At 46.2% G+C, this 70,964-nt stretch overlaps 3 protein-coding genes across 20 annotated transcripts in view; 1 reads left to right on the forward strand and 2 right to left on the reverse strand.

The window, feature by feature from the left end:
* Positions 1–5,985: 5,985 nt before the first annotated feature.
* Positions 5,986–13,150, reverse strand: NKX2-8 (NK2 homeobox 8). The gene is made up of 2 exons (XM_080592907.1): positions 7,738–13,150; positions 5,986–6,766 (listed from the first exon to the last, which is right to left on the reverse strand). The coding sequence occupies exons 1-2, from the start codon at positions 7,901–7,903 to the stop codon at positions 6,222–6,224; spliced, it is 711 nt and encodes a 236-aa protein (XP_080449033.1). The 5' UTR covers positions 7,904–13,150; the 3' UTR covers positions 5,986–6,221.
* Positions 13,151–38,243: 25,093 nt separating this feature from the next.
* On the reverse strand, positions 38,244–57,363 carry LOC308195475 (uncharacterized protein; the record flags this gene model as incomplete). 15 transcript variants are annotated; one of them, XM_080592945.1, is made up of 4 exons in its annotated part: positions 38,244–38,536; positions 39,661–39,784; positions 41,561–41,786; positions 44,387–46,833. In XM_080592945.1, the coding sequence occupies one exon, from the start codon at positions 46,831–46,833 to the stop codon at positions 45,571–45,573; it is 1,263 nt and encodes a 420-aa protein (XP_080449071.1). In that variant the 3' UTR covers positions 38,244–38,536; positions 39,661–39,784; positions 41,561–41,786; positions 44,387–45,570. The 15 variants fall into 15 exon arrangements, with proteins under 15 accessions (XP_080449071.1, XP_080449082.1, XP_080449073.1 ...); XM_080592956.1 differs by adding an exon at positions 39,530–39,574 and having other exon boundaries at positions 39,661–41,786; XM_080592947.1 differs by having other exon boundaries at positions 38,244–39,784; positions 41,668–41,786.
* PAX9 (paired box 9) overlaps positions 55,118–70,964 on the forward strand; it is a 20,420-nt gene continuing 4,573 nt past the window's right edge. The window contains exons 1-4 of one of the 4 annotated variants that reach the window (XM_080592962.1): positions 55,118–55,361; positions 56,244–56,870; positions 59,067–59,206; positions 64,325–64,477. In XM_080592962.1, the coding sequence (XP_080449088.1) occupies positions 55,358–55,361; positions 56,244–56,870; positions 59,067–59,206; positions 64,325–64,477 (924 nt within the window). In that variant the 5' untranslated portion in view covers positions 55,118–55,357. The other 3 variants (XM_080592964.1, XM_080592965.1, XM_080592963.1) reach the window with 3 other exon arrangements.

A 70,964-nucleotide genomic window follows, 5' to 3' on the forward strand; every position in this document is an offset into this window, starting at 1 on the left:
GAAGAGAGAACTTTAGCACTTTGGACACAAACAATAACATTGTCACAACCTCCTGAGGCCAGTGTAAGGAAAGTGAAGTAAAAAGCTGAGTAAAAACAGATGTGTCCACCTCATAACTTGTTCAAATAGCACAAAAAGACATTTGATAATGTGGTGCTCTCTGAAAGCAATAGAGAAATGGAAGACATGAGGAGGATCCCCAACTGGTGCCCAGCTAGCAGCAGCAGATGCATTTTCTGAAGTGTGATAGCAAAGCAATCATCACGAATGATACTTTATTTTGCAGAAAACAGATGTGTCCAATTAGGAGCTCAATGTGAATGCACACAAACAACAGAAAGAAGCAAATTAACAGCTTCCAGACAAGCATGGCATTAGCTATTGGGCACCTTTCCATACTGGGCTGCAGACCTTCAGGGAAGTTTACTTTGTCTGGCTATATTGGAAAATCTTGAGCATGTAGGTTAGGTATGGAAGATATCCAAGACAGGATACAAACCTGAAAAACAGCTGTGGAAAGGCAGTAGCAGTAGGAAAAAATAATAAAATAAAATAAAATAAAATAAAATAAAATAAAATAAAATAAAATAAAATAAAATAAAATAAAATAAAATAAAATAAAATAAAATAAAATAAAATAAAATAAAATAAAATAAAATAAAATAAAATAAAGTAAAGTAAAGTAAAGTAAAATAAAATTAAAATAAAATAAAATAAAATAAAATAAAATAAAATAAAATAAAATAAAATAAAATAAAATAAAATAAAATAAAATAAAATAAAATAAAATATATAAAATAAGTCTATACAGGTTTCATGAAAAACTGCAGATATGGAGAAATATCAGTAGTATATTTTCTTCTTTAATTTCCTTTTTACTGCAGCTTAAAAAATACATTATTTACTTAAATACCTATAATGTGTATGGCGGGAGACATACAAACACCCTAACACCAATGTACTGAAGTTCCAATATCTTTTCTCTCCAGATTGATCTTTTTCTACATATTTTTAGTGGTTATGTTTATGATTTAGTAAAATTGCTACTATGTTGAGTATCATAAAATCATTCACTTAGTACCAAATCTCTCATCCACCCGCAATAAGGAAATCAGGAACTAGGAGGAAAACTTCATTCCCAGCAAACAAAGTCTGATGCCTCTGTTGCCTCCTGCCAACAAATACTGCAGAGCAATATGTTGTGCCTTTTGGTGATGGCAGGAAATCATTTTTGGTAGATCATTTTGGGAAATCATTTCAGTGCTGTTCTGCATGTTGGATGCCCCTGAGAAATTTGTCTGCTTCTCAAAAGCAGCTTGAAGAACTCTGGGACAGTCGCACTGAAATGCACCCTTGGGACTTCAGAATTGGTGAGAAGGTGTTTTTGCTCTTTTGCTGCTGACTTTTCTATTTCCTTTTCCTTATTGTGTCTGTTCCTTTTCTCTTTTGAAGTATTTCTCATCCAGATCCAAATTCAGTCAGATTATGGAGAAGTTATCAAACTCCCAGGTTTAAACATTAGATGGAGCAAAGGCTTATCGAGAAGTAACTAACGTGTAATTGTCTCTAAATAGTTTGGTCTCCTTTTGCTCAGGGAGACAGTCTGAGACCTGTGAATGAGTGTCTGAAACAGACTCATTCTTCACATTGGTCCTGAATGTAAAGAAAGCAATACCTCTGCTCTACAGAGAGGTAACCCAATTTTTACTTGGGAAACCTGACTTCAGAGCACACATTTCCAACATACTTCGCAATCTCTTTTAAATAGAAGAGGACTGGAGAATATAGGATGAAGACTGGTACTACTGCCACCATCCTCACTCTGGAGAGCTGATTGCCTTCTCTGTTTAGAATGCAATTGTAAGCCTGAATATAATGGACAGTAATCTTGATCTGCTAGCTAAGTAAGCTGTGCTTAGTGACAGGCAGAAATCTCTTATCCCTGTTAAATCTTGTAGATGTGTAAGTGACTTTTGATCATGCTAATAATGGATACTGTTGCTGCTCTGAGCTACTGTACTCTTACATGATACCTGAGAATAGCTTTATGCTTGAAGAGCATAAAGCATCTTCTCTGATGTCTGCATCTGCTGCCCCATTCTCACAGGAAGTTCCCTTTTAAGTAATGTGAGTTGGAAGCCCCCTGTGTGAGGTGATTGGCACCCTTCAGTCACTGCTGATGTTGGTGGCACTTGACTCTTCCTCTGTTTTCTTTAATGTCAGGTAGGTGGAGCAGAGTTTTTGTTTTGCTATTCATTGGTCAAGGCAGGAGTTCTGGGAGGAGTGCATTATCAATGCATATTGATAGGTCAATAGGTATAGAACTGGACCAGTACTCATGGGTTGGAAGCACCAACTGGGAAAAAGGAAAATACACTACCTAGGCTTTTGATGAAAGGGCTGCGTGCCATTAGTAATGCTCAGAGACTGGGATTCCTTGTATCCTAGCCACTCACATCTTCTCCAGAAGCAGCAGTTATCAGTCATTTGAGTCCAGTAAAAGATATGTAACTTCATTAAAGACCTGTGGTTTGTGAAGGGCACTGAAAATAGGAAAAGCCAGGCCTGTGATCCTCCACAGAAAGTGCTGGGCACCACTGGTTTCTGAAAGCAAAATGGGAACACTGTTCCCTCCAGCACTGGCTGGACCCTGACCAGGGGGTGGAAGGCTACTCCTGCCAGTGCAGTGCTTTGAGGCAGGAGGGGCTGAAAAGCCCAAAGACTTTTCACAGATCTGACTTACACTTAGTTAACAGTACAGTCTGATGGCTTATTAACCTAGACGTACATAATGCAAGGCTGCCAGAAGCCTTTCTTAAGTCAGTGGTAAAGAAAATAAATTTATTTTTGTGCTCGACAGTGTTCTGCTTGGGAGGTGATGGTTTATTTTTGTTGTAATTTTTTAAATGTGTTATGTATATATCCAGGGACTAATGATGGACATGCATTGACAGGGACACAAATGGTTCATAAATTATAGCATAGAAGCTGGATCATATGCTCTTCCTGACCTATTGTCCATTTCTTGGAAACAAAGTCTAGTGATAGATGCCTTGGTTCTGAGTTAACAAACATGTGCCCAGGGGCTCCCACTGAAAGAGGGCTGGGCCTTTGCAAAGTCAATTTATTTACTGAATAAGAATAAAGCACCCAGGAAGATGTTTGAAGATGTTAGCAATGCTTTTCATTAGCTGAGGATGGCATTCAGGTCTTGATCATAACATGTTTATTCATTAGGTTCAGTGAAATCACAGTCCTGTTTGCAGGGTGAAAGAAACAGTGAAAAATGATGGGGCAAAAGAAAGGGGAAAAAAGCAAAGATTGTGTGTGCATTCACCCCTTACAGAAATAAAAATTAAAAATAAATTAAAATAAAATCACACACACACAAAACAAACAACAAAAACACAAAAACAAACACAACCATGATTTTCTGTCTTATTAAAAACTAAACCAAAACAAAGTAACAGAAAATACACTGAAAGGCAGTAAGTTTTTTGCCTCAAATTCGTTATCAGTAACATTTGTCAAAGTCTATCTCCTAGATACAGCTTAAACACTGGTTAGGTTAGCAAATCAATTTTCCTAGCTAATACACTTGAAATGTAGATGGATCCATTTGTTTCTATTAGGGAAAAAAAAAAAACAACAACAAAACACAATATTTTCAGTTCCACTCAGTCTTTACAATATTTTTTACTGTAAATTTCCATCATCTATTGAGTTGACTTCTTATTTAATACATTCTTCTTTCTACCCGGAGATACCAATTCAGGGGGCTGCTTGTCTCAGTACTTCAGCCTGAATTTATTGTCCTCCTACACCTATGCTGTGCTTACTGTCCCTCAGCCTGCAAGGGCTTTGGCCTTTGCTAGTGGTCAGGAATAGCACCTTTCCCACCCGCCGGGCTTGGTGAAAGGCAATGCTCAGAACCTGATTGTTTTGCTTCAAGAACCCCACATCAGGGACATTGCAGCAGGTCCTTAGTGGGAGTCCATGCAGCCTGGGGCTGGGAGGGCAAGAGGAGAGAAAGGGTCACTGTAATACCCCCTGTCATCGCCTATACAGCCAGTAACTGGTGAAAGCAGTAATGTAATAAAGACCTCCTATTTTACAGAAGCTTCCTAGGGCCACGTGTGGTCTCCGGGGCAGGAGAGCAGCCCAGATAGCCAAGGAGAGGGGAAGGACCCCAGAGCCTCCTGGCTGAGATGCGGCCAAGCCCTCGGCAGAGTTGATGGAGGGTAGATTCGGGCTGGGGAGGAGAGGGCTTCTCCTGCTGTCTTTGTTTCCGTTTCTAATGACGGTGCCACGCTATTTCCATGGCTGCTCCTGCTGCATAGTTGGGTCGCAAAGAGTTAAAACGAAGAGCAGCATGTGCACTTTTAAAACTACATGCGACGAAGTCCAGAGCTTGAAGTCCGGGTGCCTTCATCCCTATCATCCCCGCCGCCCCCCTCCCCCCAGCTTCCAGCAATCATTTATTATAAAAGGGTTTTATGATACAAATTTGATAATCTCCCATACACATTGGCACTGTTCTAATTGGAGTTGTAAGCCCATAAAATTCAAACCCTTTGTCTTCATGAAGGCCACAAGGTTTTAAAAGATACTATTGTACCGCCTAAAACCCATAAAATTGTCACTAGGGACTGATTAAACAGTCCTGAATTGAAACAGTGCGGATTTTGTCTAGGTCCTTTTCAAGCACAACAATGCTCTTTTCAACTCCCAAGACAAAAGAAGGTTTAAGGAGCGATTCTCTGGGAGATTCTTCCAAGATAACCCCATCCATATGGGAGACAAGGTGGCCAGCAGCTGAGACCAAAAAAAAAAAAAAAAAGAAAAAAAGAAAAGAGGGAAAAAGAGAAAAAAGATTTCGGATGGCAGGAGGAAAAATAAAGGGAAGAGGGGAAAGACAACAACAATAAAAAAAACAGGTGACACAGAGACTGTATTCCCCTGTGTCCGAAGCCTGGCCCGGCCTGCATCCCCCTTGGCACCTGGTCCCCCGGCCGAGCGCGGCGGTGGGACGGTGTTGGGAGGGGATTTGGGTGGAAGGACCCCGCGGCTCCATCCTGCAGCTGGGGTCTCATCCTCCTGCACGGGGTCAGGGGCGACTCCGAGCCGTCGCAGGACCTCGCGGAAGGGATGCAGTCCTGGGGAAGCAGGGTTGGGAGCCGCGAAGCATCCCCGCGAAGCACCTCGCATCCCTGCCTGCGGGAGCTGCGCAGGATGCGGTCACTGCACGGCACATCCCAGGGGCACATCTGGGCCGAGTTGCTCTCTCCCGGGGAACAAAAAAAAAAAAAAACAGCTTCTGCGGGTCCCGCTTCTCGATATTTCCGCGACGAACATCAGTCCCCGCGGGGGTCTTCGCCCGCAGATATTCCCTCCGGGTTCTCGGTCTGCGGCTCCCGCCAGAGGGGTGGATGCTACCAGTCTAGTCCACAATTGAAGGAGGCCTATTTTTTCTATTTTTTTTTTTTGGAGGGGTTTTCCCCATTCACGGTTAGCAGGACTATTATATGACTTTTTTTTTTTTTCCCCAAATAATAAAATCAATAGTTCGTCCAAGCGTCTCAAAACACAACTCTCAGGCCGCTAAAAGTCTTCACTGTTTTCTCTTGGCCATCCTTCCCCAGCCGATCTTTGCAACAGATGCGGACCAACGGGAAAATTCGCTTACTCCTAGCCTTAGAGGCTCTGAAAAAGACAGCAAGAAGCTGCTGCTCTGCCGGAGCCAGCGGCCCCGGGCCCGGACCCACGCTTCGCATCGCAAACGGCACCTGCAGTACCGTGGGGTGCTCGCCCCAAACTTTTTTCGCCCTTTGTTGCCTTATGTGGGTAAAATAGAGGAAATCGTGGGTGAGATTCCGCTGGCAAGAGAAGCATGTCAGCTTTTACGGCACAAGAGGTAATCCAAAGCGAAAGCCCTAATCGTCAAAAATACACTTCTCCGCCGGGAAAAAAGTAAAAATAAAAATATTTCGCCCCAAATCATTTTATTAGTCACCGGAAGAATAAGCTATCTGCAAATAAACTAGGTCGCTAGGATCATTATTATTTTTTTTTTAACAGGGGACCCTCTCAGAAACAAACAGGGGGAGCGGAGGTTTTACAAACGCCGTGCCCGGGCCCCATGCCCCCGGGCGAGCCGGCGGCGGGGCGGGCAGCCCAGGCGCCCTCGGGATGAGTCCGGCCCGGAGGGCGAGGCGCCGCTGTCACCAGCTCCAGGAGACGACGGCGGGGTTCGCTAAGTGCTGGTACGCGGGGAAGACGCCCAGGGCGGGCGGGCAGGCTTGGTAGCCCTGGACGGCGAGGGCGGCCTGGGCGCTGCAGCCCGCCAGGGCGCAGCCCAGCTTGGGACGGGCGGCGGGCGGCGGGGGGCTGGCGGGGCAGCCCCGGCACGGCTCCCCGTCCCGCACCAGCACCGGCACCGGCACCAGGAGCCGGCGCAGCAGGGCGGGCGGGCGCGGCGGTGGAGGGCTGCCGGGCCCCTCGCTGCGCGCCCGCTTCATCTTGTAGCGGTGGTTTTGGAACCAGATCTTCACCTGGGTGGGCGTGAGGCTGAGCAGGCGGGCCAGCTGCTCCCGCTCCGGCGCCGAGAGGTAGCGCTGCTGCCGGAACCGCCGCTCCAGCTCCAGCGTCTGCGCCTTGGAGAAGAGCACCCGCCGCTTCTTCTTCTTCTCGGCCTCCGAGCCGCGGGCGGGGAGCGGCCTTTGGGTGGAGTCGGGCAGGCTCAGCTCCGGGCCGCTCTCGTCTGAGGCTGGGGACAGCGAGGGGTTAGAGACAGGGGTTCCCCGGGGCCGCCTCGCCCCCCGCGGGGACAGCCCCGGCCGGGCTAATCCCGGCGGCCGACAAGAGGTCGGGGCTAGCCCCCCGAGCGGGATGAACCCGCTGCCTCTGCGTGCAACCCCGCACGGCCCCGCACAGCACCGGGGCTGGCGGGGATTGGCCCGGGGCTAACGCGGGGGCTCGGGCCGCCAAGTCGGTGCATCGCCGCTTTTCTCCGGCTGCTCCATCACCTCCACGTGTAACTAAGCCCGGCGGGGATCCTCCGTCCGGCCAGCGGACGGGCTCCCCCCTTACCGCACGCCTGTATGAAGCGCTGTACTGCTGCGGCACGATTTGTAGTGGGGGATAAGGGGAACGTGCCGCCTAGCCGGGGGCTCGAGCCGGAGACTGCTCTCCTCCGCGGTGGGAAACGCGTGGAAGGACGCGGTCGCGCCCAGGGCGCGCTCCGTGGCGGCCCGGGGAGGTGAGGCACTGGGCGTGTGCTTTCCTCTAGGGTACGTGGGATGACCTGAAAGCCCTCCAGCGCAACAAGGCAGGGTTTCTTGCAACAGTGAAACGGGAAAAAAAAAAAAAAAAAAGGAAAAAAAAAGAAAAAAAACAAGAAAACAAAAGAAAAAAAAAGGAATCCGGGAAGAGAGCTTAAACGATAAACGCAGAGAGACGGGCGGACACAGCCTGAGGTTTAGCTTTCTGCCACAGCCGGGAACATGCACAGATCTAGGGGAGAATATCTTTTCTCTCTTAAGCTCGTGGCTGGGATGTTCCTGCTGTTTCATTGTTGCAATTCAGGAATATTCTATAAAATTCCCAGCCTGGATTCCCCCGATCCTGTAGGCTACGCACGCTGGCGATTCGCTTCTTCGCATCTTCCCCAAAGGAACGGGGGAACAAATAAAAGAGAGCTGCATGGAGATGGCGAACTCCTGTCCGTTTCATACTCACAGGGATAATGATTTCTGTCTGTTTCTATCCACCCTCGGTACGGCGAGCCGGTGTAGTTCTCCGCTGAGTGGTGGTGGTCGGAGGCTTGCTTTATGCTATGAGCATCCTGCTCTGGTAAATCCAAAATGCTCCTCACTGTAAAACTGATCCTGCCAGATGTGGCCATGGTAGGTTGTGCCTACACCCCCCAAAAATATCTTCCCAAAGCCCCAAACCCCCTCCTTTAAAAGCTGCGAGGAAAGGACTGCGCCCAGTTACTGGGGAATCTCCGGGCTCAAGAGGACCTTCCCTTCCATCGCCACCTAACCCCAAATATTAGTGTCGTTTACAGAGGTGTCCTGTTTATATAAACAGTCCTACCCACTGCAAACACTGCCTGCTTTCAAACCGTCCCTGTCTATAGGATGCTAAGTACCTGAATTAGTCAAGTGCTAAAGCCCTAATGGGAGTAGGTGTAACCCCCCCTCCCGCCACCCCCATGAGAGAATAACCCGTTACCTCCCAAAGACAGCAGGAAACAGGCTTCATCATTACATATTCTGTCTGATTAGCCAAAAGTGGGGACAGATAATGGTAATTGTTAGCAGTGAATAACATCTTGGGTGGCATGTGGATGACCAACAACCACCCCCCTCCATCCGCCACCAAAGCCACCAGCGTCCCTTCTATCCGCAGACAAAGTGAATCCTCCCAGGACATCCGCAGAGCCTGCCGAGAGCCTCCTCCCTGCTTCTCCCTCTTTATTCCTCTCCCCCCCTTTCCCTCTCTTTAAACCTGGAAGGAATTTAAGTTGTTATTTGTTTTATTTAGTCGGGCTGTTTGCCGTGCTACCTCCAATTCTCCCCTTGCCATTGACAGTTTTCCGACCTCAGCCCAGGATTTTTCACACCTCGGCGGTGCCCTCCGCGGGGAAGGCTGGTGTTTGTGTGTGTGTGTGTGCTTTCAGGGGATGGGATCTCCGTTTTTGTTGCCTCTGCGGAGCATGTTGTGGACGTAAGGTGCACCTTTTTCTCGGGGAGGGCAATGGGGTGAGCTTGGCTGCGGAAACAAGGGGAGCCCAACGCTCTCGGTCCATGAGCGAGAGCCGGGGTGGTGGAGATTTTGTTAGCATCGCTCTGCGTTGCACTAACCCAAAGAACATCCCCTCGGGCGCTGTGTGTGAGGGGCTGAAACGATTCCAGCTGGGAGTGAGGGAGAAAAGATCAAACGCGGCGCGTTTATTTATCCTCGCGTCTCGCGTCCCCGCCGAGCGCCGCTTCATCTGCCAAAAGCAGCAGCAACCAAACCCGGCGCCCAGGGCCCCCCCTTTTTATTTTCCGCTCCCGGCAGGAGGGGTGCGGCCAGCGGTGGGGGCATCTCCGGCGGCATCACCTCTGCGGTCCCCTCCGCGGGGCGCGGGGCAGGAGCCTCCCCGCAGCCTTTCTCCGGGCGGCCCCGGGCCCTCGCCCAGCCTCAGTGAGCGCCGGGGACCCAGCAAATGGCACCTCCCGCTCCACTGCTCGGCTCCAGAACCGCAGTGGCAGGGCTCGGGGCTCGGCCGCAGGGCACGGACACAAGAGACAACCGGGCGCAGGGCGGCTCAAGCCGGGGGGCCGGGGATCGGGGCGCCCCCCGCCAGGCCCCACCGCGTCCCCCGCCCGGGGATGCGCTGGGAGCCGAGCCCGGGTGGATGGAGGAAACCTGTCTGGAAAGGGAGCTTGAACGGCGGCCAAGGTGCACACAATGCAGCCCCGTCGGGGAAATTGCGGGAAACCCTGCGACACACTGCGCGCCTCGGAGCGGCGACCCAGATACGCATGCAGATACGCCTCTAGCCAGCCGCTTTGTTGATTCAGATTTCCCTGTCCAAACACACATCTCTAACCCATTGTGTATAGATTATAGTTATCCATACCCTGCTCTCGCCCCCCGGCCCCGCTCCCCGCCTGCCTGCGGCCGCCGCCGCCCCTCCCCGCCCGGCTCCGTGCGGCGCTTCTGGAAGCAGTTACACTTCCCCGTGAAAATGTAAATAGAGCGATGATGACAGCGGAGGGGCGAGATTTATATCGGAGAGATTTGTGGGCGAGATGAACAGGGCACAAGGCTCCATTTGGCCAACTTCCTGCATATTTCTCCGGGACTGGACAGGCTCCATATAAACGATTCCCAGGCCGTGATTACTGCAGCCACCTATCAAGCGTGCCTGGTGACAGTAGTTATCTTCCTCGCTTGGAGCACAGCCTCCCAGCCGTCCTGGGTGGTCGGAGCGAGGGGAGCACAAATACATGCCAACTGCTAGGCCGTGAACAAAAGGGAAATGTAGCCCTATGTCCCGGACCTGTTGGAAGCATTTGTTCCAGTCAAGATTTTGCATTTGTTCAGATCTGGAATAATAGGTGATTGACGCCTTCCCACAATGTGCTTTAACTCTCCGGGATAAATCGGAGCTTGTTCCTTGTTGTCATGGTTTTCAATAGGGTTCAATGGGATTGAACCACTATCGACTCTGCTTTACGTCTCCGGCAGCCCCGTCCATACAAATTTATTAGTTATGTCTTTTTAAATGAGATTAAATTGAAGCGACGTGGCCGTCCTCCGCGGAGCAGCTCCTCCCGCAGCCGCTGTCGCCCCCCGGTCCCCTGCTCCCAGTGTCACCGCCGGGGCAGGTGGCGGCCGGGGGGGTCACGGTCCCGGGCCAGGTAGGGCCGCATTCACCTGCCGGGCAGCGCCGCTGCTGCCCCTCGCTTCCTGACGCCCCCGGGAGCAAAGGAGGCCGAGGAGTGCTTATTAATATCTTGACCCCGCGGGCAAACATTTGCTGAATGCCTGCGCTTGGAGCTGGGCTTCGGGGGGGCGGCGAGGGGAGGGGCGGGGGCCGGCGTTCAGAGCCACAAACTTATACAGTATCCGAGGTGGCTCTTAAGGGGAGTTTGCTGAGGACACTCTAAAGAAAGTGCAAAAACTTTGCAAGGAAAAAAAGTCGGGAGGAGAGAAAGAGAGTCTACTTCAGTGACCTCTCTTAGCCTTTTAATCTATTTAACATCCTAAGCCCACACTGATGTGTAGAAATAAGTAAATGGTACTCTTCAAGCCTTAAGAGCTCTTCAGCATCAAATATTTGCACTTACTCTTAGAGTTTTTCTCAAATAGCACAAGACACATTCTCCTTGGACGAGCCGAGCTATCTAAATATACCTACGCATTGTTATCTGCGGGAAATAGTTCGCTTCAAAGGCAGAACGTAATAACCTGAAATGTTTCATGTCTTGTTTTGCTTGGGACCGACTTGGACACTTTTCAGCTCCGGCTGCCCGGCCCCATTTCGAGGTCCACCGGGTCACGTTTCACCCCCTCGACGGACGCGACGGCCCCGGGCCCGGGGGAGCTCTGTCCTCCGCGGGACACCAGCCGCGGCGTCCTTTAACCGAGAGGCCCCTTCGCCGCTGCCCCCTTCGCCCCCTAGCCTTTCGGTGCCCCTGGATGTCGAGCGCCCGGCACCCCCGGGGCGCCGCCGAGAGCCGCCGCTGCCCCGACGGCGCCCTCCGTGGGACCGAGCGGGGTGGCTGCGAGCGCCCTATCCTCTGCGGGGACCCCCTCCAGCGCTTCTGAATTAACTTTCTCTTTTCCTAGCGGGTAAAGAAACAAACAAGCAAAAATATTTTTAAAAAAGAAATAAAAGTTTATTTGTTTTCACTTTATTCACAGAGCGCTTTTTCATCCCGCCCGCCGACGAGCGTGTTTGGTTGAGGCTCAAGAGAAAAAGGGCAGGAAAAACAGGGTTTCCAGCCCAAGATGCGGCCCGGCCCTTCTGGGTTATCCCGGGGCTGGCTCGGACCTGCCCCGCTCCCGTCGGGGCTCCCGCCGTGCTCTTGCCCTGCTGCCCTCCGCACCGGCCCCGCCGGTCCCTCTCCAGCTGGGGAAGCCGGGCTGCTAAAAACACCTCCGACCACCTGAGAAAACAGGGGCTTTCTCTCTCTTGCCCTCTTTTTTTTTTTTTTTTTCTCCCCCCCCTTTTTTTTTTTGAATGGGCTCGTTTATTGTGCGCAGTGGAGGCTTGTAGAGCAGATTGCCCAGATCGATGGACGCGGGATCCGCGGGTGAAATTTTCGTAAAATAGGTGGTTGTGTCTGCGCCTCGGCAGAGGGGGAGGGAAATAAAGATTTACATCAAGAAAAGCGGCATTCTGGCTCTAGCCGATACAGTCCCAGCTCCAAGGAGGAGCTCTCCATAGCACTAACCCAGACGAGCGAGGGGCAGTGCTAACAGCCAGGGGAAGCCGCCTTGCTGAGAGTTTTCCAGGCTGCTTTAGGTTAAATCCCTGGAAGCAAAAGCTACCGAGACTACACACCTCTGCAGGCTGGTGACCGGGAAATGAGGGATGGAAAATGAGTGACTTGGCAAGTAGCACAAAAAAGCCTGGCAAATGAATCCCTCGCCGAGAGCTTCCTTTTTTAGAATACGGGATTTTAAAATTTCATTCTGTATACGACATATCTGTGAGGTGTTAAACTGAGAACTTTGACTTCACTAAAAGGAAAACCTGATTTCACAGAATTCAATGTGAATTTTAGAGTTGATTTTAAAAAAGACAAGATTCCACCTTTATATAAACAAAATAAAATAAAAAATCCTCTACTTTATTTTTCCAATAATGAAAATTCTCACAACTTTACAGTTTTCTTTTGTCATCACCTGAAAATAATACCTTTCCCTCTCAACAACTAAGCAGCTTTAACTTTGAATCTTACCGTAAGCTCTTGTCTTTTCTCTTTGCAGCTGACATTCATTATGGTACATTTTCTGATTAGGGCAGTATTGTGAAAGGAGTGTAGTGTTCTGTACAGGAAGGATTGGTTTCCGTGTATTTGTCTATATTGTATTTGTCTCTCTTCCTCAGTAGAATCATGTTTATTTTTGGCTGTAGCTTTTTGCACTTACTAAAACTTCCTAACAAACTACAAACTTTTTTTTTTTTCTTTTCTTGCAGCTCCTTTATTTCTTCTTTTCATTACTGTTCCCCAGCCTAAGTACATGCATACATCAACCTCGGCCTATCAAAAACCTCAACAAAATTTAATTATTATTCTTTCTTTCGTGGTTATTTTGAAACTTCTTATTCTCTGTTGCATTAATTTCCACTCCACCTAAATAGTGACTCTCTCTCCTATCAGTTTCCTTTTGGTTTTACAGAGCTCATTTATTAAAAATAACTAATTATTAAATCTGATGCATACAAAGTATGTTATCCAAGGCTTACACTTTCTCTGAAACCCTCAATTTTCTGTTCTGCATTGAAACAAGAGATATTACTCCTTGCAACAGGGATTACCCACACCACTAGAGGATTCAGGATCAAGATTTTTATTTGCTCTGTGTGATCATCCTGGAGGAATTATTTTGCAAATGGACTGCAAGCAAAGTAGCAAGGGACAAGCTATCCGTGCCCCCCTTTCCTTTGGGATGAGTTTGCGAGGAGGCGAAGTGGTGTGGCTCCGTGCAGCGAGGACATGAGCATGGCTGCACACTTGCCAGGGCTTTCCTCCCCTTGGGCTCCTTTGACCTCAGCTCACAGGAAAGGCTGAGGGGATGGGGATTTTCGTTTTCTGCCTGCACAACTTTCCAGCTGAAGGGCAAAGGACTTGATCCCAGGCCCAGAGTCCACTGCCACAGCTGAAGCCTGAAGGGACCTTTCCCCTCCCTGTTGTAGCACGTCTGTGCAAGATGCTCGGGCTCAGGGGTGTAGGTGATATGTCTGGAGCGCAGAGGACCAATGACCTTGAAAGGGACAGGACTAGATCAGAGGCTGTGACCTCGCCCCAGCCTCCCTGAGAGTTTAGGCACCTAACTACTCCTTCATTGCAGTGGGCATGAGGTGCCTAAAGCTCTTTGAGAGTCTGGCTTCAAAACCAAAGCAGATGGTGCTAGGAAAATGGGGTGAATAGTAAGACAAAAGCACAACCTTTAAGCAGTTGAGAAACTGCAATAGAGGACGGGATTGTCCCCTAGGGAAGCTGTACTATTCACCAACACCGTTGTCTTCAACAGACCTTCACAAAGGCATGAAGGCATTTTGTCCTTTGAATGGCTTGCAAAAGTTTATATTGGATTTTAGTGCATAACTCTTTGTCCTGCACTGTAACATGCCAACTGCATTTTAAGTAATTGTTAAATTCTGATAAGTGTTCTCCATTGGCCAAATGCTATTAAATTCTGATATATAACCTCTATTATAATAAAACTGGCAGCCAAAATTATAAACTTGAAAAAGTTCTTTTTATCACTTTTATAAGATGTTATTTCCTTCCTCTGTGATGTGCCAAGTCACCCAGAGGTAGCAGTGCTTTGGCTGGGTGCACGCTAGCTGGCTGCTCGTCACATGTGCTGACTGGCTAGTAGGCTGCTGCCAAGCCAAATATTTGTTTTCTGTTAGTCAGCCAATAATTTGGGCTTTCTCTCAAGCCATTAGGTTTCACGAAAATCCTGTGATCATAATTGGTGTTGAGACTTCTGACCATCTATTGAAATTGTTTGAGACTTTTTTTTTTTTTTTTTTTCCCAGATGACAGGCAGAAAATAAGATTGTGTGAGCCTTGCTCTTTAGGAAATCAGGCCAAAAAGGTACTTATTGCTCCCAGCTGCAAATGTGAAAGAAAAGGTGTCTGATGAAAATCAAAATGTTTCCAGAATGGCAAGATTTATCTCTGGTACTGCAGGTAAAAATATAAGAACAGAGAAAGTCCATGTTAAAATTACAGTCCACAGTTTCTTGCCACCCTTGAGCTGAATTCTGCTTTCGCTTGAAGACTATTGACTTTTAAATTGTTGAGTGAAGTTACTGCTGCCTCGAAGAGAATTGAGCTGGGTGAAGCAGTGCTTGCTCTGGCACAGCACACAATAAATGGCAGAGAGGCTCTGGCTGTGCAAGAAGTTACGGTTCCAGCTCTCACTGTGTGGGGGACTTTACAGAGGAATCACTTCCAGTCTCTGACAATAGAAACTATTTATTTATTTATTTATTTTTTTTTATTTTTGATTGTGCATGGCCCCAGACCCCGGATTCAAATGTCCCCACTTACAAATGTAATTTGAAATCTGCACTTGAATTGTTCAGCTTTGCCCTGACTTGATATTGTTTTTTTTTTGTTTGTTTGTTTGTTTGCTTTTGTTTTGCCCCTACAAATATAAGTAGTAAGGAAGATTATTTTGGGTTTGTGCAGCAAGAAGCTGTAGCTTATTTTCATATGAAACAATCTCTCAAACTGATAATCATCTAACTACACACATCCAACTTTGTGTACTTTATACTAGGAACTGCATGCACACATTTTTGGTGCTCGTTATTTAACATAATAATAGTCTTTAAACTTCACAGTAGATGATTTATTTTCCTTTCTTCCTCAGCGCCTGTCTCCACAGCTCTCTTCTGTTTTTCTTCCCTTCTCTCAACCCACATTTTAGCTCTTTTTGCCTCCATTTTTCTTTCTCGACAGCTTTCATTTGAAGTCTTATTTGTGATCATTTTCTCACAGTAACATCAAGTGTTGTATATACTCCATACTATCAGAGCTTACATTCAGAAGCCATTAGGTTATATGACAATTTTTCAATCCTGCTGCAGTTTTTTAAATGCTGTTTAGTCACCAAACTGAGCAGGAAAGCATCTGAAGATCCCCCAAACAACCCCAGACTGGAATATTTGATTACAAGACAATAGCTGGAAGCCTGTCTTCAGATATGGCTTATCTGAAATGACTTATCTTGTGATCAGGGAGTTTGGTAAAATCCTTGGGCCTGATTCTGCTGTCATGATGCTTTCTTAGCCTGAAGGGGCAATGAGGACTCCAATGAGGCAGATAGAGTTTGGGTCAAGTATAGATATTTAATTGTTTATTTGAAACAGCTGGCCATCAGTTTTTGCAGCTACTGTCAGGTATGGTGAGAAAACAAATGTCTCCCCAGGGGATTTTCTCAAACCTTCTTTTGTGCAGTAATTATCAAAGTCCAGCTCTAGCAAGATAGCTATATAGTCTGACAGAGTACAGGTTAGATGAGAATGGAGGACATTTAAAACCTATTTAGTTCTCCTGCTCTCACCACATAGTTTTGCTTCCTTTATCTATTTCTGTGTCTATAAAATGATGTCAGATTTTATTAAAGCATCTCATACAACTGCTGTGATTGTGCATTGTGTAACTAGTGAGTATCCATATAGTGTGTTAATCATATGAAATGCTGTCAAAACCTCTAAATAAGCACTCAGGACAGGTATTCATAATGGACTCACCACCTGACCCACACTACTGCAAGCTTCTGATCCAGACTTCTGTGTGCAGCATGCTTTTGTTCACCAAAGCTATTTAAACTGTTGCAGTTCTTAAAGCAGAGAAGTTACAAATCATGTGTGGAAACAGCTGCTGCAAGAATGTTTCAGAAGAAAATGTTTTGGGGTATTTTGAGGTTTTAGTCACCTGCAGGCTGAGTGACATAATATCATGTAACAGCTTCCAAAATGCCACTGTTGAAGCTCCCATAAAAAGTCCAGGACTGATTTCTCATAAAGTTTTCAACCAGGTAGTAACGTGGTTAAAAGAATGGAAATAGTAACTTTTACTGATGTACAGAAATTAACAATGTGGGAAAATACAGTGTGTTTTCCCACCACCTCCACTGCAGTTCTCTACACTCCCAGCTTCAAGCCCAGCTCCACAGCGATGTATGGCTGCTGAGCTTGTGCCCCAGTGCCTTGTGAAGGCTAATGTTCATGAATACTCACATACTTTCAGGGGTGTGTGTGTGTGCATTTTTGGCTTTGAGTGTACTTGTGTGATTTGGAGTCAGGTTGACTACCCTTGAGGTTGTAGTGGGCAGGAGCAGCCTGCACTGGTGAGCAGTACGAAACCCTGTGGATGCCAAACCAGGGCAGTCTGTCTGCTTCTGGTCCTACAGAACCAGACAGAAAATCCCCCAGCAGGCTTCACAAAGATGCTGGCTCAGGCATCAAATAAATCCTAAACACACAGGGTAAGTGAAAACGGGAGGAGAGAATGTCAGGAGGCAGGAAGAACACACAGTAACTAACAGTGAAGAAATGGCTGCTGACCCTCCCCATCTCTGCCCTCCCTTTCAAGCTGATCTCAGAGAAAGGTTGGATATCAGCTGTTTTCTTTAGGAGCTTAGTCAGCTCCATATACAGAGTTTTGAATTCTGCTGAAGTAATAACTTGTTTGCTGATCGGTTGTGTGCTGACATCCTTCCTAAATTAGAATACTTGTAAGTAATATCCCTGGTCATCTTGTCTGTGATTGATAATCTCTCAGCTTTTCGCAGGACAAATACTAACCACTTTAAAGATGTATTGGTCAGTTCTTCTGTTAGTCAGAATGATTCACTTCTGGGGTACTGCAGCTCAGTGAAAATTCTTACCGGAATTCTCAAAATATTTCCAAAATCAACTTACCAAATATCCCTTCTTGATTCAGGTCTTGGGCATTGCATATACACACACGTGCACACACACACACACACCCCAAAAAAACAAAACAAAACAAAACAAAACAAAACAAACAAACAACAACAACAACAAAACACATCTCCAACACTTTCTCCCTCATACTGCAGTTCTTAAATGTCCTGACAGGAAGGAAGAACAGTGGATGATTAATTTTAAAACAAAACATTCCTGCCAGCCCTCTGCAGCTAAATGGAAGCTGTGGTGACTGAGGCATTTATGGAGAAGATTTCAAAGTGAGATATATTTATCCCATGACAACACTCTATTACCATGACATTTTGTGGTATACCTTTAATAATGAGTAACCTTTGTATAATAGTTTTCATATGATGGAATTTGTTACAACAGTGAAACAAAGCTGCTTTACTATTTCTGGAGCAGAGACATTCCAATCCTTTTTTTTTTTTTTTTTTTCTTTTTTTTTTTAATATGCTTTCTTTCCTTGTTCCTCATCCAGTCAGAAAAAGTATCCATTGATTAACAATACAGTTAAACTTCCAGCTCATGTAATCATTTGTATTATGCTCAACATCAAGCAGATTTATGGAACTTAAAATAACATTTAATAATACTGGGTTCAGGAGGCTGACTTCTTTTGTGAATTCTGATCTATTGCATTGATTTAATAGTCATTTAGGGTTAAACAGTCAGCATGACATTGTATGATCCATATTTAATTTGATAAGTATTTCAAGTTTGCTTAGAGCAGCAGCTGTTTTATTTTATGTATTTAATCAAAGAAGTGTTTTGTAAAGTTATGCTGTGCTTTGGTCCATAACAAATGTTTACTTTAGAGTAGAAAAAAGTTCATCTGTGTTCAAATCATTGTATTATGCATCCTATCATGCTGCACCACTGGGGGAATGGGATTTGCAAATAGAAAATAAAAAAGGAATAACAAAGGAGAAAAGGAAAACAGTATTTTTAGTGCCTTATCTTGCAAACACATATCAAAACACAAAAGAAAAAAAAGATTGTAAAAGGAGCTTGGGTGCTGCTTCTTTAGAAATCACAGTAATTTGTATCCAGCTCCCAGCTGACGAGCACAACTGTGTCTTGAGCTTAGACTTTAACCAGAGGGAAGGTAGCAGTGCCGATACTGCCCGTAGGCACTGGGGGCCACGTGTACAATGGCTGAAAGAGCGACCACCCAAAGTGACGCATTTCGGTATTGAGGATGCACAGAGACCTGTATCAGTTGACCTCAGCCTGTGACCAGCAGAGTAAAGAGTCACTAACTCAGAAAGGTAACTTGGGCCCTGCTTTTCAATGGCTTTGTGAATCAGCATAAGCACCTTATAACGAATGCAAAACTTTCTCGGTCACCAAGTGCAACTGAGATAGGATTGGGAGGCCGGGGGGGTTCCTGTGAGCAACCCCCTGGCAGCAGCCAGCACCACAGCTGTGCTTGCAGTACGGTGCTGTCTGAAAAACCATGCAGCAAGCAAGCTGGAGTGCCAGGAAATACTGCAGCTTTCCTTTTAAAAGTGTATCTGTGCACCTTCTGATTGCTCAGGTCATCAAAATCAGGAGTCTCAGACTCTGTGATCAGGAATCTTGAAACAGAGATGGAAAAACAGGGGAGAAATCTAATTCGTGCAGTGGCAGCAGGACAGTAACAAGATATGTTTTGACACCCACAAGGGTAGACCTTAAGCTTCCTTGCACCCATAAAGGTATTTTATGACACTGGATACTCCCAGGCTACTTTTTTCACACTCTAAATAAGTATTCAGCTTGGGATGCAGAGAAAATATACTGCTTCATTTAAATAATGTTACAGTTTACTGTGTATTTGTGTCTAAAACCCTCCTCAGAGGGTTTTAATTTATTTGGATGTGACAGCTGTATTGCAGCTGCAGCCAGAATATTCTCTGTGTTTCTTTAGTGTCAACAGCAACATTTTTAGAGATTTCCTGTACTGCCTTGTTTGCCTCTTTTATTTTTTCCAGCTTTTATTTTATGAAATTAATCTTTGTATGTTGAGTGTTTAAGTTTGTGTTCTTCCTGCCTCATTTTTTTGATCCTCATACACTCTGTTTGGTTTTTCACTTGTACAGTAACCACCACAGCAACATTTTCCATTTTCCTCTTCCAGGTCCAGAAACTCAAGGTCCATAATTTGACTATCACTGGCCTGTGAATTGTGTGCTATGTTTTGGGGACCACACCTAGCCAAGAGGGTCCTGGCTCAGAGCATCTTCAGATTATTCTTCTGCATCTCCAGTCCAACCACACAAGTTACATGAGCTATAAAACATAGTAGTACAATACATAATTAGAGTGTGGATTTTTAATCCATTGTGAAGAGGTTATATTCACTGGCCAGCATGAAATTTAATGCATTTATGCAAGGTGTCTATGACAACCTGAAACACCAAAAATCAATATTGACTAATATGCTATCAATACTCTTTTAAGTAGTGTCTTCTCTTCAAAGCAAACAAATGAATAAAAAATCCACAAAAAACAAACAAACAAACAAAAACAGCCCATAGCACAAAAGGTAAAAACTAAATAAAGTGCAGTTAGACCTGTGAAAGCCAGTAAGTACTGAGGTTTTGTTTTTTTTTTTTTTTTTACATAAAGCCAGATTTAGAGCATGTGTATGTCTCTATACGTCCATTGACTTTGTGGAGCTACAATGGTTTAAACCAGTTAAGTTGCTGGCTGTAGATATTTTATTCTTTCCTTTATTGCCTTCCCATGCCAGGCTTACAGAACAGACACAAGAAATGAAGGCTTACAACGCTTGAAGATGAGAGGAAATTTTGCAGTGCTGGTTAAGTGTTTAACTGCTCGTCAAGGTTAACAATGTGTTTAGTACGCACACATGAGGGAAATCTTAAACAAGTGGATTTACAGAAACAAGCCATTGTTAGACTGGGAGTATAAAGGTCTATAGCTGCAAGTTGGAAGATAATTGCTTGAAAATATTGCTTTAGAAATAAACCATAAGCCTCTATCACCAGCTTCAGATAATGTCATGGGAACAGGCAGCATGCCAAGGAGCAGCAGGGAAGGTAAGAACCAAAGCTCATTCCTCTGTGTCCAGCAGCACTCCAGCACTGACTGCCCAATGCCAGCCCAGATGAATGCCCAAGCCAGTCCCATCTGGCCAGAAAATTGCACCATACAAATAAATAAAAGAGATGAGAATCAGGCCCTGCAGCATCTAGATTACAGGAACTTTGCAGAAAGACTGCACCAAATGGAGCTTCCAATCTCAGTTCAGAAAATTTCCCTGCCCCTTTCTTTATTTTCTGCTTTTCTCCTTCCCCTTACTGTAAGGTATGACCATCCTATGGCATGACAGCTGGGACACAGGTGGTGAGTGCCAGGTTACATCTATATTCTGCAGTAATAAACTTGTGTGTCCATTCCTAAAAAGATGCTTAAAAGTTACACTTGTTATTAAAATGGTATAAATACATTTCAGCTGATAAGGGCCAAGTTTACATTGGCATTTTGGGCACGAAACCAGGAATAACAACATACTGAAAGCTGCAGGCTAGGCTAAGCCTGTAGGAATTTTTCTCTGGAGTGTACTGTCAGCAGGTTATGTCCCCTCAACCAGTGGAAACAAGGACACTGTCAGGGCTCTGGCTTTTTTCCTTCCGTTGTCTTCTTTCCAAATTACTTGCCATCCCTTTTCTCCAAGAAAGCAGTAAGCTGCAAGGAAGTAGCATGATTTCTATGTCTGTAGCTTTGAACTTCTCTTCCTCTCCAGCTCTTTGCCTGGGGCATAATCTCAGACATATTTTAGCCTATTAAAGAGAACTACCATAATTAGCGTTCAACATCAATATATAGAGGAGTTACATGGTTCAAAATGATATAATTGCATCAGAAACAATATATTACCCTCACTATAATCTTTGCCTAAGGTCACTACACAAGCAAATATTTTCAAGTACATTCAACATGTTTTTTTTTTTTTCCAGATATAATACAAAAAACATGCTATACTCTTGCCTCTAATCATGAGCTAATTATAATCATATTGTAATGGACAACCTGGCTCCTAATGTCCTTTTGGGGAATAATATCCTTCCAACACAAAAGCTGGAAATGAACCTTTTTTGAAAGCTGAGTTTCTTTCATGTTCATATGATGTCAGGACTTGGGGCTTTAAAAGAAAAAATCAAATTACTATAAATCTGTGAGACTCACCAACCCTACAAAGGCCTCATCCCTTTGCTCTGACAATATAAAATGCCTTTCCAGTGCATCTGCATTGTGTTTGTATCCACTTTAGCATACTTTGATGTTCATTGGCAAAGCAAGGCCCTTAGTTTAAATAACAATCTGCACTTCTATCTTTTACAGTAATACACTATCACATTCCAGCCTTGAAGAATAAATATTGTTCAGGGGGCTCAAATGAAAGGGCAGCGGAGAATAAGAAATATTGGCTGAGTCCTAAATGTCATGAATGACAGGGATTTTTCATGGGAATATGCTGTTTTGTACAGGAAGAAGTCGGTTGACATTTTCCTTGGCCACTTGATCCTGTTCAGAAAGATAGAAAGAGAAACTGAGATGGTGGGTGATGTTATAGTTGCTAAAACCATCTGTTGAGAAAATAACAACTCTTGCTATGCCTGCTGGCTTGAACCAACAGCAGAAACATCAAATACTTCAAGGAATGAAACTAAGAAATTTTCCTCTGATAATCAGTCCCATGTCACTTGGGTTGTGAAGGAGATCAATCCAGTCCAACAGGGATTTAGAACTAAACAGCACATTTTTTTAAATAAGATCTTCAGTAAAATGAGTTGATGGAAACAGTTCTTCGTGTGGTGCATGGAGGTTTAATTGAAACCAATGGTATATGTGCCACTGGATAATGCCCTTTACCAGGAGTCAGTTGGGAGCTCAAAGAAGGAAGGCTCAGGAAAATGCATTTAGATTTTTATTGTACATGTTCTGTGCACAAATATTATGTTGCCTTCTCTAGAGTAGGCCAGCTAGCATAAAAGTAAAAAAAGCACCTAGACATTAGAGGCTCATACATCAGCCAAGTAGGCAGTTGGACCCTGGACACGCAAAGTGAACAGTCTGTTTTCACCCTTACTGCAGTTCTTTGTTTGTAACAACTTGAAACATTTCATGGCAGCATAAAGACAACTACAGAGAAAGGGAATCCTAGAAGTGCTTGTTTTTAAAGTATCTTTTCTTCCCACACGAGGTCCTTTAAGACTGGCAAGTAAAAAGCTCTTGTCAGCCTTCCATTCCATTTATTTCTATGGATCCACAATGTGCTCTCCCTCCATGCATCCTCCTGCAGTCCGCTACTGGCTCTTTGTTGTCTGGAGACTCACTAGGATTCTAACATTTTACCTAAATTGCTCAGTGGAAAAATATCAGAATATTTCATTTCATCAGCTTGAAGTGCTTTGCTTCTCTACAGTTGAAACACTTCAATTCAGCTGTAATGTTTTGACTTTAGCAAAATAATAAAATACTCTAAACTGTAAGCACTGAAGTCAATGCAAAAAGATTGAAGCTTGTTGTTCATGTCTTTTTGAGGTATTTCATGTCACAAGAAATTTTGCCTTTTTCTTTAAAGCAAGAAGAAAAATCCATTTATTTTTTTAAGTAAAGGGAACAGAAATTCCAAATTTTGTTCTGTTCTAATAAAAATAAATATTGTCCAACCAGTGATTCTTCATACCAAAAATATGGTTGGACTATCACTGTAAGGCAGAGATCGACAGGTTCCTACAAGACAACTGCTCTCCACAGAGCAGTTGAGAGATTTACGTTCAATTTTAAACATTATGGAAGTCTGTATTTTTCTTTGCCTGATTACAATCCTCTTGGGTTTAAAACAGTGCTTAAAACAGAAACCATCCAACAAAATGGACTGTAAAGTAACCTGATCTTTCATTCTATCCAGGTGCTTGCAGAGGACAGATACGTGAACACATCCAGTCTCCATGAGTCAGGATGAGATTCAAGCACGCAGCCCCATGATTTGGACCCCATGCACATTAGGGTTCCACATGCTCCTCTCCCATCTCTACTAGTCACAGGAAACCCCAGGAAACCTCTGGGCTTCTCCCCATGCACCAGACTACACGAGAATGATCCTTCTCTTTTGCTTTAGCCCCATCCCCATCATGCTGCCCAAAGCCCCACCACCCATCTCCATGCCGTCGTGCCAGTGAACCAGCCTGCCAGAACACCTCTCCTCCCAGGCCCTGTGGGGGGCCATAAACTACTTCAGAACCAGAGCAAATTGGTATTTTTGTTTTCAAACAGGCAAAGCTACGTAAATGAATCATTCAGGCAACCAGGCTTGTCTCACAACCTCAAAAAGACTGACTTTACACCACCAAGCTTTTCTAGACTTTTCTCTCTCTCAAAACAAACAAACAAACAAAAAAAAAACTTCAATTAACAACTAGTAAATGAAGAGGACCTTGTATCTGAAGCTGAGTGGTTGACTACAGCACATTAGTCTTGAAAAAAGAGTGTGAAAAGCCCTTTTTCAGGTGAATGGAAAAATGGCCATTATGTTTTTCCTCTGTTGGTTCACCCTCTTCTGATTCCATCATGATTCAGCCCAACAAATATGATATAAAATAAAATTCTTTAAAACCCTATTTGCAGTTATAGTTTCTATGGGATCAGCACTGCTTTAAAATAAATTGGACCTCATTTACCTTTGATTTCTGTTAGCCTCATGTCACCTTTCATGTCAAAAAAGCATATATACAAACATATATACATATATACAAAGCAGTTCTGAAGTAAACCTGGGAACGCTTAGGAATGCTATGACTTTTTTTCTTTTTTTTTTTTTTTTTCCCTTAGGAAGAATTTTAGCAAGCCTAGGAGAGTTCTTGCTGTCATTGATAGTGATGGGCCTTCTTGGCTGTTCAAGGTCACAAAAGTAAATGAAAAAGGGATATGGTGAACTTCTGCAACTCAACTGCCATTCCTTTCTTGATAACTGAGATTTTCAATATAACAGGTTGAGATCAAGGGAGTCAACGTAGCCAAAATTTTGTTCTGACTTCTGTAAGGTAATTCATGACCTTTGGAAGAAGAATCAGTTGAAGCGTCAAAGACAGCAATAAGGAGGGAAATCTTTCTGTTGTGGATACAGATCACTGCTTTAAAATCTTACTACGTCCAAAACCAGTCAAACATTGCATGGGTGAGAGAACTACTAAATATGAAAGTCTCAGTAGTAAAGTAAGGGAGACCTCCTTGACTTGGCTCATATCTTAATAATATTAGTGTGAAAACATAAAATTTCCTTCCCTGTTCTTGCTGGAAGCTCAAAACCTTTAAGGAGGAGGTGGTTGGGGGTGGGAAGTGAGGGTGAAGTAGGTGAATAAAGGCACAAAGCTCTCCTGAAGAGGGACTTCTGAAATATCAACTCCAACTGACACAGCATGTGTGTTATGTCAGCTTCACTCTTACATTGGCAGAAAACCTCCGTTGCCAGCAAGAGAGCTGTGCTCTGGAATGCACAAAGGAAATGGAGGCTGTTGGAAAGAAACACAAGGTATTGAACTCTAGGCATTAAGGGGGGGAGAGCAATACAGAGTACAGTCTGCATGTGTCTGAGCTGACTCTTCATGACTCATCGGGAAAAAAAAGAGATAATAGAGAGGAAAAATTGTCAGTTTCTTTTTTCTTTTCTTTTCTTTTCTTTTCTTTTCTTTTCTTTTCTTTTCTTTTCTTTTCTTTTCTTTTCTTTTCTTTTCTTTTCTTTTCTTTTCTTTTCTTTTCTTTTCTTTTCTTTTCTTTTCTTTTCTTTTCTTTTCTTTTCTTTTCTTTTCTTTTCTTTTCTTTTCTTTTCTTTTCTTTTCTTTTCTTTTCTTTTCTTTTCTTTTCTTTTTTTTCTTTTCTTTTCTTTTTTTTCTTTTCTTTTCTTTTCTTTTCTTTTCTTTTCTTTTCTTTTCTTTTCTTTTCTTTTCTTTTCTTTTCTTTTCTTTTCTTTTCTTTTCTTTTCTTTTCTTTTCTTTTCTTTTCTTTTCTTTTCTTTTCTTTTCTTTTCTTTTCTTTTCTTTTCTTTTCTTTTCTTTTCTTTTCTTTTCTTTTCTTTTCTTTTCTTTTCTTTTCTTTTCTTTTCTTTTCTTTTCTTTTCTTTTCTTTTCTTTTCGTCCTTTAGTTTTGCATGTTGGCTGACACCATCAAAATCCCATCGTGGGATCCCAAGCAAATACAAGCTGTAAATGTTACCCATGGCCAGGACAGGCCCTGAGAGATCTGCTGCTTCCACTGCCTGCAAAGGAAGGACCATTTCTTCAGGAGAATCCAGGTCCCAAAATTGTATGCATCTGCTGTGTAGCAGGTGCTCCTGGGCCCAGCACTTGTAGGATGGAGCAGATCCACCAAGCAGCTGGTGCATAGCTGCCCGTCCTGTCTGCAGTACCCTCAGCAGGCTGTGAGCACATCAGATTTGTTGCATGTGCATAAGCTAGCCATACAGCAGGGCTGTGCTCAGTCTGATGCCTCCAGGCATGCTGTTTATACACACATATGTTTTGTCCAAGGCTTCCAAACATCTGGAAATTCTAAATAAGTGGCTAAATTCCTTTTCCATCTGGAGATCATTTATATACAATATCATTGCTAGCTGTCATGCTTTTCCCTTATCTCTCTTGACTGACAGGCAGGAATGAGAAAGGCAAGCAAGATGAATTATTTATAATCATTACTTCTGTTTATATTCTGCATAAACAGAGACATTTACAATCCTGCCACTTACCATTTCTGTGGAGCTGCGGGACAGACGTTCCCACAGGAGCAGCATCGCCTCTGCTCTGCTTCCTCTGCTCACTGTAACCCCCTTTGTGCCCAAACACCTCACTAGAGCTCCTGTACACTCAAACAGGCATAGAGCAAGGCATTTTGCCTTGCCCTCGAGAGCATGGCAGGAGAGCAAGTTACACCTCCTGGCTTTGACACCAACACAGAGAAGTGAGGCTCTGAGGACAGCACATAAGCAAATACACGAGCAGATTTTCAAGACCATTCTTTGCCCATTTTCAAAGCCTGCAGTCACTAAGTAGAAAATCAAGTGATACCAAGGGGCCCCAGTTTGTATCAGAGCAGGGATTGCTGCAAGGCATTCCCACAGATCAGCGTTTCCAGCTCTAATAAATATCGTATATTTGCCAGGTTATTCATTTACAGGGAACTTGGCAGAAAATACTGTCCCTGTGAAGATCTGGCCTGGGTTTTCCCTTCACCGAACTACAAACACTACGCAGGTATCTATCCCCCTCTAGAGGTAAAAGGCTGAAGCGTCTGTGGCATGAGTAAAGGCACATTTGCTGATCTGAAGCAACTGCAGTGGTCCAGACCCTCCTGGTTGTCCCAGCACCAATACGAGTAATTTGCATTTCTTCCTGCCGAAATCCAATGCTTGAATCTTCAGCACCTTCCGTCTTGAAAAAATCCTATACACTTGCGTAAAGCAGATGCAAAGCCACTGCCGTTTCAGTGTGAAAGCAGATTACAGCCTTCCTCCACATGGGTGTAAGAAACTATAAAAGGTAAAAAGCAGTGGAGAAACCAGGTTCATGACTCTGTGTCGACTGCACAGGAAAAATAAAAATAATTTCCACTATAAATAATGTTTATATATATGTATATTTCTTAATATTTGGCCTTCTCTGTTTCAATCTATATAATATATCTGTTGCCTATGTCTCAAACATAGCACATGGATAGGTAGCACTACCTGTTACAACAGAGCTGCTCTGATCTCTGACCTCTCAGATAGAAAGAACACCTCACAGGGCCCCTAGAGAGACACAGAAAAACTGTAGTTATCACAATTCCTATGCATGGACATCAGATTTCCCAGTACAGATGCAGAAATATGTTGCATGACTGTTATATATTGCATATATGTTGCATGATTGTTGCAAACCCACCTGAAGACAATGGGCTGAAAAATAATAGAGGCACATGAAACTGTAAGATCTTTTACTCCATAATGTACCTCCCCTAAAACATATGTAGAATAATGCAATACAGAAATCACATTATTGTGTTTAATTTTTTTTCCAAGAAGACTGTAAGGTGTTGAATTTAAGCTTTGGATTTTTATTTTTATTTATTTATTTATTTCTTCTTAAAGTTCTGTTGCAGCACGAGGTCTCACTTTCTCTGTTCCTGCACACACATCTGTTTTGGGCCACTGTCGGAGACATGTTACTTTGGAGTGGTTGGACCTTTGGTCTGTTAGAGAATACTTCTTCCTATTGCCTTTAAAAGCTCCGTTAAATGTAGCACCAATGAATCTGTGTATTGTGAGACCAGGAAACCATGAAGCCTCTTAAAACACAAATGGAACCAAGAGAGGAAGCAGGAGCCTGTGATGTGTCCCAACAAAGGCAACTCTGAAGGAAGAGAAGAGCATGCACTGGTATGGTACTCCAGCCTGAGTGGTCTAAAGTAAGAGTATTTTTGCAGTGGCTTTAGGAAAACTGTGTTTGCAGAATGTCTAGCTCTGTGAGGTGATGGTTACAACCTGTAAATGCTGTTAAATCACCATTAATGTCAGCTTTTCTGAGGGAGGTTCATTTTGCTACTTTGCTTCTGATTGGAATTTAATTCCTTGTTAATTTGGGGGTTTTAAACACAGTGAGTCTTGTTTTATCAATGGTCTGAAGAAGAACTTCTCTAGACTACCACTTTTGTGTTACTCCTCCCAAATTCCTGGACTAAGATTTCATAACAGTCCAGGAAGAGATGTTCATAGGCTTTGAACCACACTGCTTGTGGGAAAAATGTGAATATTGACACAAATCCCAAAAAAAAGATGAAAAGCCTTTCCATTGATCTCAATAGGCTTACCGCTCTCTGGGAATATTAATTCTGGGAAATATCATGTACTTTCCTATCAGATTTCTTTGCTTTTATTTCAGAAAACCTCAGAAACTTGGGTTACAGGAGTGACTGCTCTACCACCTATTTGTAGGGAATTCTCAGTTTGCTGCTCAAGGCTGAGCCACATTTGTAACATTTATTTCATATTCACCATTAAGAGAAGTTTCAGCTAGACTTGAAGCCAAATAATTCAGAGGCTTTGTCAACATCTATTATTCAAGTGTAGGAAGATGAAACAAATTCTTTTTGATTAGGTCAATCTGAAGGAGTACTTCTATGCCCCTTTTAGTAGTGTATTTCTTCTCTAATGCAGAATAAATTGTTTGATTCTTTTCCTGCAGTATTTTTCCAGAACAGACATTAAAGTAGGTACAAGTTCATGGTCTGATCAGGGTTATGGAATTCCAGATTGGCCACAAAATGTGATTTTATATGCAGATGTTGGGGGGTTCGGGTGCCAGGGGGGTAGATCTTCAGAAAGAAAAAGAAAAATGTGTTCCAAATACACCTGCAGGGCTTCATTAATATGAATGACATAGGAAAACATTCACACTTACACATATACCTGCCATTAAGACTTTCACACAAAAAGCTTGAGTGCTTGGTTCCAAAAGGAAAAACAAGAACTTTAATTGATTATGACTTGTGGTGCTAGTTTAGCCAAAGGCAAAGTTATACTTGGGCAGGAAACGGATTGCACAAAAACACACTTTTTCCAAGCTGATCACATGTTCCAATCACGAAATTCACTTGGCATTTGGTAGGAAACACTATGGTTTCTATGGATCTTCAGAGGAAAGCTGAGCTGAAAAGCAGTGATGTCTTGCTTATGCCGAGTCTTCAGCAAAAACTTCATTCTTACTGCTTCTTTGTAATATCATGTTCTACAAAATGTTAAACAAATTTGTATGTGTGTGTATGTCCATATACATATAAGCTGTGAAAGAGGAACAAGAAAACAGAAAATAAAATTATCTGTCTTACTAGTGTAAAGCTAAAAATGACTTTTAAAAGGTCAGATTGCATTAAGAAAACCAAAGTTTCTTACAAAACAAATCTTATTTGATTTTCCACCCAAATAAAACATGATGTGTAAAAACAATTTTCTGGTGCTACTGCCTGAAGATTTTTGCAGGCCTCTGTGTACTGCAATGCACTGGCTTCTTCTCTTACACCACTTCTACGTTTCTCTGACCCCACTAGACTTGCAGGTATAAATAACATCTTACAGATGTGTGAGTACAGCTGACATTCATTGAAGCCACTGGAAGAGAGCAGACTTGAACTGGCAACATGGATGAGAAATTATGGGATAGTGTTAGAATTTCAAAGGTAAACTCTTCTTGGTTTCCTATTATAGTGGGATAGATCCTTGTTGTAATTCAGCCTTTTGCTCTCTGGGAGGACTAAGTCTGCCGTGGATGATCCCTGATGTCTGTAACTGGAAACTCTGTGAGACACAGACAGTGTAGACCTGGCTCCAGCCATGCCCAGCTCGCACACCTGCCTGGCTGGCTGAGCAGTGAGAGAGGGCGAGCAGGAACACATCATCCTTATTTTACATGACACATTCCTGGGCTAAATGGCGACCAAAGAATTATCTGTGCAGAGACACAAGAGTTTAATGAGTTTCAGAAGGAAGGTGAATTTATTTTAGGTGCATTAACACTGTTTTATGAATAAAGCAGTTAGAAAAGCCAATGCAAACAGTGTGTGATGCTTTTATAAATCTAGCCTGTAATTGTTACCATATGAAGCACACTTATTTTACTGCAACTTGAATTGCACTGTAAAAGCTTGATTCATGAAGGCATTATGAAATAATTAAGTGGGTTTTCTGTGAACTTAACCAATAAAAAAGTGCAGAAAGGATACGTCTGGAAGTTTCAGTGGTCACTAAATGTGCAGAAGCTGGTAACACACAGGTGTTCCTACAGTATCAGCCGGTGTCTGCTTGCAGCAGAGGAGGGAAGAAGACGTGTTTTAGACACAACCTTAAACACTGCTACATGTAATTATCGTGCCTGAGGCAAATAAGGGAAGATGTTATAAGCATCAGCCTTAGCCCTAAAACATTAATGTGATAAAGGGAATCTGTAACATCAGCCTTCTTTGGTCACTTTCTGTGTGTGCACATCTGTGTATGTATCTATCTGTGTATGTATCTATCGATCTGGTCTTCATCAAAAAGTATCTCCTGGGTATTTTTTTTTCTAATAACTAATCCAATATTGTCAGCTGCATAGTTCTGGCAAGTTGCTTAGTCAAAGATCCATTTCTGTCTCCATAACTAAAAGAAATTTGTGATAATTTTACCTGCAGAGGAGGTGAGATATGTTAACCACCTTACTCTTCTGCAGATTGGCAAGATAAAATGTCCTATCATCAGTCATTAATAATGAAGTAGGTGTCTCCTTGTGCCTGTCAGTCTCCTCTCTCTAACATTGGGAAGAAGGATGGAAGAATTTCCAGCCCTGTGTTTGCTGCTGAAGCCCTGCACACACCCATGAAGGTGACTTAACACCTAGCACATCTTACCTTGCAGTTGGAGAGTGCTAATTTACACTCAGCTACTGCAGCTCAGCTGATGGGAGGTAACAGTCGGTGCAACCACCTCTCCTAACCTGGCCATAAATCTGACTTATTGTCTCTCTTACATAATCTAAATCTGCTTCTGTGAAACTGAAAAAACTATGGAAGCAAAAGCCTATTTGTGCTGTCAGTCACAGATGCACAGTGTAAGGCTTGTGCTCTGGATGTGAGATTCACCGGGCTCCCCTCACCCTGGTGTCTCACACTTGACCTATCATGCCATAATGTCTCCCTGGCTCTGGGCTGTGCTCACAGGGTCGGGATGTGGATGGGGCTGCAGGGCTGTGCCACCACAGCAGGCCTGGTCCCAATGGACTGGGAGCGGTTGTTCAGAAAAGAGGAGGATAAGCCTTCTGAATGGCTCCAGAGGGAGGCAGCAGAAAGCCAGGCCACTGATTTTCTTTGTGCTTTTGGGACACTTTTAATGAATTCATTATTGTTGTCAGTTTTCTTCTGCTAACTACGTGGGATTTATTAGGATACTGCATCACGCATACTGATTCTGCTGCCTGGATAGCTGCCCTGGGCACTAATTCAAGTATTGTCTGATTGTTAGTAAAGAAAAGGATATCAAGGATAAATTGTTAGTACAACATGCTGTTGCACTCCACACCCATTTGTTCTACAGGAGATGGAGAATCTGTAGCCCCTCTGAGTGAAGACATAGAGTACTGTACTACCCTCCCAGGGAAGAAATTTCTCTTGAAGTATAACCTGAATAAAAGATTTATTTTTTTCTTTGACTATCTAATCAGAAGTACTTGCAGAACATGAACTCAGCACTACATGTCTGCAATATCTTTCAAGCTTCACTTTTATTATCTCCTGAGGTTGTCTAAGATGCTCCTCCCACATACTTTGTGGTGAGTACATGAGAACTGAGGTTTGTGAAGGTACTAAAGAACAATACCTGTGATACGCCACATTTAAAATCATCAGTTGAACTCTCTAGCCTCACCTGTTCATCTTTATCACACTCTCCTCTTCATTCCCTTCTTTCTGCTAATGTAGCAAAGGCATACATTTTGGTCCTTCCTACGGTCTCACCTCTTCAGCTAGCACTGTATAAAACCCCCTGGAGCTCCTGCCATCTGAAACTGTCTTCTGGTGTTCCTCCACTTCGACCTAATTAAACCCCCACTGTGAGCAAATATCTTCTCACTTGTCACCATCTCTTCATTTTTCTTTTCCTCTGAATTTATTTATTGCTGAATGAATAGTGCCTGATAACTCTGCAGAAGCATTTGGGGGTGCAGTAGGCATGACAGGTGGGAACCCACACAGAATGATATCTTCTGACTGATGTGCTCTTGGAAGTTCTGTCATTGATTCAGAAATACCAGAAACATCACGTGTAACTGCCCTGTTTCTACTGGAGGGCCACCTGCTATATGAACTAGTCATAGCAAATTTATCAGAGGTGTTTTCATAGCTCTTTTAGTCAGAAGGAGGTAGTGTGAACCCATTTGGAGATTCTCTTGTGAAGTACCCAGCATGGCACACATTTTCCCCTTGTTACATACAAGTAGATCCTTGTGATGCTGATGGAAATTACATATGTGTGCACTTAGAGGAAAGTATAGATCTATACACTGCAAATTACTTCAGAAAACAAACTGACTTTCTGGACACGGACTTTGCAGAGCTGAGCAGCAGTATATTTCAAGCAATGTTCCCTGCATACCACATAGTAAAGGAAAGAGAGGGCTAGGGAGCGAGGGAGGGCAGAGATCTGGATTTTATAACTACTTTTAATAACAGCCGTGGAGGATAAAACCTGCAGAGTTTTGAATAGCTTCAAAATCACTTCTCACCTCTGGTTTTGAAATCTCCAGCCCAATTATTTGTTTACTTGATAGTGCTAAAGTCTTATTCTCCATCATTATTTGCTTTCTAGTAAAGAACCAAAAAGAGCTGCAATCCAAAGGTAACCACACAAGTAAATCACTTCCAGATGATAAGTCACACTCTGATGGTGAAAGCAGACTTTACAGTTTCAGTGTGCCAGGTAATATATGGCAGTCACCCAGTTCCTATTAGGTTTTTGTAACAGTATATACACATACTTTTTTTTTTTTTTTTAAGTCAGATTAGGGTCAGCTAATAGCACATATGTATAATGCTTAGCTTGATTTCAGTCAGAAAATCTCTCCCTCAAAAGAAAAGAAAATTCTTAAGCATCTATTATCCCCATCACTCTATACACAAAAATCATGTTAGCAATTTGTGACATTAAGTGTCCAGCAGTTCAAATAGCCAGCTTTAGGAGCACAGAGTTTAAATACTCTCCCTCTGTGTGCATGTTTGTGATGCCATCCTTGAGTACATGACCACTTCTTGCCTTTCCCACAGGATCGCTGCCTCTTCATTGCTCAGGATGAGCAGCATTCATTTATTGAAAAGCCATTCAATATTTTCCTTTCTCCATATGTTCAACATGTGGCCTAAAAGCCTACTTACCACAGATTAGTTGATCTTGATCTGAAGAAAGAGTTTTTAATTTAATTTGCAAAGCTTCGCATGGTCTTAATGACTGTAGTCTCTAAGCAGTTCACAAATGTGTATTTATTTTCAGATCTCCCTTATGATTATCATCCCTATTTTACAGCTGGGTAAGAGCTGAGAGCTGCAGTGATTTGGGGTGCTTTATTTAAGACTCCAGGTTCTAATTTGTCAGGGTACTTACCATTATGTAATTCTTTAGATATTCAGAGCAGAGCTCCCATTGAGTTCTGCTGCAGCTGCGAGTGCTCAGCACTTCTCCAGATCAGGCCCTGGAGTCTCAAGCCAGGTATCCACGTAACTGGGAATGTGCAATTAGTCACCATGTGTGTAAAATTTGGTGTAAGAACTTATTATCAGAGTAGAAGAGATATGTGGCAGAGTCAGGCAGGGTTGTATCCAGTTCTTCAGATTAGCATTCAACAGCTTTATGCAAGACGGTTTGCCCACTGGTTTGCCCTGATCAAATGTATTCAAAACGCATTATTGAACCTACAGCAAATGGATAGATATTGTAAGTAGACTACAGCACCTCTTACGCAATCCTGACTCATCTTGACAGAACCCAGGGCTGAGCACAGACTGACACAGTTTCTGTGGGAGAAGAGTACTTTCTTCTGCAAATAAAGATGTGTTCCCCATGCACATATGCAAATGGGGAAAAAGCTGAACAGACAGCTTCAGCTCTGGCACTTTCCAACTTCTGAGTGTTTGTTTTGGCAGCTCACAGAGTTCTTTTAACAGAGTGTTTGTAGGTAATTTCCTAGGTTCTTAATGAAGCAAAGTGGAAAAACAAAATTTCTATTATGTGGCATCATATTAACACCTCTATGCCTCGCACTAGTGGGGTTAGCTTTTAGCTTCTCCATACGGACTTATCATGCCCTCTGAGTTGATGGAGTAATCTGTAGCAATGCAAAGTTGCCAACTCCTCTCTGGACCAGAGGCCACTTTTGCTGTGGGATGACATCGGAGCAGTGCCATGACACAGGGGCCTTGTTATCTGGAACGACTAGGGAAGGGGCCGCAGTCTCTTACAGATGTTTTTCTCCGCTAAGTCTGTGTTACACACCTCAAACCACACCTGTCCCATTTCTATTCCTTCTGCATCTCTGGATCCTTGTTCCCCACCACTGCTTTCTCTCACAGCCAGTTGCCATTCCATTTTCCCAGCCGGTTCCAGTCACCAATCTTCCTTTTTCTCTACCAGCCTCTTACCTGAAAGCGTTGGTCTCTCATGTCTGCTTTTCTTGTCCCAGTCCCCCTTAGGTCCCCCAGCCTAGCTCTCCACCTCCTGAATGCAGCTGCTTAGCTTCAGTCTTTTGCCCAGGTGCTCAGTTCAAAGCCTTATCCTCATTTCCACATCCAGCTGCTCTCTTATCACATTTAACACCCAGTCTTCATGTCTCTGTCTTTACCCTCTTCTGCTTTAGTCTCCCTGCAGCTACAGAGCCTCCCTATAAATGCTGAAGAAGGAAGCCTTCTACAGTGATAAAACTGCCTTTCATCATCCATGTTTCCCCTCCCTACTCCTGCTACATTTCTTAATTACATCCCTTCAGGAGGGTCCACTTACATTTTTACCATCAAAAATGAAGCATTTCTTTCCCATACATATATTCTTCTATTTCTGGAGGCAGTCTGTCAGGTTAATGTTACTTTTCTCTGGCTGGATAAATGCTTATATATGCACTGTTCTTTATGCCGATGCTGTGCTTAAGTGTCATGTAGCTTTTTAATGGTCTTTCAGCAGGGGTTTGAAGGAGAGGACAGAGAATTGGGGCCACCTCATGGATTTCTTTTTGAGCTACCTCTGATGAGTTCAGAACAGATACTCCTGCAAGAGTCTGCCAAGCCAGATGCTCCTGGGGGAAAAAAAGAAAAAATAGTAGCGGGGGGGGGGGGAGGGAGAGGGGGAGGGGGGAAGCACATGCTACTGCTACAGGGCTCAACCTTTAAAAATAGTTTTAAAATTCGTATATGTTAAAAACTTTATCTTCAAGACAAGAAATAAGCAAACAAATATATACACACAGAGACACTGATACAAATACAGACAGCCATCCACTGTCACACATGCATCCTTATAATTCATTTTCATTTTAAATGTGGAGTTTTCACTTGGTTGGTCACTGTTGACAGTAATGGGAGTGTTGCTTGCAATAGGAGTGCCATACTGAGTCCCTCAGCATATGCAGAATTCATCTGTTATGTTTGGAAGGGTAGAGCTGAACTGATGACAAATATTTTCTTACAGATTTATTAACTGCAAATGTGATTTAAACTGAGGAGAAGAGGGGGGATAGCCCACACTGCCTGATGCCCCATAACTTCTGTTCATGCTTTTAAGTTTAGTCCATTATCCCTTGAAGTCAGGGGAAGGTTTGCACTGAACTGAAGAAGAGATTGATCACGTCTTCATGTGAGTCCTTCAGTTTGGCCTGTATTGAGTGATGGATGGGGTGAAGTACCGGACATGAGTAAAACTTTCTCTTGCCTGTGTAGTTCTTGTACAAGAGATAAGCACAGGGAAAGGCTGCAAACATGGTGGTATAATAATCCTCTGTTTTAAAATGGTATCCTATGTGTGTGGCTCTTACCCTTATAGACATATACATTCATAAATAAAGTCAAATATCAAAAAATATGCTGACTAGTAACAAGGTAATTAGTCAACCAAATGTTCCACAACTGTCATAAGGAGGAAGAAATAGTGATCTCAAGTTACTTCAGCCTGCCGTCAATATCAGGTTGGAGTGTGAGTATGATGCTAAACTATTTCATATGCTCTACACATGAAAATGGAGAAGGAAAGTGATGAGCTCTTTATATGCCTCTTTCCAAATAAATTTGGAGAAGAGCTTAGGAGGTTAAGCAGGTCCCAGGCGGTTTCTGCTGCTGAAATAGCCTATTGATGCTTTATTTTTCCCTTTAGATTTTCCACCACATTAAACATTTTAAACTACCAAATATTTCTTTTTAAAGGGGAATGGAATGAAAAGATGTCTTACATGATTTATTACAAATTCAGAGGGAAATACTCCCCTTGTAAATAGCTCTAAAAAAAATCGCATCATCAATTTAAATGTTGACATGTTTAATATTAAAAGGTCATATTGTACTGAAGTTTCCCATTCAAATGAGCTAATTTCAGTGGGAACTGATTGGAGTAGGGGCTTGTGCTTTCTAGCAGTTGATCTATCTCTGGGTTTAATTCCGTGATTTTCAGTGCAATTGGCACTTAACTCAATTTTTCTGGGTCAAATTGGTTTACTCCATATTGCCTCTGCAAGTTCTTGTGCCGTAGCCAGTGTTTCACCACATTTCCTCGAGGGCACCATGCAGGTACCTGGGACTGAAACCTCTGCAAACCCCTACTGGTGCCTCAGGGACACACAAATGTCATGGTACCCAGGGGGACAGGATCAAGAGTGCCCCTGGAAGGGCCTTACCTTGTCCTTACTTTGGTCTCAGCACATGCTTTTCCCATTCCAGCTTTGTGCTTGGGCTCAGATCGGAGTTTTAGTTTTGCCACATGCAAGCAGGTTCCAAGCACAAAGCCAACTGAATTCATGTCATCAGCTGTGTCCTGGCTGGAAGTGTCCCCAGCGCTTCCCCTCCAAATGTCCTTCACCCTTCCAGCCCAGCCTTCCCCCACCAGCCCATGTAAAAAACAAATACTTGCGCTTCCAGAGGTGACCACCTCTGTACCAGAGCCAGCTCAGCCACTGGGGAAAAGCAGCATGCATTCCCCAAGCCACAGGATTCCCGGATGTTCAACAGTTAAAGCATCAAAACCTGTAGAGTACCTCTTATCACGAGCATGGACTAGATTTCCACTGAAAAAATAACAGTGTTTTGATTGTTTTATGTTTTGTTTATATATTTTTGATTTTAAAGTTCATGTTTATTCAGGGAATTTTTTGCCATTAAACTCAGTGTTCTGGAAAGAAATTACTTCATTTAGAGAAAATATTCAGCCCTTTTTCTGTCTTTCTGCTTCTATTCAATATGAAAAGGATATTGTAAGTGCATATTCAGCTGAATATGCGGTTTGGCAGTGAGTGGCTATTCAGCTGCCCTGCTTCTACCTCTGAGTTTATTCAGGTCATAAAAGAGACATATAAGCATTTGACTTAAGATTTATAGTTACATTAAATGTATCAGAAGCTTTTTGTACTTAATATAAAACACACTCTAGCAGCTCAACATTGCTTTATTCCACAATACAGTCAATATTAGACATGTTGCCTCCTGTAATTACTTACATTAATAGCCTCAGGAATAATGGAAAGTGAGTTAAATGTCAGTGTGGTAGATGTAAATAAGACTTTTCAGTACATGTCATTTTGAAATATTGCATGTCATGAAATTTGTACTTAATATTTCTCTATTTAGTAATTAAGCAATAACCCAACAAAACAAAGGACATCCTCACGTAAACACAGCATGGGTCAGACTTTGCTATAAATTCAATAAAGAGCTTGCCTTAGGAATTTAATTTAAATTCCATGGAAGATTCAACCCAGCCCTGACTGAGCGGGAAGGTGAGGTTATGGACCTTTACTCCTGCACCCCAGAAGCAGGCACGCAGCGTTACTCACCTCTGGGGCATGCATCAGTCCAGAACAGGAGGCTGAGCCGTAGCCATCTTCTCCACAATAAGCCCACAGGGAAGTGACCTCTGGGCTCCCTGAAGGAACACGGCAATGACAGGAACCCTGGGCAGCTCCCAAAGGGAGACTGACTCATTACTCACTCCTTTTCTTCTCCTGTGTTTTCCAGTCTGGATTGCGGTGGCTCTGTGCCATTCTCAGTCCTTTAACGTTTGTGCTTTCCCTAGGGATGAACAACTGCAGAAATCAAATAATGTCCTGCTCCCACTCCTGACTCCTCAGTGTCTTTATTGCCTATTACTTCTACTGCAGCTTAAGTGCAAGGCAGAATCATATCTGTTGTGATTATCGTTGCACAGAATTTACAGGAAGATATAGTTTTTTTTTTTTTTCTTTTTAACAAAATACTACAGCCCTACATAAACAGCGTGTGGATGTGGTAGTTATAGCTACTGACCTCTTGGTGGCAGAATGGAGTCTATAATTATAACGTACTGAGAAATCAAAGGATCACAGAAAGTTGAGTTAAATTTGCCTTCTGATCTATTTGAAAAGTCTTCATTAAAAAGATAAATAGTAAAAATGCTGCCCTGGGACTAGATCTGGCATACAGTAATTGCAAACAGCTCTGAGCATTACATACGGTATGGCTCCTCCTAGTGAAACCCTGCACAAACAGTTGATGACTAATTTTCTTCCCTTACAGTACTTCCATCACGTCTTGACCTGTAGTTACCTAAAAATAAATAAATAAATAAATAAAAATTTGTACTTTTGCTTCATAAACAAACTTCTGCCTTCAAACGTGTCTGTTTGGCTGCTGCTGGCTTCAGTCTCCTTTGCAAGTGTGTGTTTGCCAGTTACCATTCACGCCATTATAAATCAAAGAACTGACTCAAGGAACTCCAGAGTGAAAGCATAAACTGCTAGAGTTTGAGTTAAACAAGACAATTGTCATCTGCTATAGAGTATAAAGCTACTTTCATACCTTCTGGTAGCTTCTACTCTCTCTGGAAAGCAGAGCAGGTAAACCATAAGGCAGAACTTGTCCCTATGACTTCTAAAATAGTGTGCTTTGCAGTTGTACAGAGAAAATAAATCTTTTGTCTAAGCTATTTCATCTGTTTATCATTATATTTAATCAATATTTCATTCAGTTATCAGATATGATTTTGTGTAGCTAGTTTAACCAATTTTGTTCTAATGATAATTTAGTCAAAAATAAGCGCTAGCAGCAAAACTAGAAAATAAGGCCACAGGGAGACAAGAATCCTCATAGCCAGTCAAATTAAAAGTGGAAATGAACAAGCAAACAGTTTGATAAAATTGTGAAGAATTCGTAACTTGCTACAGCTTTCTGGTGGGAAATTTTGAAAGTTTGGGTTTGTTACAGGAGATTGAGAAAAGTTTCACATTTCAAAGAAGGTGATTAAAATAAACTTTAAAGTATTCCCCCGATGTCTGTAGGAGCCATTGACAAACAGAATCTATTTCTAGCAAAATAAATAAATCCCCAAAGCAAAACAAAAATACGGCTAATCTATTTGGCTGTCCAATTAAAGGGCCTGTCCAGCCCAGGCTAAAATAGTATTTAAGTGAGTGAGTTAAAGGCACTCTGCCCCAGAGCTGGTGCAACACCGATGTACAAAGTAACTTGCACATCTTTAACAAGCTCCCTGGCAGTTTGCTCAGGCCTTTTCCATGTTCTCTGTTTAGCTGGCTCTCTTACCTCTTCCACACAGCATGGAAAAGAGTTGTTCAGGACTGAGAGCTGCTGCAGTTCAGAAAATATATAAATAAATAAATAAAAATTGGTCAGGATTCCTTGCACAGGAGAGATTGCTTACAGTAAAAACTTACTTCTGTCCTGAAGCAAGAATAAGCCTCTGTCTAGATCGCCAGACATGAAGTTATGGAACTGAAGCAATGATGAGGCAAAATAAAAGAAATTCTTCCCTTGTTTCTCTGCATGTCTTCTTTCAGGCTGTTTAAAGAAACCAAGGATATTAATTAATTCAGTCTGCGGCCAGTTCTCTTCTGTATCCTAAATCTGACAGCATATCTTTCCACAATTACTAAACTGGAAGCTGCCAATAGCTGAAGAAAAATGGATTGTAATCACAGCCCTCATACAGCAGGAGTAAAATGCTGTGACAGTCCTGCTGAGCAGGAAAAATCACTACTGGTGCAGAGATCAGGATTACACAAGTTGGCTCCTTTATTAATCTTTTAGGAACAAATCCTGAAATAATGAATAAATTAAAATCTGAGTTACAGTTGAGTGCTGGGTGAGATTTGGACCTTGAAAACTCCCCCACATGCTTGTTTGACTCTTAAGTTAGAGTCTTGCCACTGCCATCCCATTGCATTACCTGTGACGGATGCAAAGCTGCGACTGATGAGCAGTTACTCTTCCCTTACAATTAGGTAGGAATCTATTATGGAAATCTAGCTGGCTATTTCTAGACTTTCCTGAAATGATTCTCTAAACACAGCTGCCTTACAGTCATGGTAAACATTCTTCACAAAGGCCAGTTTGCTCTGCAGGCCCCAAGGAATGTGACAGCTTGATACCTGGATAAGCCTGGGCTCAGTTTCTGTTTCTACAGAAAAGCTGGAGTCTCTAGTGGATGTTGGTAAACAAACCCCGGAGCCATTGCTTGATGTGGCTCATAAGCTGTTAGTCAGCACCTTGTAATATGGACCTGGATGTGACCAAAATGGCAGGCAGTAAAAAAAAAAATAAATAAAAATATCTGTTTCAGAAATACTTGAGATAAATAATAGCACACAGTGAGCTGCTCCTGAAGATCTATGCCTAGCTATTTGGCTGTTACACGTGGCCTGGCTCCACTGCCCGGGCACCAGCAGCTGCAGCTGGTAATGGGCACAAGGCCTCTGCCCCAGTGTCCCCATACAGCTCTTATAGCCTTTTACAGGGTGGAGGGAGTGAGACTGGGACAACACTTGTAAGCCACTCCTGCTGTCACATACAGAAGGCAAAGACATTTTAATTTTTGGTGTCTGAAAGCTGAAGCCAGGTAGATTCAGGCTAGAAGTGGCATACACTGTCAGTACTGTTAACCACTAAATAAGTGCATTTAAAGAAGCATGTAGTTGCATAGGAGTCAGCGTCTTCCTAGTCCTTCAGTATCTAGAAATGATATGCAACAGCTCAAGCTGTGGTCCTGGAGCAAGCACTGCCTGGCAAAGTGCTGTGCTCTTTATCAAGGTGGTGAGGAGCTGGATCCCTTTGAACTTGCTGCTGCTTTTCTGGGAGCTTCTGTTTGCTTTTGTGATGAGGAGACCATACAGGGAGTGTTGGAAAGGACTTGGGTGGAGAGCTATTATCGTTACTGCTGTAGGACCAATTCCACCTTCGTGACTAAGACTGAACAAGACTTACTGCCAAATAAGACACTACTTGCTTTGGTGCACAGTGGTGGAATTAAGCCCAGAATAAAACCACCTGGAAATCTGGGCTTGACTGTGCACGTGTTGGGCACCGTGTGGGAAATGCCAGGCGTGCCAGTGCCAGGCAGCCTCCACACCCACTGGCAGCCTGTAGCAAGCTGGGGACAGTGGGGCTCTGCCCACCGCTGGCCACAACCACGGCATGGCAGCAGCAGGAGGGTTTCAGTGCAGCAAGGAGGAGAGAGGCATTTCTCAGCCTTCAGGTCACTCCCTGCTGTGCATACAGTTTATCCCTTCTTTCCAGGGATGATGATTGTTTGTTCTTTGTGGACAAAGGATTTCTCACTCTCTGCATCCATTTCATTCAACGGTGACAACTTTCAGCCGGTGGAAGCCTTCCCCAGAAAGGCTTCAAACAGGTACCAGCACATCACCTCGGTGACCTTAACACACCAGTTTTCTGAGAGGACATCTTCCTTCCATGCACTATGATCGTCTGGAAGAGACTGTTTCTTCATAGATTATTGGGAAGATTTTCAGGTGTGTCCTCAAAGGCAGACAAACATAATGACCTGAAAAAAGAGGGCAAGAAATCAGATGAGATTTTTTAGCTGCTTTGAGAGCAGTCAGCTGAGCAGATCTTGGGAAGGACTATGGGTCTTCCTTAGTGTTGAAGGGCTGGTAAGGTAAAAAAAGGGCTTCAGGGACCGAGCCTGCTAGCAGAGAAGCCTTTGTTTCATTGTTGGTAACTGCAATCCTGCAATCTATTGCAGTGTTGATACCAGAGAGGGAAAGCATGAAGTTAAAACTGTAATCCTGGGACTGGCAGAGGGAAGGAGGGCAGAAAAAGAGAAGCCAGCTCTCAGTGAGAGATATGCTGTTACTTTTGAAGCATATTAACCTTGTATCCTGTGGTCTTGCTTTACAGCAAATAAAGCAATCATCATCACCACCATTAATACAGGATGCACTTTATTTCAGGAAGATGCCACCATGGGCTGGATTAATGACAATGCCTGAATCTGTCGTTTTTCGTGGTTTACTAGTAATTTTTAAAACTGCGTGATTGACTCCGATACATGGGGGAGTGTTAGATATATACACTGCACTGAGCCCAGGATTGCCTTTACGCTGTGAGCAGAGATGTGGGAAGAGAGAGAGCGAGAGATAAACCTTTGGTATATGAATCCTCTCTGAATTACAGCGCCTGCAGCCCTGTCAGGGCCCAGCAGAAAGTGAACCATGCCCCAGTCTCTGAGTCTGCAATGTCCCATCCCAAACGCTGCAGATGAGTTTAATCACAGAGAGGCCTGGAGCGCTTTCCACATTGGAAACAACCAGTCTCTGTGACTGAAACGAAAGTGGAAAATTCCCAGCACAGTTAAGCTCAGAGACCTTCCTCCACCCCAACCGCCCAGAAAGCAAGGGTTATTCTAACCACACATCTGGGCCACCACACTCAGAGCGACTTCGGGGAGGCTGCCGAGCTGCTTCGCTGTTGTAAAAGAGAAGCCATGCTTTAAGAGGATGGTTAGCAGGCAGAAGGGGAAGCCCGACAGCTGTGGCTGCAGGAGCAGTGAGGGCCAAGTCATGCCGCAGTCCCTGCTAAATCCTGGTTGGGGGGGTCAAAGGTGCCGGCACAGCTGCTTCAGTGGTGCAGGAGCCCACAGCATGTGACCCCATGCACAGAGCAGTGCAGACCCAGCACACATGCACTCACAGACACGCACCAGGGCAGTCTGAGCCCCCCACCCCTGTCCAATACACCCCTACACATGCACACACACTGCCCTGTGCACCCTCTGCTCCCCAGGAGAGCAGTCTCCGAGAAGGCAGAGCAGTTTCTTTGGCCCAGCTGTGCCTTTCAAAGCAGGGGGGTACCTGTTACTATTCTTTTTAAATCACTTTGTGAAAATAGAGGATTTGAGGTTTACAGTTTGGCTGTAATTCAATGCTAGGACAGGCACCTTTCATTACCTGCCTGTTTCCTTCCCCCCGGAGGTGCTTTCCCAGGGCCCGAGAGAAAACACCCAACACAGCTGGGGGACAGATCTGCCCTCCGGGATGGCCAGGGTCCCCCACGGCACCAGGATCCCACCCTGAGCCCCCTCGGGACTTCCCAGTATCAGCCCCACAGCTGGGGCGTTTCGCTCCCAGGGAGATCTCCGGCGAGCAGGACGAGGCGAGTATTGCTCCAAATCGCTTAATCGCTCTTAAGATCAACCTGGCAAGAGAATAAGCTCAGGAACAGATAAATCTCCTCTTCCCTAAGGAACAAAGACGCCGAGCAGCCCCAGCTCTCCTGCCTCCCCTCCCGGCAAATTCAAGCAGCCCCGCAGAGGGCGAGACGTGGGCAGAGAGCTCATTCTCACGCCGGCTGTTTCACGGCGCTCGTGCGATGCGGACCCCTTTTTCCTGCCGTGCAAAGTGTAGGAATACTGTAGGAACGGCACCATTCCCCCGGGGCACCTCCCGCCTCGGCAAACCGGCAGAGCGGGAGCTGCCCCGCCCCGACGGGGAGGGAGGCAGGGAGGGAGCCCCGCGGCCGGGGCCCGGCACCCACCGCCCCTCCAGCCGGCATTTCGGGTCTCTGCTGGGAGAAGGGTCTCTCTCCAGAACAAATGTTTCCCTCTCTCTCCGTCCAAGCCGCCGCGGTGCCTCTCCTCGCCGCCCTTTCCCCATCCAGCTCAAAGATGCGGGGCGAGATGGGTAAAAGAGAGGCAGAAGCGGCTGCATTTGTTGCTTTTGCTTCTGACGCCAAAAGGGCTTTAGAGGTATTACTAGCGGCTTATTTCGGGAGTCCCAAAATACACCGAGAGAAAAATAAACGAGCAAGAACAAACGCGTTGTTTTAAGCACACAGTCGGGGAGCACCAGCGCAGGAGCCGGAGGCAAATGTTGCTCTGATTATTCCGGGAAAGGAACCGCCTCCCTCTCCCAGAAAACGTCCCGTTTCGTGTAAAACACAACAGCGCTGAAAATAAATATATACACATCTATACGCGTACAGAGCACGGCAGAGCAGGAGGCGGCTTTCTTGGCCCCGGGGGCTCTCCCCGCTGCCACCTCCCGCTGCCCCCTCCCGCCGGGCTCTCCCCGGGCTCCCCCCGGCCCGGCAGCCGCTGCCGAAGGCAGGGCAGAAAGGCTGTGGGCTTACACCGCGGCCAGAGACCTTCTCACCCGCCCGTTTTCCTCATTTTCCATTCGGTCGCCTTGGGCTGGCATCGGCTGGGTGTCGCCAGCGGTGCTGTCGGGCAGGAGAGCCCGCGGGGTCCCTTGGTGTCACCTGGGGACACACGGGGATGCTCGCCTCCAGCCTCCCCACCCGCGACTGGCCTTTCCCCGCCTATTCGCCAGCGCCCATCCGAGCCGTAATTTCCTTTCCCCGCTGATCTGGGGATCCCACCTGTCCCAAACCTTTCCTGTGGTCCAGCAAGCAATCACTCGTATGCATACAGCCGTATGCCCATACCTAAAGGGGAACAACTTTAATTCGAATCTGTACATTTAAATAAAATACTCACCGGGCTATATAAGCATCAGAATTTTAGCTGGCTGTTAATAAATACGTCTCTGAAAGCCAAGCTAATGTTCATCTTTATTGTCTAAATCCGCACCGCATTTCCAGTGTAATCCTACCTCTTTTGTACCTTTTCTCTGAATAGCATGCTCAGATTTGTTTGTAAATGAGAAACTGTATTTTTTTTATGTGTGTAGGAACAGAAATACCGAAGGAAGGTAATAGGTTCAAACGTTTTAAAACATTTATATTGTTGTAGAAACCATCCACATTTTTTTAAGAAAGTTGTAGGCAAGTTAATATAGAAAGTTGGTCCCGATAGTGTTTTGTAACTTCTGTCATGCTGCAGCTCTCCAAATATTAGATGGTTGTTAATTTACAATAATAATATTCTAATAATTCAAGAATGTTGTAATCTACGATGATCTGATTCTTCTAAATTAAATTCCCATCCAGAACCAGACAATTATTTGGACTTGCAACTGTATTTACCAGGAGAGGGATTTATAATAGAAAAATGTTCGTTTGTTTCCCTTTCTTTTGATAGTCACAATTTACTTGTGGAGTTTATGGGTTAAAAACAACAGGGTAAAAAGGGCACCTCATTTAAAACCCATGGAAGCACCCGCCTTCATCCTACATTGTGTGCATACAAAGAATAAACAAACCCTTCGTGCACTAGGAAAAGGTAAAGAACAACGGGATGTTGTTGCCTGTTCTTTTCTATGCGACATTTCTTCTATTGCTCTTATTATATATAGCTGGAGGCAGTTTGCACCGAGGTGAAGAGATGTTTATGTGGATTCTGGCCTGATATGCAGAGGCTGAGAGGTTGTTCACAGTACTTGGGATGCTGATGGTACAAGGAAAACATCAGATACACATATGCGGTTTATATCAACGCACGAAAGCATCTGGATTGATTTTCCTAAATCGCTGCGCAAAGAGATACAGGCACCGATCGACGAACGTGTGTCAAAGCCGCACCTCGACCACTTCACCCTGCCTCTGCCCGGTGACCAGCGGCATGTTTGGCAGCTCAAGGGCCACTCGCCTCGGCTACGAACTGGTCTTGCACCTGGGTACCGAAGAGATGCTGTAAACCTCCCACTGCACTCCAGGCAGCTCCTGACGCGGCCTCCCATCGAGGGCACCCGTGGTTTGCCTGCCCTGGGGTAAGCACTGGCCTCTGCCACGCGGAGAAGCCCTGCTGCAGGGCTGCCGGGCTTTGCGAGCTCCAGCATCCCCAGCAGGGCTTCCTGGTGACCTTCGCAGCAGCTATACTCGGCGGTCTTGCCTGCAAACCTTCTCTTGGAGGCCTCGGCATCACCTTCCTTCCCATCACGTAGGTCCCTGCGATGACCTAAAACTCTCTGAGGCAAAGTGTCGCGAACGGGGACACGGCAGGTCTCATCCTTGGACAGGAAGAGAAATGCCACGGCAAGCCAGTCAGGCTGGGTGGGCGCAGCAGCCATCGGTCCCGGGGGCAGCGGCGGGGACGGGCAGAGAGCAGCAGCCCCCAGGGTGCCCTGCCGTCGGGGCTGCGGTGGGAGCCGAGGCCGTGGCACACTGTGCTGGACTCTCTCGAGGGAGCCTGAGCCAACGTCTGGGTGCTCAGCACGCTGCTGTACGCAGCAAAAATCCCTCTCCTTCCTCCCTCCAGCTCCCTCACTTGAAATTAAACCAGGACAGTGCATGGGCTGCAGTGAAAACGATGTGGCAGCTCCTGGCAAAGGCCGGATCCAGCTCTCCAGCCTGGCAGCCGCCACCCGGGATGCTGCGGGACTCCCCTGCGTCTTGCTGCCCAGCCCCTGGTCCTGCTGCGCCCACTCCATCTGGGAGGACCGGGATGGGGGGGGGGGGGGGGGGGGGGCCAGCTGCGGCTGCTTGCAAGGGGTGGCTCCGGGGCTGGAAGGGGGCTCATAGGGGTTCATTTTGCTGGGCCCAGGGGATCGGAGAGCAGTGCTCGCGGCCCCTGGAAAAGGAGAGCTCTCGGAGGCTGCAAAATCACAGCGCGGTGGAGAAAGCCCAAACGTCCCCCGGCCCCGGCTCGTCCCTGTGTTATTTGTTATTGCTGCTTTTCGGCAGTAAGCGCACATCGAAGCAGCCACGCTCAAAAGCCGATTTCTGCTTCCGTTGATTTAAAGCCCAGGCAGAAAAAAACTCTCCTCGCTGAGCCTGCCCTGCCGCTCCCGGCCAGGCGTGGTGGGCAGAAGCGGGGGCACCCCGAGGGGTGACAGCGGCGGGGTCCCCCCCAGCGGCTTCGCGAAAAATGCGGCGTCTCCCCCCGCAAACGGGCAGAAGTTGCCGTGTATGACAGGGCAGCACCAAAGCCCCCGGATCTTTCCTTAAAACAGCCTTTCTTCTCCGAAATGTGTGTATTTAAAGTGCTCTTGTCCATTAAACCTTGCCGCGCTGGAAATGCCCCGGCTGGGTTTTAGCCTCTCGGTTATTACACTGCGACTGCAGGCGAAAAATATCTTGCAAACGAAATCGAGGGGGGCCGGTGCGAAATGCGCCCCCCCCGGCTGTGCGGCTGCAGGGCCGGCGGCTGCTCGGCGGGACCCGGCCCCGCTCCGCTCCCGTGGGGCTGCAGCCGCGGTGGACGGCCAGGGCCTCCCCGGCACCGGAGAAGGGGCAGAGGGGGCTCCGGGGAGGGCACCTGGCCGGGTGAAGAGACGATTTCGATCCCAAACGCGCACACGCAGGGGGGAAGCGGGCAGGGCTCGACCCCGCACCGGCGCGTAGGCAGCGCTGAGCGTCCCCGCAGAAAGTTTTTAAGCCGGGGAGCCAGGAATTTTGTTTTGCTTTACAAGAAAACAGCAACCGATAGCGAACGCCACGCTCGATTGCGTCTTTGCAATGTCACGTCGCAAATGGCTTATTATCCCGTGCATTAATAACGTCGCTCGCCCTTTGGAAAGCGGGGCGACAGGCACGGTGCTGCCCCCGCCTTGGGGAGCCGCCGAACGCAGCTGCAAACCCGAGCAAGGCAGGAGGGGACGGGCAGCTCGGCTTGCTCCCTGCGGCTGCCTGTAGCATTAGTAGTGGTACTAGTATTGGTATTAGCGATTAATATATTTCTCACAACGAAATGGAAGTCTCCAGGTCGGAACGATAGTTTTTTCTACACGTTAAAATATTAACATGACTACAAATCTTCCAGTGTAGGCCAAAAATGTTCGTTTCTTCTAAAAACCTGGCCGCATTTCTTACCCTCTCAAGAGAAACGAACTCTGGGTTTTGTAATTAGGTAATGCAAAGGGAGACGAGGTTTCGGGGGAAAACGTTAGCAGCCTTTTTCCGTCGGAACTGCCTCCAGCCCAGACTTTGTCCCGGCGCGCACGGGCGCTTTTTGTTGCACCTGGATCAAGTGTCGCGGTCCTTCGGGAGCCGCGGACACCTCTGTCCCTACCCGCATGCAGACCTCGGCTCATCTCGGAGGTATCTCCTTCCCGGAGAGAATGGGCATCAACAACATTTACTGCGGACATTGCTGTATAAGAATGACGCTGAATAATGCGCACATAAACGTGCACACATTTTTGGATAAGGGTTTTATGCCCCGCAGAAGTATGGAAACTAAAAACCCTTAAAGGTAAAAGACCAAGAGAAAAAGGACGCACTTTTAAACCTGATCAGAAAGGATAGCCGCAGTTTCGAAGACAAATATTCGCAGGGGAGGTTTAAACGAGGGAAAGGACAGGGGAACACCAAGCCCAGGAGGAACTTTCCGCCCCCGCGGAGCCACCTTCGGAGCGCGGTGCGGGTCGGTGCTCGCCGCCCCCGGCCCCGGCCGCCCCCCTGGGGCCGCCTCGACGGGACTGCAGCGGAGGGGGAGCGCTGCTCGCAGCCGAGGCCTCCTCCGCCGAAGCCGGGAGGGGAAGGATCATTATTTTGCCCCTGGAATTTCTGAGGCATTCGTTATAAATCGTCGGGCGAAGGTAAAGCCCTAAGGTGTGCAGGAGAGCAAGGCAGAGCGGCACTTGGCTTGTAGCTGGCCCTCGTAAAATACAGCCAGCAGATAAACAGGCATTGATTTGGGGCGCTGTGCAGGCGAGCTCGTAAATTCCCCGTGCTGCTGGTGGGTGTGCTGGGCTCCGCTGGAGCGGGCGGGCTGCCACCCCCGCTGCTCGGCCGCCCCGGCACCGGGCCAGAGACACCCCAAAAAGTATAAGCCTTCGGTATAAGCCTTCGCTTGCAGCGATTCCCTTTCCCCCTCTGCCTTCCACCTGCCGTGGCAGAAAAGAACGTGTGTTTGTGCACGTGTGTGTTAGGGAGAACTCAAACGAAAGCCACAAAGAAAAACAGCGTTCGGAGTCGGTGTTTCTGCTTTCTTACTCTAAAAAAGCTCGAAAACGCAAGTATTCCTGTAGGTGGCACTGGTACTAGGTGTTGTAGAAGTGAAGGCAGAGATGGAGAAAATTGCCTAGGAATTCCCAATTGGTTCCTATAATTTAATGCAGAACAATAGAGGTATTTTTTTCATTTACTCTAAATTCATGTAACATGTGACAAATGAAAACCCGATTGCTCTATTAGAACAAAATATGCTTTTAAAATCTGGCCCTCTGTAGCTTTATGGCCTGGTACATGAGAATTGTCTATTTCCCTATATGTCATTAAACAAATCCTAGTGCAAAGAGAAATTAACTCAACACCGCTCATTCAAGTCAAATGTTTACACCAGGAAAGCCCTAATGAGACACTGTCTGGGTTCCAGAGGGATTGCTAAGAACAAGTGGCGGCAAAGTTATTAAACCTGTCCAAGCTACTAACAGATCATTAAGAGCCACCACCACCAGCACCCCCCCGACCCTCCCAACCTCGATCTGAATATTCAAGCAGGGCAGGAAGGCGTAAGGCGGTGGCAGGAGGGATGCCGGGGGGCGGGAGATGCCGGCCGGCTCGGAGGGGCTGGGCTGGGGCAGCCCCCGGGGCTGGGCAGCGGGGAGGCACCGCGGGGTTTGGAGGGGAAGCTCTGTCCGCGGGACCTCGTTACCCCCGAGTCTTCCCCCGGTTTAGCACCGCTGCGCATTTGTTTCACCTGTTCGTCTGTTTTCAGTGCGGTACAGTGCAGTGCAGGAGCCTGCTCCTGCCTTCACACTGAAGGGTTATGGACGTGAGACGAGGGGTGTCCATCAGTCCACGTCAGCAGGGTCCGTCTGTCCCCTCTGTCCCCTGGGGGAGACAAACGCGTCGCATCCTCCCGCTGCCACCGCCTCCACCCGGGGGCACTTGACGCGGGGCTCCTGCGCTGTCACAGCCCTCGCCAGCTCCTGCCCCACAGCCCAGGTGTTTCCCAGCTTTGGCATTACACGGGGGGACGGCGGGCAGGGCCTCGGGGAGGCTCAGAGCCGCGGCCGGGACGAGCGCAGGAAGCCGCGCAGCGCCGAGCTGCGGAAAGCTCAGCCTGCGCACAAGCCCAGCGGGGCCCCGGGAAAATCCCAGGGAAGGCTGCCTCGATTTCTTATTAGCTTTCGTTTCCCTTCAGATCTGGGGGTCTGACACCGCCGAGGTGACTCCAAGACCTACCTGTGTTTTGCCCTCCATTGCTTCATAGGACTTGTTTTGTTTGCAACTGATGAAAATTTGTTAAACAAAACTTCATCCGATTACATTGCCATTCTCCGACCCGTCCCCGACGTCAAACCAATTTCTTAAAACTGCAATCACCCACACGCGGCACTGCCCGCCACCCCCCAAGCCTGTTTGAGGACAGGACAAAATCCCAAATTATTTCCTGGGTGTGTCGGAGTTGGTGCACGGATTTCTGAGCACGCTTGAATATTTTATTCATTGACTTAATGTAAAAAAATCCCGTCCGGGATTCATATGTCCGTCCGTACCTTGATGCAGCCATGTGTTATGTGAACTCAGAAGCACACGCGTGTTTTTTAGCGAGATAAAAGAAGGTAGCGGGCAGCAGTAACAGGAGAGAGGCGATGTCTGCCAACGAAAGATCGGCAACATGTGGCCGGGATCATTCCCACCCAACAGTTTTCCCCCGGAAAGGGCAGAACAAGTGGAAAGTCAAGCCCACCCCTGCAGAAGGGGGCAGCCGGGGGTCGCTAAAGGGCTCTGGGCTGCGGGGGGGCGGCGGTGCCTGGATTCCTTCTCCGGGCCGCTTCCCCAGCCAGCATCCACCAGGGACGTTTTGGAAGCGCATTTGTCCCGGGCTACGGGGGACAGGCACCTGAGAGCCGCTCGGTACACGGCAGGGGCGGAGGGGGCGCGGGCGGGGGTCACCGAACCCCCCGCGCCCCTCTCTGTGGGGGTGCTGAGCTGCCACCCGCGGAAAATGAGAGTGATGCCTGCAGATCCCGTGGGGTTTTGTTCTCCCGCGTGGAGGAATGGCTCCGTGCAAAACGCACGCCCCGTGGCTCTCGCCTCTTTCTACACCGCGCAGCACCTTCGCTGCGGGATGGGTCACCTCCGGCGGGGAGGCACAGCTCTCTCCCCCCCTTCTCCCCGGGGCATGGGATGGTCTCTGGAGGCTTTGCTGTCCTCTCCGTGCGCTCCCTCCTCCGGACACTGTGTGCGCAGTTAGAGCAGCCCCTCCTTGACACGGCCCGGGGGTGTCTCTGCCCCTTCACCTGCCTCAGCCCCACTTGTCCATGGCCTGGCTTTCCCAGATGTCCAGACCCCTCTCCGACACCCTCCCGCGTTGCCCCCATTCCAAGGCGCCCTTTGTTCTCCAAACTGCCCCCGTCCCTCCCGCGGGGATTTCTCTCCTCCACCGCGTGGCAGGGGCTGAGGGCAAGGCAGGACAACAACGACAGCCTGCGACAGCCTCTGCAACAGCCTTGCCACGTCCGTGTGGCTCTAAACCCCACCATACCGGACCCACACCTTCCCCACACCGGCTCGAGAAATCCTTCCATCCGACTTGCTCCTCTGGAAGGGTCTCGGGTTTTTTTCTACTTATAAAATGCGCTGCAGCAGGAGCGTCCCTCTGCCCTAACAGCTCCTCAGTAGCTGCCTCCTCTCGCGGAGGGAGAGGGGTTTAGCTCCCTTCCAGAAAAAATCATTAACAATCTGCAGCTTCAAAGACAGGCTGGAGGGGTGTCCCGTTTTGTTTGGCTGATTTCTTCCTACAGTGGGAGAGCAGAGGAAGCTGGAGACCGGCGAGGCACTCAATCACGCCGAGGCCCTCCAGAAGGCCTTCATGGAGGAGGACGGGCCTTCCCTGCAGCCGACGGGGGGGCACGGGAGCTGCCCACGCCGAGGTGAGCCCCCCGAGCCCCGAACGAGGCCGCCCTGGGACCGGAGCCCGGCCGGAGGGGCAAGCTGATGCCCCCATACGGGAGGGGCTCTGGGGATCACCCACCGAGGGCTCGGCCGAGCCCCCCAGCCCCGAGCCCTCTGCCTGCCGGGCCCCGGGGTGCGAAGAGGGGGGAGCGGGACACTTCCAGCGACCTCGGGGCTCCTCTGCATGGGAGCGGGGCTGCCCACCAGGGCTCTGCCTAAAAGGGGTCCGGGGGCTCCCGGTAGCCGGGGCTGAGGCAGGATGGCCTGGCTCGCTCCCTCTCTTCTGCACGGGCAAGCAGGGGCCGGGGGAGGGGAAGCCGGGTCTCAGCTCGCCCCTGCAGGGGTCTCCTTCCACCCCCACGCGTTGCTTTGCATTGCCGGGGCACCCCACGGAGGGAGCGCCCACCTCAGGGCGAGCCCCCTGCCCCGCCACGCGTGCTCTGCCCGGGACGACCCCCCCCCCCCGGCCCCGCGCCCCCCGCCCTCCTCTCCCTGCCGCCTTTCCCCTTCAATTCTCCAATTATTTCCTACCTGAAAAAAAAAAAAAATTAATCTTTTTGCCAGGCAGGTCACCAGCGATCAACAGGCTGTTGTATATTACAATGTTTTCATATTCCTCTCGGCTCCCCCTGCCCTCTACCGACTCACTGTAGATGTGACCTTTGGTATTTCAGCCCACACTCAGCAGTTGAATGGAAACAAGTTGAGCACGTTCACTTCTGATAAACATTATCCTTAAACCACTGGAGACCCGAGCAGAGTAAACGAGCTTTTCCGACAGGACCACATCAGGAACACACATTGAGAAAGGGAAAGAAACCAAATAGCCAGGAGATCAGAGGCGGGGTGGAGGGGTGGGAGAGGGAAGGAGGGGGAACAGACAGGTTGGAGGACACCCCGCGGGAGGGGGGGGGGGAGAAAAAGACGCAGTTGTGAACACAATAGGCACAGATGGGGAGAGAAACTGCCCCGGCAGCGTGAGAGAGCAGCGCAGGGTCACGTCCGAGCATCACAGCGACCCTGGGGGAGAGCTCCGGGTGCGCCGAGCTCGTCCCCGGCCACAGGTCGCTTAGACCGGGCTGTAGCGGCGGCAGGGCAGGGGCCGTGCACCGGGGAGCCCGCGGGGCCGGTGCCGGTGCACCGGGCGCCGGGCACGGCTCGGCCGGGCGGGGAGCGGCGGCTGCGGGGAGGGCAGGCGTGCCGGGCTCCGCTCCGGGTCGGCGAGGAGCAAGCTCCTGGAGCAGGTCGGCAGCTCGATGAACACGCGCTCCCCTCCTTTGTTCAATTGCAGAATGAACTGAATTAGCTGCTGGATCCAGCTCCCACTAATTCAATACCTCCTGCCTTCAAAATATCCGGATGGGATATTTTTATAGGATGTGCGAATAGGGCAGCTCACGACGCCGAGAAAGACTGACTTCAACAAATGCCTGCGACTATCGCCTGCGAGCACTGCTTTCTAACGATGGCATTTGTGCGCATATGTGTCTTTGCGGTGGGAGCCCTTTGCTAGAGGTGATTTGATTTAGGTTTCGGAAGCACCGCAATTTACAAGTGTGATATGCTGAATTTGTAGCTCATGTTTCAGAAATAAACACAGAATTGCTAGAGAAAATGGTTGGTTTTGAACCTCTGCGGAGTAAACAGAGTATCTGCCGATATTGCGATCAAATAGATACATGCTGAGGAACCCCTACCGTCTTCTTGCCACCCAAAAACGCCTGCAACGTGCCATTAATTTCTGGTCGATCTCCTGTAACATCCTCACTATTCCTCATTGGGCACTTTTACTGTGACACGAATCCAAAATCTAGCTCAAATAATTAGATTTCAATAAAATATCTCTTACAAATATTTCACCTAATATTTATACAGTGTTCATACACACCAGCGACATCAAATCCATATTTTACTCGCTGATGTTTCGTGCGCCGCGGTGACCATGTTATTTCTTTTCACGTTTTATTTCATTTATAGAGCCTGGATCTTCGAGAGTCTATTAAAACAAACAAACAACAAATCTCAGAAAAAAATAAAGAAAAATATGATAAATCTTTTGTTGGAGGTGGGAAGCCCGTGATTTCTGCGTGTAACGCGACGTACGTGGGATGTGTATGAGAGGCACACACACGAGCTCATAGATCGGGATCCGAACACCTAGTGCCAAACCAAACACGTCTTCCACATACACAAACACGCCGTGACCCACACGTACTTTAATTCCTACCAGCTTTGTCTGTTTTTCTTTTAACTGTTAATATGTCGCAGTGTCTTTGATATAGTCGAAATCAGCTGCAAGAGGCTGATGTTTTACAGTTAAGCTCAGCGCCACATTTAGTACGGGGACTAAAACGAAACCCGCGGAGGGCTCTGGCGGCCGACGAAGAGCAGCCCCGGTGGCTGGGAGACCCTGCCCGTCTCCTCCCGGGGCAGGAGATGCTGCAGCCGATGTCCCGACCTCTTTGCGGCTTCCCCCAGCAATAACCTGCCCGCCGCCGCTCGCTACCGTCTCCTGCACCGCCCGTGAACCATTCGTTAGTTAAAAAGCGCTTTATTGCAAAGGGGCAGAAAACAAAGAACGCCTCTCCCGTGTCTGCGAGCAAACGCGGGAGCTCCTCGCGGGTTTCGGCACACCCTCCTTTCCCGGCACCGGGCCGGGGAGGATCCCCCCGGCCGCCCCGACGGCTTTCAGCGGAGGGGGCAAGGCCAGACCGGCAGCAGCCGCGGTGCCGCGGGGCTGGGAGCCCGGCGCTGCGCCCTGCCCGGCATGGCCCGGCTCGGCTCGGCACGGCACGGCACGGCACGGCCCGCCGCGGCCCCCCGACGGCTCCCGTCCCCTCGGGGCTGCCCGCCCGCCCCCGTCCCCTGGCAGGGTGCTGCCCTACCACAGCGCCAGCCCCGCTCAGCACCGCCCCGGCATTAATTGCACTTGGCGTGCAACTTACCGCCAGGCAGGTATTAAATAGGCATTTCTATTGTACTGGGGACCCAGGTGCCGAGCACGCCTGCGAGAGGGAGCGGAAGGGCCGCCAGGCCCGTGCTGTCTGTCATCTCCCCTGGCCACTGGGAGGGCGGCTGGGCCGCCGGGCCGCCCCCGGGGGCGGGCTCGGGTGAGTGATGGGCTGCGGCGCCCTGCCCAGCCCAGCCCTGCCCACGTTGCCCTGAGGTTGAAATGCACAAGTCAAGGCTCTCTTGCCGGGAAGCAGATTGCCTTGTGGCCCTTTTTCCTCGCGCCCCTGCCGCCTCCGCGCTGGAAAGCAGAGAGCCCGGTGGGCTAGGGCGGCCGGCAGCGCGGGAGGCCGGCAGAGCACCTCGGGGCTTAGGGCTCCGCTCGGGATTTAGGGCAGCCTCAGAGGTGTCCTGCTCAGAGGAATGGGTAAGTGGCTGGAAGCTGCAGGAGGGTTCAAGTGCTGTCAAGAGAGAGGGAGCACCCGTGCGCCGTCATGTGCCGCCGCAGCTCCCTTATTGACTTTGCTCGTGTTCCTACAAGTTGTAAGAACGCGCCGAGGGTCAGGAGCAGGGAAGAGAGAAAGCTAATGACTGCTCGGTTTATTATTAATGTTATTAGGCGAGTGCGAGGCAGGATCGCAGGCGAGTGGATGGCTGGAGCCAGTGGCACGTTGTATATTATTCCTGACACCGATCTGAGCAGTTAACATTTTAGCACGTTTGTTTTACAGCCTGGTGTAATTGTGCTGTTAAGAGAGAGGCGCTAACAGCACCAGAAATGGGCTTTAAAATGTTCGTCGCGACCAGGCTTTCAGAAGCACCGAGTTGCCCTTGCCTCTCCCAAGATTTAAAAGAATTTCCTCAACTAGTTTTCCTTCCTCCCCCTCCCCCACGCCTTTGATAATGTTTTTCTTTTCCTTTTCTTTTTCTTTTCTTCACGTTCCTCTTCCTGTGGCAATAAGGCTGACTTGCCTGTTCAGGCGACTTTTCGTCTCTGGAATGTGCTTTTTCGGAATACGCGTGATGCACGGTCCGGAGAAATGTGACATTTGTTGTCACGGCTTTTCTTTCTTTCGTTTCGTTTCTTCCATTTTTGTCTCGCCTTCTCCTTTTTTTTTTTTTCTTTTCTTTATTTTATTTTTTTTTTCTTTTTAAGTTCGGGGATATTCTGCTATTTGAAAGCAGCGTGAGTGGAGTGACCAGGGGGTCCCCGAGCTGTGACAACTGCTTTCTGGTGACGAGGCGTTCAGACGCCCCCTTCAGAACCATTGGCCGTGTCCGACGGGTGTGTTTGTGTGTTTGCTTGCAGAACCTGCCTTCGGGGAAGTGAACCAGCTCGGGGGGGTGTTTGTCAACGGGAGACCCCTGCCTAATGCCATCAGGCTCCGGATTGTGGAACTGGCGCAACTGGGTATCAGACCGTGTGACATCAGCCGGCAGCTCCGCGTTTCCCACGGCTGTGTCAGCAAAATCCTGGCTCGCTACAACGAGACCGGCTCCATCCTACCGGGGGCTATCGGAGGCAGCAAGCCTCGGGTCACCACCCCCACGGTGGTAAAACATATCCGGACCTACAAACAAAGGGATCCGGGCATCTTCGCCTGGGAGATCCGGGATCGCCTTCTGGCCGATGGCGTGTGTGACAAGTACAACGTGCCGTCGGTCAGCTCCATCAGCCGCATCCTCCGGAACAAAATCGGCAACCTGTCTCAGCAGAATCACTATGACTCCTACAAGCAGCACCAGCCGCCCCCACAGCCCGCTCTGCCCTACAACCACATCTACTCCTACCCCAGCCCCATCGCCGCTGCGGGAGCCAAGGTGCCCACCCCCCCCGGGGTGCCCGCGATTCCCAGCACCATGGCCATGCCCCGGACGTGGCCGTCGTCCCACTCGGTGACGGACATCCTGGGGATCCGCTCCATCACAGACCAAGGTGAGGAGGGGGGTACGCGGGGCCGCAGCGGGGCAGGGCCGGAGACCCCGTTCCCCGTCCGCTCCGAGGCTCGGCAGGGGCTTTCGCGGCTTTCCCCGGGAAGCCTCTTGCGTTTTCCCCGGCACCGAACTTACCGGGGGCTGTGACCTGTGACCGGGGCACGTCGGAGGTCCGGGGGGGAGCCGCGGGCGTACCAGCGAACGGGAAATACCGGCAGCCACCGGTAACGTTGTGACCCGGAAAGTGGCGACGCCGGCTGGGGGGAACGGCCCCGGGGTCCGCTGCCCCGCGGCCCGCGGGGCTCCCGATCCCGGTCCCGGTCCTGGTCCCGGTTCCGGTTGGGACAGGGCTCGCTGCCGCCCTCGGGTCGCAGGCGCCGCCTTGGCGTTAGCGAGCAGTCCATTTTCTCTAGTTTTCGCAATCAGGCCAAATTTGCTCGGGCAGGAAGTTCAAATGTCACCTAATTGCTTTAATTCTGATGCTGTATTTTCCTTCGAAGCGGTGGTCCAGGAAAGCGAAACCCCGAAGATTTGCTCCTTGTATCCCTTCCACCTTCTTTCTGTTTCTCCGGCTGGAAACTGTGTCGTGTCTCCGAGCCGTTCGCTACGCTTTGCCGCAGAGAAAGGGACATTTTTTCCACTCCGGTCTCTGCCAGTGAACTAACAGTGAATGTGGTTAAAACAACAGTCTAAAATAACCTTCGCCTACAGCGATCTCTGTGTCCCACTCTTCCCTCCCAATTAGCGGAGGGAAGGGGGGGTGATTTTTGTTTTCATTGCGTTTTTAAAGGCAATCGTCCGGTTCCAGGAGCACTTCAAATGCAAAGTGATCCTTTATGTATTGCAGAATAATTATTCTTTCCTCCGAAAGCTGGCGTTTTTTCCAAGCAATACATACTCACATAAGTATGTTTTATTTATACAGACATACGATTTTTTGCCCTTCTTCTCTCTTTGCTTCACTGTACACTGTTATCCTCAGACCACGCCGGCACAAACAAATATGTTTCCGAGTCGGCTTTAAAAATACACGCCTGGCAACCTCTGCTCTGTGCTGGGGAGAGGTAGTGTTGGCAATGAACATTAAAGAGAACGAGAACATTACAATCACATGAGAACTGGAGATTTTTAGTGAGTTCCTCTTTTATTAACACCACATTGGCAGGCAGGCCTCTGACGGTACTGCCGGGTGTCTCGGCATCTCCCCGTCTCTCTCAGACCTCGGAGCTGCACACGCCTTTCTGCGGTGTAAAATCTCCCCCCTCCCCTTCCCGGCACCGACCTGGGGCTGCTGAGCAGCCGATGCCGCAGATGGGGGCTGCTCGCCCTTGATTTATAGGATAAACTGACCTTGCTGACACGGAAAGGAAGCCCCTATTCATGGGAAAGTGTGAGATCAGCAGAAAAGGGCGCTCACGGAGAGAGCTCAATTTCTTAAGACAACTTCAGATTTGTGCTTTTTCCCCGGCCTCGGCGTGGGGCCGAGCGGGGTGCTGGGGCACGGGCGCCCGCTCCCACGGCGACCCGCAGCCCCGCAACCCCGCACCCTCCTGCGGGGCTTGGAGGGGCCGTGCCCCCCCTCCTCTCTCCCCCTCTCCCCCCCCCGGCTCCCGGCCGTGCTCCGTATTCCCGTGCGGCGGCTGATGCGCGTAAAGGACAGGGCTTTTCTCCTTTTTCTCTTGTTTCTTCCCTTTGCTCCAATTTTTCGTGTCTTTCCTTTATTATTATTATTATTTTTTCGTCTGTGCGTTTTGCTTGGTTACCTGCTTTGTTTTCTTGGGTTTGGTCCCAACCTTGTTTAGAGCCTGGTGCGCTGGGCAGCCGCGCTGGGGTTACTTCTTTACCAGGGGAAACACTTTGCCCTCGGACACGCTCGCACACATACCGGACAAATCTAATCCTGGAGACCCCAGGCGGGGACCCGCGCAGCGACACGGGGACGAGGCAGCTCCTGCCTTGGCCGCGGATGCTCTTCCATCAGCTGCACCAGGGGGAGCGGGGGACACCGCAGCCCCCCCGCCCGCCTCCTCCTCCTCCCGCATTCCCCCCTCCAGGGCCAGCCGGGGGACCCAGCACGGTGCAGGGGGCACCCGTTAGGCCTCCTCTTAGCTCTGCCCCCCGGGGAGCAGGGCCGGGGTTTGCCCGCAGCAAGCCACCCCTGCCTCTAACTCCCCCCTTTCCCCCGTGTTTCCCTCAGTGAGTGACACCTCGTCTTACCCCAGCCCCAAGGTGGAGGAATGGAGCAGCCTGGGCCGAAACAGCTTCCCCCCTGCCGCCCAGCACGCCGTGAACGGGCTGGAGAAGAGCTCCCTGGAGCAGGAGGCCAAGTACAGCCAGGTAAAGAGAGAGGGGCGGCCGGGCGGGGGGGATGCTCCGGGCCTCTGAGCTCGGCCCCGGGGCTGCGGCCCCTTCCCGGGGCTGCCGCTCCCGGTCTCAGGCCGGTGTCGGCCTTCGCTGGGCGGCTGCTTGTTTTTTTGGGTCGTGAGCCAAAAACTCCGCACGGAGGGGCAACGTCGGGAAAGAGCCTCGCTGCAGCCTCCGCTGCCTCCCCCAGCACAGGCGGCCGCCAGCCCCCCCGGGAGACCCCGGCCCGCCTCTCTCCCGGGTTGTGCAGCGGCCGCCCGGCCCAACCGGCCGAGTAGACACCCGAGAATCGCCGCGCACCGGCCCCCGCCGCGACCGGCCCCGGCCGCGCCGCTCACGGGGTCTCTGCCCCCTGCCGCGCCGTGCCGAACCGGGCCGCCCCCAGGCCGGGTGAAGCCGGGGGCGTCCCATGGCGCTGCCCACCGCCGCCCTGGTGGCTGCGCTGTACTGGCCGCTGCGCTCGGTAGGCAGGGGAATAATTCGAAAATGAGGTGTAATTGCTTCCTACATTAAGCATTTTTAACCGCTTAAGTAGACTGCGAATTTCCTACATTTTAATTGCAACACAATATAACTGTGACTTAACAAATCTCTGTCTAAATCCTTGTACTTGCTAATCAAATCCCATGCCAGGAGAAAAGCTATAAAAGACTCAACTGTTGCTAGTTGGGAAAGCACAGGCTTAAAAAAGAAGGAAGGAAGGAAGGAAAGAAAGAAAGAAAGAAAGAAAGAGAGAGAAAGAGAGAAAGAAAGAAAGAAAACATACAAAAAAAAACCAACTGTACTTTTTCCATCCAATGGAAACATTTCAAAATGTAACACAAGTTTCTCAGAAACGTTGCCTTCCCTGCAATTCATTTGTTATAGCTGTAATGAATTCAAGGAAAAACTGTGATCTCCGTTTAGCATGCTACTATTCAAGGACAGAGACTTTGGACATATTTGCTGAGTCCTGTGCCTGGTTTTGGACTCCACATTGAGGAGGTTTTTGTATCTCCTGTTTGGTGCTGACAGTAGCTGAATCAGACCCTTTCACATTGCTGAGCGCAAACTGCATGAATACTTGCAACGAGGTGAAGGAGGTAGAGTTGGACATATCGTAGGTCACAAAGGTGAACAATCATTTTTATATATTCTGCCTTACAAACAATATTCTGCTCTTAATGCATTATACTTGCTTTGTATTATGTTTTTCTATTATCCCATTATTATTTTGTTCATTGCGTATTACATAAAATGTGCACTGCAATCTAGCCATGACTGTGCAGTTAAAGCTAGAATTAGATTTAGAATTAGAGTTAATATTCACTCTTCCACAATTTTCTTTAAAAGCAACAATAAAAACAAATTAGAATAATTTGTTAGGAATCTTGCTAAAAATTGTGGAAATATCTTGCCATTATTCTGTTGAGGATGGCTGTACCGTGGCTCTCTTGTCTTAAGTGCCAGTCTGGGCCATTCACTTTCCAAATGAATGATTCTACTGAAATAGTCACAGAAAGTGGTTCATAGATTATAAACCTTTGGAATCTCATTTATCTCAACAGGCACGCTGAGGAACAATATTGGGTGAATTGGGTTATTTTCAGTGCTGGAAACTATTTCAGTGTTGGAAACTATTTTTTATCTTTTTTCACTCTTGATATTTATGTTTTCATCTTGATAATATATCACTATTCTATTGTCAATACCAGTTTTATTTCAAAGTTCTGTTCAATCTGAAAGATTGCCTGATAAATGTAATTTAAACATATTCACTATCTAAAAATGGAGCAAATTTCTATTAATAAAGTGGAATTCATTTATCAAAATACATTGTCCAAAGAGTTTTAAAGGGCAGACAAACAAAAAAGCATTTATCCAAAAGGTCATTTTCTAAGTTATGCTCACTAAAAGAAGATAAAAAAGAGATTTCCCCCACAAACAATACATATTAATAGAATTTGGAAATTTCTGAACTATACACCAATCTATTCATTTAGTATTAAGACTTGCTTACTAGAGAATGTATTCAAAGAAAATTAATGCCAAATAAGGATGTGAAAATGTGATTTTTTGCAGTTTTTGCTTTTTTATTTTTTTGACAAAAGATTTGTTCCAACAAGATGCAAAGTAAAATTTATGAACCAAATTCTTGCTACATGTAGAACTGACTTAGTTGTCCATTCACCGAAGCGCAGGGAGTCTGGGATGACGTGCTGTTACAGTTAAGTCTTGCCAAAGACACGTCCTTGGATCTTTACATAGTCTTTCACAATGTGTACTGCTTCGGATGTAAATAGATGAGCAGAGGGAAGGAGAGAACATTGGTTCATTTATACACATCCAGCAAACAGGTAGCTGGAGTGGCGGAAAATGGAGAAGCCACAGTGATAATTTACATGCCAGAAGGATTACAGTGAAATAGGCTGTGCCTTTGGACTTCAGGGTAAACGCTATTTTCCTCATCTCCTCTGTACAAAGCTCATTGTGAACGCTGGGTCTTAAGAAGGCAGACAGCGGATTTCCCCTGGAGAAGAGAAGTGGCTGTTCTGTAATACTTACTCCAGCTTTATGTCTGTATAACCAAACTCAGTGGAGCCTACAGCAGGAGTAGAACAGCAGGGAATCGAGAGAGTGTGTTTTACTTAGGCTTTCCAATTACACAACAGGAGCAGAGGGAATGTGCTCTGAAGCACATTAATGAAGGATTCTGTGGGACCTGTAGGGAATTGTGCTGTTTCTAACTAATATCAGCTATACATTTTAAGCATCTGCAGCATTCAAGACAGATTCACCTGCCCACAGCTTGCGAACAGCTCCATAGCTGCTAGGTGGGTGAAGGACTTGCTCCTCCAGCCTTAATCATGGAAGATATTTTACCTCTCAAGAAGGCCCCTGGAAATTCCTTCTGCATGAGCAAGACTAGAAAAATGGAGCCCAAAGAACAAAATGTTCTGTACTTTTAAACCATATATGTTTGCACCCTCCTTCTAAGTGAAACGCTTGTTTCAACACATGGGATCCTGTAGCCTTTTGTTCAGGCAGAGCTCCCATTGAACTCTCACACTTGTCAGCCAGGGCAGATCTCGGTGACCAGCTCAAATGGCTGCTTTTCATCCCCTGCCCCACACACCAGTGGCAATTCGGTCTGGGGAAGGATTGCGCAAAAGAGGCAGGAAGGCTTCAAATTTTTGCCAGCAATATGTAGTCACACTCGTTTAACATGAAACTGAACTGAATGTAGAACATTTTTCACGTTAAGTGTTATTAATTTCCTGGTGTCGCTGGGCCTTTGTTTGCAATATTGTTTGGTATTTGGGCTTGGGGAGTTTGAGAGCTCTGCTTGGCCTGTCTGTCATTCTGCACCAAAAACTGCACAGGAAGTCACAGCGATGCCTTGTAAAGCTTCTTTTCACTTTTAATTACCTGATGCCCCAAGTTGTCATTTCTATGTAAGTAACTGCATTATATTTTCCCACTGCAATACTGCCACACATTTCTCTTGTCATACAGCATTGCAAACAGAGCAAGTGTGAATCAGAGAAAACAAAAAGGAAAATAGATTTTTCTGAGAGCTTGACTGTTTTAGGTCATACACGTTTCATACAGAGCTGAGTTACATTCCACTATTTATACTGAGAGGCCCATTCAATGTGGTGTTGGGGGGAAGGCTTCCATGGGTAATTATATTATTAACACAAAGAATGAATATTCTGAGTATTTCACGCATTAAGCAGCTTATACTAATGGCTGCATTTGAAAAACAAATATCAGCTGAAATCACTGGAATACAAAGCCATTTGTACCCTGCATTTGAAATGACACTATTTAATAAATATGTATCATATTTAAAATGCAGTTTTCAGCCATCTCGTGCTTGTGACTTTTTGGACTAACCTCAGGGACATGTAAAGTGAAAGAATTGCAGTTTGTACTTGCACATGTATGAAAATACAGAAGATCTGACGTATGCCTGTACAATTTGTTGAGAGGCAAATGGCTTTGGAAATATTTTTTCTCAGAATTATTTGTTGTGTGCCTTGCAGAAAGTAGACGCGCGCATTGCCAAAGGGAGCTGATACTCATTAACAGAAATATGTTTGTAACTGGGATCTAAGAGCAAGTGGTTGTTGCAAGCTTGCTCATGGAAAGGCTGAGCTGTTGGGAGGCCTGAAACCAAACCTACTGGAGTTGCTGAAAACACTCGTCTTAATTAAAAGGGGTTTGTGAACATGCCTCGGGTGACATCTTCCTCTGACGTACTGGGCAGACCCCAAAGTAGCAACCCCTTCACCTCTGCCTCAGCAAAACTTCCTCAGCTGTTACTGCCTGGACTTTTCAGCTTGCCGCGATAGCGCCCCTTGTTCTTCAGTTGTGTTCTGATTAGGCGATCATGAGCAACATGTGCTTGCAGCATAAAAAAGAAGGCTCCACTTTAGGGCAAGTGATTGCAAATAATTGTGGGTGCAATTCTGGACAGCTATTTACACAGAAAGTATAGGCAATGTAAATATTTAAGTTCCTGATCTTTGACTGTAGATGAACAATGAACTATATATGTGGTGGCCAAAGCATCTGTAATTGTTTTTATCTACACTACTTAGAACCTGTGGCATATAATTACTTCTTTGGGAGCAAGATGACAATGTAACTTTAAATATTACGGCCAGTTACATGACCCTCCTACACAGATTATTTATTGCAAAATTTCATTTGAAGATTGCTTGTTTGGCATCCTATTTTCTAACTCAGGATTCAGAGATTTGGACTCCTTTTATGGATACGTGCAAAATCCATAAGGATAAAGGTCTAGACTGCCTGCTCCCAACCCATACCCAGGGAAGGGGGTGGTATTAAGGAGAGGGACTTATTAGCTTCCTGATGTATGACCGAGAAGAGTTGTAAGCAGAGTTCCTGTCTGGTACAAGGGTTCTCACCTTGTCTTGGAGACTCTGGTTCTGTCTTATTCTCATTATCTCCAGGCCAGTGCCTATTATTAAAATATTGTCACTTAAGGTGGCTTGTCTGAGGTCTAGGCATCCATGTCAATGCATGTTGTGGGTGAGGGGCATGAGCTGATCCCACTACCTGCACCCGATTCCTTCCCAGGTGATCTGGATGGCACCCCATTCGAACCCCATTTGTGAGACCTGCCTCTTACTGGCCACCTGCTTCCACGGCCAAAACACAGTGCCCTGCCCACCAACCCACATGGCTTCAGGGCACTCCACCCGGATGAAACTAATAAAGAAAGTCAGAGAGGTGAGTGAATGGTGTAATGACACTCAAATTGCACACTGAGCACCCTCTGCTCAAAGGGCCCCAAGCAGCCAGGAGCTCTGCTGTGACAAACAGGACCACGGACTGGAAAGCGAGAGGTGGGAGATACCTCACTCAGCCAAGGAACAGAGTGTCGGGAGAAGGGGACCAGATAGGATTTCATCTCTTCAGTCTTCTGGTACTTGCAGGAGAGTGGAAAGTAGATAAAGACTGTACAGCGTGTTTGAATTTGTCTGTTGTGGCAATTGATCGTCTGTTAGGGATTGCTTGTTTGCCTACTCATAATGACGATGGTCATTCAATGATTGATGGGATGTGATTTCACCTTCCTTAACTTGATGACTTCCCAGTAATGGCCTCTACAGCATCAGAGATTTGTTAGACAAAGGGGAGTGCAGTTTTGCCTCTCCTTAAAGAGGACAAAAAGGGGATGTGTCGTGTTTGTTCCCATATTTACCCAAGGTCCAGCTAGAAAGAAGCTCTTTGATGTCTCTGTGTCTGTAACATCTCCTTCTGCCAACCTCACAGCCTCAACCTTAAATAACCCAATATTTAAATACTTATACCCTGTATTTAAATTACAATAAATTGTAAATTATATTATATACAGAAGGCATTTTTTTTTGTAAAGCTTTTTGCTTAAAAAATCATAGTTTAGTATATCATTGTAGAAAGAACAATGTTTATTCTTTTCATTGTATTTGCTTGTTTAATGTCCATAGTTGCCCTGCCCGACTCCAGATTTTGCCAAAATACCAGGGGGGAATTGTTGTGCAAATCTGTTCTAAAACTATGGGAATGTGTTCCTAGTTCCTACTCAGGGGAGTTTGTTCACATGGCATGATTTTTCCTAAGGTTTTCTTTTGTCCTAGTAAACACAGTATATCTGCCTATGGGAGGCTAAAGTTGTGTCTTCATTATTGCAATCGAGCTTTGTACTCAGAGCAAAAAGATTTTTTTTCACATTAGGTTGAAGTAGCTCAGTTGTGAGGTTTGCTAAATAACAGAAGACAATCCAAGAGCTAACACTTTCATTGAAAAGGCAGTGACTTCCACTTACATAGTCCTTTCTAAACTGGAATGAAAACCATTCCGTGAACATACAGCCCTTGCACAATACTCTGCTTTTGGGAGACATTTTAGGCAGGCATTGTAGCGTGTGCCCGGTGTGCCATATGAGGAGAGGTCACTTCACTGTGAAAAATCACCTAAAATAATCCTCTTCCGAAGAAGCATCTAAAACACTTGCTCCCACTTTTCCCTCGCACTCAGGTTTCCCTCGGTCTGCTTTGTCTCGTGTCTTTTTCTCCTGCCTCTTCTTCCCTCTGCTGTTTTTAGGTTGTCTCAGGTTGTTTCTATCAGTTTAAGTCTTTGTGAAAGAGTTTTTTTTTCTTTCTTTTTTTTTCTTCTGTTGTAGTTTGTTTTGGAAAAGACGTAAAATGCCCCTGGCTCCTTTAGGAAAGGATCAGTGATAGTGTGTAAATTCAAGTTATTTCTATTTCCAAAAGTGGGTTTTTATTTCCCCGAAGAGGCTGAGATTTAAAATTTGATAAGAAAATATAATTAAGAGTGATTTTGATGCATGTCGCAACTATAGTTAAAACACTCAATTGATCCTATCTGATTTCTGTGTTATTCAGTGCAGCTGGGGTTGCCTACAAGTAAAGGAAACAACTTTAAGTTAATAAAAAAGCACATTAAACACAGGGAATAGGATCTGCTCATTATTAAGGGAATGAAGTTTTATTTTAGAAGGAAGTAGTGTGATTTGCTCATGTGGTACAGTGTAATGCAAGGACTATTGAATTTAGTAATGGGAAAAGTAGCTGTAAGGAAAACAGCATCAATGTAAGAGAGATGATGTAGGATTGGATAACTAATTATGTTTGCAATCTTAAAGCACTTAAGCATGCATATAACTCTGTTTTAATTGTGTCTTCAAATAGAATATCAGCATAAAACTTACAGTGAAAGAGGGATCCTGTAACTCCCCATCCTTGAAAGTTTTCTTCCTATTTTTCAAAGCCCAGTCTTCTGGGAATCAACCCAGCTCAGCTGAGCAACAGATTGACTGTAAACATCTTGCCCATGTGTTATTTTAAAAGCTCCTCAATTCCAGTGTGTTACCGCTGCCCAATCTTTATTGAAAATTAAGGCATATATTTCAAAGTAATATCCTACCTACAAAACGTTCCCCCATCTGTTCAAGGGTATTTTGGACGTCACAATTATTTGATGAAAATGTTTTCACTTTTCAGAGTCCATTCTAGTCTCATCTGCTTGCAGCGGCATTAACAGAAAATGGAAGTGGGAACATGTTAAATATAATAAGTTAATTCATATAAGAATATGGATACGGTTTAATATGAGCTATGAAAAGATTTTTGCAAAAAATTTCCAGTATTAGGAAATGTCACTAAACTGTGGTTTGCAGAATCAGCTCTGACTAAGTTATCACATGTACTCTGCCATTTTAGCAATTTTATTAAATTTTTCTTAATTAGATTCTGAATGAAAAGTTATCATGAACTGGATAAATTTGTTCACTGCTCACTTCTGTAGCCCTTATTCTTTAGGTTACTGTGACTTACCTGTGTGGGCACGTTAATTTCAGGGGGATGCTGATGAGTGTTTGTAGGATCATGTCATTTTTCCCGTTGAAGTACTGAATAGTAGCTTCAGAATTTAGGTCTAATTTAGGTAACTACAATCTGTACCGAAATATTTTTAAATGTCATTCTACTATTCTATTTTTAAAGTTATTTCAAAAGCTTAAAAGAAACTTAGGTGTATTACTTGTATCTTTAGGTAATGCCATTTTCTGAAATGAGATTTCCATTACATGCCTGCTGCTGATGTTTTACTTGGAAAATTTGTTTACTCTTCCCCTGGGATCCCATCTGTTGGTTTGATTTATAAATCATATTTAACCTCCAATTAAAAGGGAGATTTAGCAGGTTTGCTTCCTTTATGTTTGTAGTTTGCATTTGATTGCTCCTAGTCTTGTTGCTGTAACCGTTTTGACTGATTATGTGCACGTCACTACGAACATTAGATATCCTCTGGGTTTTTAGGCAATTTGCTCTTCTGATTGAAGGACTCGATATTCAGCTCAGTTCCGTGCTATGCTTTTCCCTTGCTGTGGAAAAAATGACTCCTCCAGTAGCTACCCTGTAGTGCGTTTTCAGGACATTCGGAGAACATTTGGTGTTTCCAGAAATTGTTTAAGCTTTTCGTTTTGAAAAATGAGCAGCAAGAGAGCATCTGTTTGTGGAGCTCTGGTAGCGCTGCTGTAGTTAAGCTGCTGCCAGCTCTCCATTTTGCAGGGGAGCTGCTGCTCTCAGTAGCGCTGTGGTGATGCCTCCACAGATCTGTTTCGTTTTCTCTTGGGGAAAGGCCCTGGGCTGGAGGATAAAGGCAATTGCTGAGCTTGCTGATCCAATGACAGGGAGGGTTCCTTCCATCCAAGGCAGAGTTAGGGTTAGGAAATACGTATGAAGCAGCAGCCTAACTCACCAGAGGTGTGTTCCTCTGTGACACAGGCAGAACTGCTGCTGGTTCCGGCACAGGAGCTTGGTCTGACTCACTGTCCAAGCTCATTAGGGCTGTCAAATTCGCTAGCTTGGTCTTGAAGCCAAAGTTGTTTCTCCAGAAACACTTTTTTAATAAGCGTTTTGAATACTTCCACAAAACATATGCTTAGTCAATATAGAAAACTATCTCTGTAAAACAATATTGTAGCAATTGCATTACAATGGGCAGATGACTCAAATCATTGGAAACAATTACTTTAAAATAAGAAGAATCATTTGCATTCTTTTGAACACTTACTGTGGAGTTAGACTATAAAACCGAGGTGGCATCCACCTAACATTTGTATTCATGTAAACTTGGAATGAGGTCATTCACATGACTGCTATTAATAATAGCTAACCTAAATGCAACAATAAAAAAAATAGCTAACCTAAATGTTTACAGTTTGGAATGCTGTTTCTGAGAAAAATTAGGTGACTCTGGGTCATCTTACAAAACATTTCCTACTTGTGAAAGGATCACAGGGAGATGATCTAATTTGGATGCTCATAGAACATATCTAGCAAGCAAAATAAAGAGAAGGAAAAGCAGACAAGGGATGAAACAAAATGGTATCACTCAGTTACAGAGAGATATAGATATATCTATATGGAATTTGAATTTATACTTGAAAGTGGAATCTAGCTTGTATTTTCTTTGGTGTTAATATGGCCAAGGCAGAAAAAAAAAGTCACATTGCTTGTCTGGCATGGATTGTTTGGGAAGTTTGTGAAGAAAGTTTGTGTCCTGTCTCCTAAAATACAGGAGAGGAGGCTGAAGCTGTATGGCACGTTACACCAGCATAACCTTCTTAACAGAAATCGAGTTGCAGGGGGCTATCTCAGGTTTTGACTTTTAGGAATCTAAACAGCTGGTGGAAATTATTTTTTCCAAAGACAATCCCACGCAGGCTTGGGTCTAGACTTGCTTTTCAGCTACCTACCCGTTTATATCCCAAATCCCAAACAGACTGAAAACAATGTATTGTACCTAGAGTGTCTAAAACTAAAAGTCCCTGGGTTAAAACTACCGAGTCAACTCCTTCACTGGTGAAAATGCACACAGTCATTTGTTTCAGCATCATCATTTTATATCACATAAAGTGACATTTTAAGTCCCTTTGGCTTTGTATTGTGTCTTGGATATTCCTTTCACTTGCACTGGCGCGTATCAGCAGTAACGCAGTAGAACAGCACGAGACTGAACTTGTGATCCTGACCCGACTGTTGTTTTGCAGGTATCTTTGTGAGAACATGTTTGACTGAATTTACAAATCATTTGGAGGTCACGTGTTGTAGGTTGAGAACACAGCTCTAAAATTTGGAAATACTTATTCTGTCAGTTACTTCAAAACATCAGTAGAGGCAGCAACGCAGAGCAAATGTTTCCCTCTGGTCTCTGTAGAAGCCAGGCAGTGAAGTACTCCAAACAGGAACCCTAATCATTCACACAGCAGAGGTTCTCCATCAGTTAGAACTACATGTTTGTTTGTTTGTTTGCTTGCTTTTTAAGTTGTTTCCCTTGAAAGGCAGTGGTTTAAATTAAAGAAAAAAAACTGTTTATAAAACTTAAAAACAAGGTTCAAGAAGCTCTGCACTTAAAACAAGTTCTAAGGGTTTTAAAAATTCATAATCACCATGGGGTTCTCGCACTCCTAATTATGAATGTTTGGATTTTGGTGTTCATTTCCTCTGATTGAAATACTGCAGGATGAATTATTCATCCAGTATATACAGGCTTGTGGAACTTAATCCCCTCCATTTATTTTAAGTGAATGTCATGTTTGTAAAAACTGCCAGATTGACAGACAAGATTCAACCCTTCTGATAACCTACACATTGTATCTAAAGCTGTTTAGAAGCAAAAACCCTTGTGGTTAAAATTATTGTACCAAGTCCTTCACTGATGAAAGTCAGATTTTTTTTTTTTTTGAATAGCACAATTTTAAGTCATGCAAGGTGAGGTTTTCTCCAGCCCCTCAGTTTTACATTTGGACCAGAACAGGCCTCTGGCTGCTTTGCCAGGACAGCTCAAACATCTGCTGGAGCAGAACCATGCTGTGTGCCGGGCCAGTCCTTACCCACCCCAGTGTTGCCTGTTTTGCTCGAGACATCGATTGGCATTCACATCTTCATGTCTTCGAGCAGTAAAGTTTTGTAGCCCTGGAAATAAAATCGGAGTGATTCATTTATTCAGCGAGGGAGAGACAATAGCTTTCAAATGTTGGTGGCCTCTGGCAGGTCACAACTGGTGGTCCCTACACAAATGTCTCCATGTTTTGGCCTCTGTTTTTAGGGCAAGATCTTCCTCACATTCCAAACAGTTAGATGCCATGAAAACATCAGTTATCACAGCTGTGGTTTAAGAAAAGCATGCCCCTCAGCATGGGGTCTGGCAGGGCACAGCCCAGGGACCCTTCCCAGCAGGCTGCGTGGACAAGGCCTTCCTGTTTCAGGCAGAAGGAAGGTGAGCTGTAGAGACGAGTATTGTGTGACATGGCTCATCCTCAGGACCAGAGATTTGGCCCTGGTCTATTTTATTTACATGTGTAGACATAGTCACCATCTCTCTCTCTCTCTATATATATATATATATATTTTTTTTTTCTGGATGCAGTTTAGGGTTGGACATAGCAGGAATTCTTTTTTTGAGGACCAAAAGTTGCCTTTCTCACTGACGGCACGCACTACCCATACACACTTGGCCTGTGATAGCAGGGTGGGTAGAGATGCTTGGCAAAGCGATTGCATCAAGTGGTATTTCAACTTGGCATAAGTCAGCACTGCACACAGCTTTGAAGGATGCATTCGTAGCCTAAGTACTTATTTTTCCTCAGATGAGGCGCTGTTAGAGCATCTGCCTTTTCTAAAGAGTTTTAAGAGGAAGCGCCAGTGTT

The sequence above is a fragment of the Anser brachyrhynchus genome (genome assembly GCF_964034855.1).
Source record: "Anser brachyrhynchus genome assembly, chromosome: 5".
NCBI lineage: Eukaryota > Metazoa > Chordata > Aves > Anseriformes > Anatidae > Anser > Anser brachyrhynchus.

What these genes read in the sequence shown, in the direction of transcription:
- NKX2-8 (XM_080592907.1), bottom strand. Translation starts at nt 7,903, where the DNA reads ATGGCCACATCTGGCAGGATCAGTTTTACAGTGAGGAGCATTTTGGAT. An exon ending in AGACAGAAATCATTATCCCT is followed by an intron (nt 6,767 to 7,737) that starts GTGAGTATGAAA and finishes CGCTGTCCCCAG; the next exon opens with CCTCAGACGAGAGCGGCCCG.